This window comes from Panthera tigris, chromosome D1 (genome assembly GCF_018350195.1).
Source record: "Panthera tigris isolate Pti1 chromosome D1, P.tigris_Pti1_mat1.1, whole genome shotgun sequence".
NCBI classification, from domain to species: domain Eukaryota; kingdom Metazoa; phylum Chordata; class Mammalia; order Carnivora; family Felidae; genus Panthera; species Panthera tigris.
In genome coordinates, this window is record NC_056669.1 from 56,913,528 (window position 1) to 56,985,616 (window position 72,089).

A 72,089-nucleotide genomic window follows, 5' to 3' on the forward strand; every position below is an offset into this window, starting at 1 on the left:
CCATCTGCTGCTGTCAAGGTGAATGGCTTTGGCTGGGGTGACGCTGATAGGAACGGGAAGCAAACTGGAAGGAACAAGTCCTATCTCCCTCCTCCAGTGTTCCAGTCTTCCTCCAGCACCCTTTGTAGGGGGAGGTGGACAGGGGATGGGGCTGGCAAAAGAAAACGTGGCTTGCAGAGTCCCAGCCTCAGCACCCCAGTGTTCTGAAGGGTAGGTTTGCAGCTAAGAGATACTAGCACACTTTCTTCAAACCAACTTTCTTGAAGAAGGTAGTTGAGTGCTATAAAGGGGAAAGGCAGGAAGGACATCCAGAGGTGGTAGTGCTAATCTCCACCTTTATTTTCCAGGGCAATTCAGTTATGACCCAGATTTGCATATTCCATTCCACAAAACAAAAGCCCCCTTAGGAAGCTGTTGTGTAAGTGTTCACTGTTATTCATCGCCATCTTAGATTATTAATCAAAATGTTCCTTACAAAAACTAGAGTACTCTGCCCCAGAGGAGTTGTCATATACTCAGTTTTTCTCACCTTGTTCAATTTCCTGCAGTATTTTGGTTTTGGTGCCCCTTATGAACTGACCCTTCACTCCAAGTCAGATCCTCATTGTGTGACCCTGAGTAGGTCACTTTAATCTTTGGTCCTCAGTTTCCTCTGGTATCAAATGAGAATTTTAGGCTAAATTAGCCCTAAAATTGCTCACAATTCTAGCATTCTATAATTTTGCCTATGCTGTGAGCAAAAGATTAATAAACTAAAAATGGGTTTTCTAAAAAGTTAGATTTTTTATGACTCTGAGGCTATGTTTAGGGCATTTAGGTTAAATCTGCACCCTGACATTAAAGAGTTTGCTACTTTGACCCAACCTAGGTATTAAATGTCAATTAGCATTTATTAACAAGTTCTATACCATGGATCCAGAAAAAAAGATAAAATACCACCAAGCTTCAACTCTTAATGGCCCATAATCATAGGAATAATTAATAAGCTAACAAAGCAAGTGATCAATACATAAGTAATGTACCAACTTTTTGTTCTGAACAGAAATTGGCTGGGTACTTTATTTTATTTGTAATGTTTGTTTATTTTTGAGAGAGAGAGAGACAGAACATGAGTAGGGCAGGGACAGAGAAAGGGAGGGAGACACAGAATCTAAAGTGGGCTGTCAGCAACAAGCCTAATGCAGGGCTCGAACCCACAAACTGTGAGATCATGACCTGAGCTGAATGAAGTCAGACACTTAACCCACTGAGCCACGCAGGCACCCCTTAGCTGGGTACTTTATAAAGTTGGTTGGTGGTACAAGGGTAAGGAGATTTCCCAAAGGAAATGAGCAGACTTCTTTAGAATTTCATATATGACACATTTATATTTCTAAAATAATTAAAAAAATAAATACATACATAAAACTATGGTGGGGTACCTGGCTGGCTCAGCAGGAAGAGCATGCAACTCCTGATCTCAGGGTTGTGAGTTCAAGCCCCACATTGGGTGTGGAGATTACTTAGAAAAATAAAATTTTTAAAAACTTCTTATTTGGATCGTGGCTATTAAAAAGACATTAAAAGTGGCAGAGGCAGTAAAGAAAGATAAGAAAATTCACACTTATGGTTAACCTACCAAATTGAAATGTTGTGTGGAATTTTATTGACTACTTAATGTAATGTATTTATCGAATAGTGCTTGGAGCTGGGTGATCAGACTGAGAGGGTAGATTAATCTCCTACCCCCTGTCTGTACTTCTAGTGTATTATCCTAGGCACTAGGAATGTATTTTGGAAGTCACCAGGATACCCAGGAAAAAGTAGCTCTGATTTTCTTTACTTAGGCCACTGGCCTTGCTTGAGTACCCTTCTCATGGCTCTTCTGAATTCTTCCAATCTTCTGTCATCCTCCAGGATCTGTACAGTCTAGCTCAAACCCCAGCTCCCAAATATTTGAAATCTCCCCAGTGTGTGAAATAGTGGCATATAGTGATCTGTCCTTTCCACTGAGTAAAACAGAGCTGACTTTAACACTATCTATCTGTACTCCATTCTCCTATTGTCTACGATTACAGCCACCCACAGGAACAATTCACTGTCCCCTCCAAAGAGTAAATATATAGTCTGGGAGGGTGTGTGAATACAGATCAGTACTTGGAAACATGTTTACCATTGGCATTCTCTCTCTCCATCCTCTCTCTTCCTTCCCTCTGGTTTCCCTCCCTTTTTCTCCTCCTCGACCATTTTCTAAGTCTCTTTAATCTTCTACCTCTTTGTAGGGTCCCCTCATCATGGAAGAGGGAGCATCAGGTCCTTGAAAAGGTATACATTTTTGGAAAAATCTTCACGTCCTTCAGCTTCTATAGAATGAGAAACCCATAAGACAAACAAAACTTTCTCTTAAAATTTGATTATTACTCAGAACATAACTTCATTGTGTTACCATGCAAACAAAGTCTCTGTGTCTCTACTCCTTTCCAAAGACCATCCTTCCCTGTTAGAACAACAGAAAGAGAAAACTCAGATTTGCCCCTATCATAGGCTGAATAATGACCCTTAAAGATATCAGCTCCTAATCCTTGAAACCTATAAATGTTACCTTTATGGAAACAAGGCTTTTGCATGTGAATTTATTTTTTATTTTTTATTTTTTTTAACGTTTATTTATTTTTGAGACAGAGAGAGACAGAGCATGAACGGGAGAGGGTCAGAGAGAGAGGGAGACTCAGAATCTGAAACAGGCTCAAGGCTCTGAGCGGTCAGCACAGAGCCCAATGCGGGGCTCGAACTCACAGACCGCGAGATCATGACCCGAGCCGAAGTCGGACGCTTAACCGACTAAGCCACCCAGGCGCCCCTTGCATGTGAATTTAAATTAAAGATCTTGAGGTAGGGAGATTGTCATGGATTATTAGGATGGGCCCTAAACGTAATCATGAGTACCTTATAAGAGAATGGCAGAGGAAGATTTGATGACCCATAGAAGAGGAGGGGGCAGTGTGACCAAAGAGGCAGAGATTGAAGTGATGTGGCCACAGGCAAGTAATGTTGGCAGCCGCCAGAAGCCAGAAGAGGCAAAGAACAGATTCTTCCCTTGATCCTTCAGAGGGAAGTGTGACTCTGCCCTGAATCATTGCTTGTGGCCCAGTGAAACTGAACTGAAGTTCCAGCCTTCGGAACTGTGAGAAAATAAATTTTCTGTTATTTTAAGCTACCAAGTTTGTGGTGATTTTCTCTTTTCTCTTCTCTTCTCTTCTCTTCTCTTCTCTTCTCTTCTCTTCTCTTCTTTTCTTTTTAATTTGAGAGAGAGAGCGCCAGGGAGAGGGGCAGAGGGAGAGAGAAAGAGAATCTTAAACTGAGCCTGGAGCCTGATGCAGGGCTCAATCCCATGACCCTGGGGTCATAACCTAAGCTGAAATCAAGACTGAGCCACCCAGGTGCCCCTTGGTGATTTTTTTTTTTTTTTTTTTTTTTTTTTTTTGCAGCAATGGAAAACTAATACAACTCCACTAAGAATTAACCACACCAACTAGTGGGGTATTCACCCCTCTCTGCTGAGCTAGAGCTGGTACTGTTAAAATTGAGGAAATCAGGACCTCTGGCTAGAACAGAACTAATACTTCTGTGATTCTTGCTGCTGGTGGTTGGGCTCTTCAGAGGCAGATGCTGAGATAGAGTCTGATGTGCTGGATATTTATTAGGGTCAACACCTGTGGAGAGAAGAGAGGCATAACACTGTCAAGGGGCAAAACTGTAAATGTAGATTGTTGCCCTGTCAATGTGTATGTGAACTGTTTCTGACACTCTTCTCTAATCAGAATAGAAAAGAATACATTTGCCAAGTCAATGGGTTTATATCATGTACCTGAGGCCCTGTTAATCTGCTCTGCCCAGAGGTTGTAATAGATCTACTTGGCATGATGTCTCTAATTGAAGCTACTACACGGTTAATTTGTGAAGACTATTATCATTCTCTAGGATCATATTGTTTCAAGTAAGTGAAATGGAAATATGATGGGGACCATCTTCCCCACATCATTTAGATCCTTAAAGGTAGCACTAATTTTCACCATCTCTCTGGAGTGTGATATTGTTCCTTATTTACTATCTTGACTGGATAGGGAGTAGTTTCAGAGACTTCCATTTGGCCTTTCCTACTATGATAGCTCTTATCCTACAGGCTCAGGACTCAATGTAGGGTTACGTCAACTACAGGTATGCCAACCTCAATTATACGTTTGAGAACTAGGAATATTTTCACTGAGTATGGCTGCAGACTTGGTGGACCCTCTGTAAGTTGAATCACACATTATTTGGTGCCCATAAGCCCTGGCTCTAAAAGAGGAGCCATGATAATACTTTGAGTATCTGGGTATAAATGCCAACTTGGACCCTATGCCCAAAGCCCCCAAATATTTTGGTATTCTCTTTCCATATGGCGGTGGGGGGAAGGACTGAGAGGGAATTATTACCATGTATACTTGCCAGAACATTATAGGATTCTTTCTCCTGGGGACCTAGCCTCTTCTTCAATCAATGGGCTCTGGTATGAGATGTGGCTTGGGATTATCAAATTTTAATTTGGTCCATAACTCTTAATGGATCAAGCCTCCTTAGCTGACACTCCAACACTTGCTAATTATGATAATTGCATCCACCTGGTTTCTAGCTGTCTCTAGTGACTCAGAAATAATCTAGTGGCTAAGCACTGCTACCTGGTTTCCATCATTTTGTATTTCTAACATCCCCAGGGCTACTTAGTGTGCCTAGTGACAGATTCTCTCACCACTAGCCCTGGTGTACCAAGGAAGGCCACCACTGAAGTTTTAGTAAAGCAGGTGCCCCTCTCACCAGCATATTCCTTGTAACTTCAGTAAATGGTGTAAACCTCCCTTGGAGCATAGTTATCTGGTGAGTCTTCTGGCCCTACATGACATACTCACTTTCCTGAGTCTTTCTATCCTTTCCTCCACCAAATGCATTGCATTGACACTTCTGGCATTTTAGCTTCACTTAGTATGAGCCTTCACTTTTCCCATGCTTCTAGGTTCCATCCTAACAGCAAGTTTGCCCATTACTAAAATAAACTCTCCTCTATCCAGTCTTACATTTTGGTTCTCTTGATCAAGCCTCTTCAGAGTCCAGTGCCATGTGTATGTCCTGGCTCATGCCAGTAAATGATGGCTGGGCCTTGTAGCTCCTCTGCAGATCCTTTGGTGAACAGTCCTTTACTCCCTACTATAGGCTCAGCACACTCCCAGCTGTACTATGCTATGAATTAACCCTAATTATGGACTTAATGTCCAGGAGTGGAGGTGCAGGGCAGACCCTGTCTTGAGGGTCTGAGTTCTCTGCATTACCTTTAAGAAAGCAGGATATGCTAGCTCTTAAAAGGAGAGGAAGGCTACTTCTGCATGCTCAGATAATTTAGAGGAGTCTGGGAGTTCAAAATATACCCAGATATCCCCATCCTAAGTATCAGAGTCCCATTAGCCTTGTCATATTAGATTTGCCTTCGGTGGTCATTTAATCTTCTCTGGAGCTTTCCTACCCTATTAAATCCCACCCCAGTGCCTTCAGCTTTCTCTGCCCTCCTGCTGCAGGAGATGGAACCTTTTTTGGTAAGTTTTCACACTTGGCTTTCCTTGCCTGCAGCAAGGAATATCCATGGATTTAGCAATAGTTACTTAATCCCATTATCCTTGCAGTTACTATTTCTCCTATACTTCTCAAATGCTAAATACATTGCACCAGCTAGTACATTTCCCTCCATGGGCATACCACCCTAACTCCTCACCACTAAGAATTGGATTACCATCTTGTGCCACATAGTGTTATCTGCTCCATGTATCACCAATGATCAGATCCTCATTGCCAACCAGGTGGTAGGAATGATCTAGCTTTAAAATCCCAGCTTACCACCTGCTTCTTTGGACTGCTCGTGGTACCAATTTCTGCAGGTTGGGTTCTCCAGATGCAGGCACTGATATCTACAAGAATATGGTCTGCAGAATATTTATCAAGCATCCACATCTTTGAAAGGGAGGAAAAGGAAGAAAACTGGGCAGAGGGGAAAGCCCAAATGACATACAAATCTGACAAAGCTTCAGCCAACCCATGAGGACCTCTGGAGCATTTGTAACCCACCAGCCTTGTCCCATTGTGGGCCAAGATGGCCAAGCCTTTATACCCCTGCCCCATTCAGTCACCTAACATGGGATGCCCCAGGAAGGGCAAAGCCTTGGGTGAAGTAGCTCTCTATACACCTGAGGCAACTCCTGAAGGAACTGATAGCTAGAAGTTGTCTACTGGCACCACTCCTAGCAACTGGGGCAAAAATCCTCCTTGAAGTAAAATCTGGGGCTGCAGATCTGTGATGTTAAGTTAGACTGCAGAGCAATTTATGCCCCAGAGCATTGTTGAAAACAGAAAAGCAATCAGCCAACAATTAGAGAAGCCTAATATCTGTGTGTGTGATACCAAACAAGGCACACAGTTTAACAGAGAGATCAGGGAGAGAGACAAAGGGAGCCCTACTAAAACCATTGGTATCCCAGAGTGACTGTGTGCATGTTCAAGGTTGTGTCCTCTGAGGAATGACATCAGGGACTTCACATTGTGGGGGAAATAGACTTCACTAAAATAGTCCAGCCAAGGGGTGCTTGGGTGGCTCAGTCAGTTAAGCGTCCAAGTCTTGATTTCAGCTCAGGTCATGATCTCACAGTTCATGAATTTGAGCCCTGCATCAGGCTCTGCGCTGACAACACAGAGCCTACTTGAGATCCCCTCTCTCCCCCTCTCTCTGTCCCTCCCCTGTTCCTGAATGCTCTCTCTCTTTCTATCTCTCAAAATAAATAAATAAACTTTAAAAATTAAAAAATTAAAAAAATTAAATAGTCCAGCCAAGTCCTTAAGCAAATAAGCAAACAACAACCAAAACAAGCCTCAGAGAGGAGAGAAAGGAATCAAGATCCAAGAAACTACAATATATTACCTAAAGTGATCAGTTTCAACAGAAAAATATGAGACGTACAAAGAAACAGGAAAGTGTGACCCATACACAGGTTAAGAAAAAAAAAACAACAACAGGCATCAGAAACTGCCTATGAGAAGCCCTAGATGTCAGATTTAATACACAAAGACTTCAAAGTAGCCATTATGTTTCATGCATTCAACATTCAGGATTCAAAGTTCAAAGAACTCAAAGAAAAAAGCTGAAAGAGTTTTTTGCTAGCAGACCCACCTTGAAAGAAAAGCTGAAGGAAGTTCTTCAACCCAAAAGTAACTCACCCCAGATGGTAATTCAAATCCAAATGAAAAAACAAAGAACACTGGTAAAGGTAATTATGTTACCTTTTATAATTATAAAAGACGATATAAATGCGTAATTCTCCTTTATCTATTAACTGATTTTAAAAGCAATTGTATAAAGCAATATATGTATTTCTTATACATAACATAAAAAGCTAAAACACCAAAAGAAAAAATAAACTGGGCATCATCAAAATCTAAAACTTGGGTGCTTTATTTTTTTTAACGTTTATTTATATTTGAGAGAGAGAGCGCACGCACAGGCTGGGGAGGGGCAGAGGGTGAGGGAGGGAGACACGGAATCCAAAGCAGCTCCAAGGTCTGACCTGTCAGCACAGAGCCTGACACAGGGCTCAAACCCACAAGGTGTGAGATCATGACCTGAGCTGCAGTCAAAGGTTTAACTGACTGAGCCACCCAAGTGCCCCAAAAACAAAGATATCATCAAGAAAGTGAAAACAGGGGGCGCCTGGGTGGCGCAGTCGGTTAAGCGTCCGGCTTCAGCCAGGTCACGATCTCGCGGTCCGTGAGTTTGAGCCCCGCGTCGGGCTCTGGGCTGATGGCTCGGAGCCTGGAGCCTGTTTCAGATTCTGTGTCTCCCTCTCTCTCTGTGCCTCCCCCGTTCATGCTCTGTCTCTCTCTGTCCCAAAAATAAAATAAATGTTGAAAAAAAAAAAAAAAAAAAGAAAGTGAAAACAGGGGCTCCTGGCTGGCTCTGTCAGTAGAGCATGTGACTCTTTGATCTCGGGGTCATGAATTCAAGCCCCATGTTGGACATAGAGATTACTTTTTTAAAAAAAGGAAAAACAAGTATACAAAATGGAGGCATAAGATAGTTCCTTCCATGCTTATGATTCTCTAATTTAAGTACTTTTCTTATTTAGTTTTGCTTTTTATTTGTTTTTATATATTTATGAATAGGTCCTGACTCCCTTCAAGAGCAGGAAGTGTGTGTTAGTTATTTTAACATAGCTCAGTGGTTACTTTGACAATAATTATGGTAGTGAAGATAGCCTGAGCACAGCACTATGGGGAAAGGAGATCTGAACAGGGGAATGGTTACACATGGTTTGGGAGACTTTGCCAAGCCCTATTGTAATCTCCTGTGGGAGCCAGACGGGAGTACCCTGGAGCCGGCTATGGCTCCACCAATGTTAATGGATTATTTTCAAAAATAAAAAAACAATCCCACTGGCAAGGAATCTTTCTTTACTGATAGCAATCTGTCTACTTAAGTTCCTGATAAAATGCTCTGCGAAGTCCAGACAGGAACAAGGGCATTGGCCTTGGGCCCCTGGGAACATTTGACAGCAGGTGTTATGGCTTCTTAGTGGTGTCAAGACCCAGAACATGCAAGGCACCACTTAGGCAGGTTTGTGAGATGGATGAATGAAATTTCAAGAGAAAACAAAATAATTCAAGGCCAGAAACAGAATCTGTCAAAGGAGCTTTTATAACAGAGAAAACATCAGAAGAAGACATAATAGCCGTCTTCAGGCTTTTATACCCTGGGGCCAGTGGTGCTGGTAAATGTTCAACCAATCTCTGGGGCACCTGGGTGGCTCAGTCAGTTAAACGTCAGACCCTTTGTTTCAGCTGAGGTCATAATCTTGCAGTTTTCTGAGTTCGAGCCCAGCTCAGAATTCTGTCTCTCCCTCTCTTTCTGCCCCTCTCCCACTCATGCTGTCTCTGTCTCTCTCGATGTTTAACACCAATCTCGGGGGGGGGGGGGGAGTCATGTTTGCAGATCTCCGTGGTGTAAATACTCCCACCAATGGCCAATTTCAAACTGCAACATGCATGCACACAACAAGCTCTGCGAGCCATGCACTATTAAGTATTTCAACACTCGAACACACGTGTGAGGTCACATTATTTTTGTTGTCTTACTCTACGCTTCCCCAGACTCTCTCACTACTGTGCACCTTGATCTGTATAGTCTCCAGCCTCTTACCAGGCTTAACTCCCCATGTCTTTTAAGACAGTTCAGGAATCACCTCCTTTGGGGGAAAAAAAAAAAAAAGCTGTGTTTTGACTATCCCAACTGGATTGGGGGTCTTCCCTTGCATGCCCACTATTGCCTGCTACTCCCTTTGTCACAGAATGGATCACACCTGTACGGTTTTGTGTGCTTGCCTCCCTTTCTGGCCCCTCCCTCCATGCCCACCGTGTAGTCCTGGTGGGAGTTGCCAACTACAATATACCTTCCCCTCAGTCCAAGGGAGCTCCAACCTACGTTAGATGAAATTGAGTCCTGCCATAGAAGTTTATGAGCTGGAGTTGCAGAATTCAGGTTGAAGTATGAGATGGGAATTTTGCTTGTCAGAAGGAAAGAACTCTGAGAAAATAAATCCCATGTGCAAAGTAAAGCAGAAATAGATGGACAGCTACATGTACATTAAATATACATATACATTAAATGGGACAGTTGTAAGATCTACGTGGTGGTATGAGTATGTACAAATCTTTCAACTTTTCTGTATATTGAAATTGTTTTTAATTTTTTTAATGCTTATTTATTTTTGAGAGAGGGAGAGAGCAGGGCAGAGGCAGAGAGATGGGGAGAGAGAGAAAATCCCAAGTAGGCCCTGCACTGTCAGCGAGAAGCCTGACTTGGGGCTCTAACCCACAAACCACAGGATCATGACCTGAGCCCAAATCAAGAGTCTGAGCCACGCAGGTGCTCCTGAATTTTTTTTTTTTTTAATGTGAGCTTCGTGCCCACTGTGGGGCTTGAAGTCTTGACCCCCAGATCGAGAGTTGCATGCTCCACTGAATGAGCCAGCCAGGCAGGCTTGAAATTTTTATAATAAATTATTGAAGGAGGGAGGAAGGAAGAGACAAGAGTCAGAGAGTGACAGAATCCTGAGGAGATTCCAACCTCGGGGTCCACTTGTCCTAAAGGGCCCGGCTGCTTTATTGCCCTTCTCAGGATTACATTGAGAAAAATTTCCCTTTATCCTCTGCCGAGGTCAAAGTGGAATTTTGTCACTTACAGTGAAGGAAGTCCTGACAAAAAGAATAATATAATGCAACTGTTTTCACACCTGTCTCCTCCACTGAGCTGTAAACTCTGAGAGGACAAGGATCCTGTAGCACACCTGCTTTTGTCTCCACCTCCCAAACCAGGCAATTTAGTGGAACGGTAAATAGCACGGCTTTAGCAGTCAGAAGACTCGCGTATGGTCTAGGGCTGCTATCTCACTGCGGGATAGTGGGCAATTACTTAAATCTTTCTCAGCCTCAGTTTCCTCATTTGTAAAATGGAGATAATATTTGCTGAATTGAATGTGAGGATAAAATAGGTACTGTAGGCAGAGTATTCAGCCAAGCATCGGGCCTCCAACAAGTGCTTGATAAATGTTAGCCACACTTCCTGCTAGCAGCTGACGTATTGGGCTGGAGCCCAAATAGAATTCTCCTATTCTCTGCCCTTGGTTTTTAAAATTACTGAATCCTTTCTCTTCTATATACTTTTTTTATTTAAAAATGTTTAATGTTTATTTATCTTTGAGAGAGAGAGAGAGAGAGAGAGAGAGAGAGACAGAATACGAGTGGAGGAAAGGCAGAGAGAGAGGGAGACACAAAATCTGAAACAGGCTTCAGGCTGTCAGCACAGAGCCTGACATGGGACTCAAGCTCACAAACTGTGAGATCGTGACCTGAGCCAGTCAAACGCTTAATCGACTGAGCCACCCAGGTTCCCCTGAGTCCTCTCTATTCTAAACTGCCATTGATTATAAACAACACCATAGTTTTAATAGCAGTTTATCATAAAAATGAGAAAATAGTAACACATTATATATATGGAAAGAGTACAATTTGATGGCTTAAAATATGGGTGCTAGAGATAAGCCACCTCTGGGTTTTTTTTAATTATTTTTTAATTTTTTAAGTAATCTTTACACCCAATGTGGGGCTCGAACCCAAGACCCCGAGATCAAGAGTCACACACCCAACTGACTGAGCACCCCTACACCACTTTTGTTTTAATGACCTTGGATAAATAACTTCTCTAGACTCAGTTTCTTCATTCAGAAATTCTAAATGTTTGGGACACCTAGGTGGCTCAGTCGGTTAAGCATCAGACTTAACAATCAGGTCATGATCTTGTGGTCCATGAGTTCGAGCCCCATGTCAGGCTCTGTGCTGACAGCTCAGAACCTGCAGCTTGCTACAGATTTTGTGTCTCCCTTTCTCTCTGCCCCTCCCCTGCTCATGCTATTTCTCTCTCTCTCAAAAAATACATAATACACATTAAAAAAAAAAAGAAATTCCAAATGTTCCATATGTTCAAAAAGTTAAATAGAGCCATGAAAGACATGAAAAAAGACACAAATCAAATCTTTAGAGATGAAAACCTCAGATGTCTGTGATGACAAATACACTGGTGGGAGTAAGAGTAGATTAGAATAGAAGAAAAGATTTGCAAATTTAAAGACAGCAATATAAACTATACAGATGAAATACATAGATAAAAATGAATTAAGAATAACAGAAAGAGCGTGAGTGAAAAAACGTGACTATGGTAAATTTTGTTTTCAATGTCCAATCTTTCCCCTTCTCACTACAGTCATGAAGAGATACCACAATAAATGTAGTCTCGGGAAAGACCCTGCATCAAGAAACTTTATCTGCCATAGGTCCCATGTCTATGCTCTGGCTATAACTTTTGAAACACAGAATGTTAAAGATGGGTAGGACTTCACCAAGCATTCTACACACACCCACACCCCTACCCCATTTTACATGGTGTAAGCCCAGAGAGTTTAAATGGCTTGTCCAGACCAGACACTGTAGTCGCAGGGCAGAGGCTGGAGCCCAAATCTCCTGGCTCCACGCAATCCCATTCAATATAACAAACACCTAAGTGAGCCCCTGGGAACCAGGCCATGGGAAAGGAGTGGTGGGGGGTTGCTGGGAAGGGGCTCTGGATGTAAGTGACTTCACTGGGTGGGGGCTCAGAGCCAGAGAACATTTGATTGTTCCTAGACCCTAAGAATCTCTCCCCATCCCCCACCCCCAGTGGGTGGGTCCTGGGTAAACTAACTTTGTGTAATACAAAACTAGATTAAATTCCTGCAAACCATGAGGATAAGGAAAAGGTATGAGCACACAGGAGGAGGAGAGCTTAATTCTGTTAAGAATTCTTAAAAGGCAGGAAAGATTTCTGTAGATGGACCTGGCAGAGTGTATTTTGGGCAATGTCTCCCAGCAAAGGCCATTTGCATGTTTGAGAGTTAGGTTTGAATCCAATTCAGCCTTTTGAGCAAATTCCTTTCACCTCTCTGAGCCTGTTTCTTGAGCTATAAAATTCAGATTAAACTATCTCCATGCAGACTGAGGAAGATGAAGTGAGATAAAGTAAGAAAAGTGTTTAGTGTTAATGATGGCTATTAGAACCATTATTACTGTATCCCAGGAGCTTGCCCAAATAATCGTTACAACAGCACTGAGATATAACATTTTTATTGATTAGGGAAGTAGAGCTTGGGGAGATTAAAGACTTTCCCTAAATTGCTTACTGAATACTGCTAAGGGTACGTATGAGTATGTATGGGTATGTATGGGGGGGGGGGAAGGGAGGCAGGGTAAAATGGTAAAATAAATGTCAGATATGTCTAAATTTGAGTTATTTCCCTAGAGGCCCTGTGCACACCTTTTTTTTTTTTTTTTTTTTTTTTTTAACAACATGATAATAGATTGTGGTTCATCTTTTTGGAGGTCATTTTGACCTTAGGTGGCAGGGAGAAAGACTCTCAGTGGACTCTAAAAAGAAATTCTTAAAAACGAGAATTGTTCACCAAACAGCTAATAAAATGTTTCTCAAACTCAGGTAATGGATGGGTTGCTATTCAAAATTCTCACAGACTAGGGGTGCCTGGCTGGCTCCATCTGGTCAGTGGAGCATGTGAGTCTTGATTTCAGGGTTGTGGGTTCGAGCCCCATGTTGGATGTAGAGATTACATAAAAATAAAATTTATTATATATATGTATATATAATAAATATATATGTACATAATAAATAATATATATGTTATATATATATGTAATGTTTATTTATTTTTGAGAGACAGAGAGACAGAGCATGAGCGGGGAGGAGCAGAGAGAGAGGGAGATACACAATCTGAAGCAGGATCCAGACTCTGAGCTGTCAACACAGAGCCCAATACAGAGCTCGAACTCACAAGCCATGAGATCGTGACCTGAGGTGAAGTCAGACACTTAACCAACTCAGTCACCTAGGTGCCCCTATTTATTTATTTTCAATTTATTGTCAAATTTGCTAACATATAGCATATACAGTGTGCTCTTGATTTGGGGGGTATGTTCCTGTGATTCATCGCTTACATACAACACCCAGTGCTCATCCCAACAAGTGCCCTCCTCAATGCCCATCACCCATTTCCCTCTCTCCTGCCCCCCTCATCAACCCTCAGTTTGTTCTCAGAATTCAAGAGTCTTTTATGGTTTGCCTCCCTCTCTGTTTGAAACTGTTTTTTCCCCTTATGTGGAACTTGAGAAAAATAAAATTTTTTAAATATATTTTTTTAATTTTCACAGATTCACTCCAAAATGGACTGATTTTTTATTTTAATACCACTTACATATTTGTAAGCACAAAACTCAGTACACGTTCCTTGTGCTCACAGTTCCATAATTCTAAACCAACACAAAAGGAAAATAAAACTATAAAACCTCCAAAACTCAAAAGATTTCTATTGAATGTGATAGAAGACGTTGATGTGCTGAAATTAAATTGCTGCTTGAAACCTGACTGTGTCTCAAACACCTAGGGCTTAGTTCTTTTGAGTCTGGCATACTCACAGCACTGTGCGACTGCAGGCAGCCCCCATTATGCTTCTCTGGTCAAACTCATGGAAAACCTTCATTTTGATAATACACCAAGAACCCATTTGACTTTCACTTGGCACAGGAGCATCATTTACATTAAGTCCACCTCCTTGTATTCCTCAGGCTCTAACAATTGATTCCTGGGCACCAGAGTGATCACGAGCATAAAGGAAATGCCAAGGTGGCTTGGCAGGTGGTGGTCTTCCAGACAACTCAGAACAGGTTTATTTTAATTTGTTTGGATTATCACCAGAATGTAATATAACCTTTAAAAGATCTCATAGACACATTTTAGGCTCTGAAAATATGTATCTATGAGCCCTGAGGCTCAAACAGACTCAAATTTGAGAAACTCTGGTCTAATGACCTCCAAAACTCTGGAATGTCTTTACCTGAAGAACTATAAGGTAGAACATCAGTCCCCTGGAAATGGAATGACTGGGTCACTTATGCATATACTGTTCTGCTGTTTCCCTCCATCTGCCTTGTCACCTTCTACTTGTCCTTTGAGTGGATTCATCCTCTGGAAGCCTTTCCTGGTTTCTAGAAGCTGAGTGAGCCTTGCCCACTCTGCACCCTTACCATACCCTATATGCTCAGTCTATAGTCCCATAGGCCCTGGTGATAAAATTATTCATTTACCCTCTTGCCTTGCCCCCACGTCATCTCCCCCATCCTTTAGACTATAAGCTTGGTGAAGGTAGAAACTGAGTCTGAGCCTTTTGTGGCTCTCAGCTCGCTACACAAGGCCAGGCACAGGGTATTTGCTCAAATAGGAATACTGAATAGATGAATGAATGAATGCGTGAATGAATGAGTTAGACGACCTCTCTTCCAGCTCTGGGATATTCAGCTCAACTATCCAGCTCAACATTTTCTTTCCTCTCTTCAACTCCCACTATGATATGTCCTAGAATATGTCCTAGACTCAGAGTATCAGAGATGGAAGAACCCAAAGAAATGAACATAACCAAAATGCAGAGAGGGGAAATGATTTGCCCCCAGGGAACCCAGCTAGGATGTGAAAGCGCTAGATCAGAGCCATGTGCTCTGATTCTCATTTTGAAAACATTACTTATTTATCATGTATTCATTTATTTGTTTTTGGTTAGGTCTGTCTTGGGGGAAAGCCATGTTCCCTGTGACCTCACCTCCGCGTGGCAGTGTTTTGGGAACAAACTGGATTCTCACGGTTCTCCCAATGGTGGCAGGGTGCCCATGTCAGGCAAGGTATTTTTCATAATGAAAAAGAAACAAAAATAGCATCTGGCCTCATTTGTAATTTCCCCATAGCAGCCAGAGTCTAAAATCTCTTTGTTTCCCTTCTCAGTTTATTATGCTGCCCTTGTCCTTGGTAAAGTGGAGGAAAAAAAGTGGATTTGAGGGCTTAAAAAAAAAAAAAAAACCCTACTTATTTATTTACGTAGTAGTTACTCCCAGAAGCATTTATTTTTGCAGCAAGGGCCAATACGGACATCCTGCAATTCCCACCCGCCTTTCCTCCTTAATTTGGATATCTCACTTCTCTCCCATGGCCAAAACACTAGTGTCATCCCTGACCCCCGGATATCCTTCTTCCTTCCAGGGAGAAAGGCAGCCCGACTCCTCAAGCCAGGCCTTCCCAGCAGGCCGTCCTGGCTTTGACCCCACAACCACCAGATCCTCGTTCAACATTTAATCACTTCCTCTCTCAACACCCATCCTGCTCTCCCTCATCCTGCCTCTTGGCCATGGTCCTGGAACCCAGGTGAAGATAAATCCAGAAGGAAGGAAGAAGGAAACTCAGACATAGAGATTGGCCACTGTGTACCTGAGACCATGATTTTTTTGTGTGAGGGAAAGGGGGTCTGGCTTCTCTTGCTCTGGTCATCTGTCAAATGATCTATCTATCTATTTATTTATATTGTGGTAAAATATACATTACATAAAATTTACCATTTCAGCCATATTTTAAGTATAGAGTTCAGTGACATTAACTACGTTTACACTGTGGTACAACCATCACTACTATCCATCTCCAAAACTTTTTTATCATCCCACACTGAGCCTCTGTACCCATAACTCCCCATTCCCCCTTCCCCCAGTCCCTGGTAAACACTCAACACTTTTATGTACATTATTTTATTTAAGCCTCACATCTGCCTTACAGTGTAAGTACTGCCATCCTATCCTTAACACCTGAGAAATCTGAGGCTCTGAGAGGTTAAGTAACTTCCCCAAGGCTACTCAGCTCTTAAGAGTCCAGGCTGACACTCTGGAAAGCAGTGTGGAGGTTCCTCAGAAAATTAAAAATAGACCTACCCTATGACCCAGCAATAGCACTGCTAGGAATTTACCCAAGGGATACAGGAGTACTGATGCATAGGGGCACTTGTACCCCAATGTTTATAGCAGCACTCTCAACAACAACCAAATTATGGAAAGAGCCTAAATGTCCATCAACTGATGAATGGATAAAGAAATTGTGGTTTATATACACAATGGAATACTACGTGGCAATGAGAAAGAATGAAATATGGCCTTTTGTAGCAACATGGATGGAACTGGAGAGTGTGATGCTAAGTGAAATAAGCCATACAGAGAAAGACAGATACCATATGGTTTCACTCTTATGTGGATCCTGAGAAACTTAACAGAAACCCATGGGGGAGGGGAGGGAAAAAAAAAAAAGAGGTTAGGTGGGAGAGAGCCAAAGCATAAGAGACTGTTAAAAACTGAGAACAAACTGAGGGTTGATGGGGGGTGGGAGGGAGGGGAGGGTGGGTGATGGGTATTGAGGGGGGCACCTTTTGGGATGAGCACTGGGTGTTGTATGGAAACCAATTTGACAATAAATTTCATATATTGAAAAAAAAAAAAAAAAAAGAGTCCAGGCTGAGATTAAACTCCAACTGACGGAGCTCTTCCATTCTTTTCTTTTGTGTGCTCTTTCTCAGGCTGTGAGAGAGTGAGAATTGATGTATAAGGAATGGTCTTTGCCATTAAAGGGCCTATTCTTTTAAGAAGAGCAAGTCTAGCTTGTCTAAATATGTGACTCAACATATACAGAGGCTATGGAGTGAGGGTGGGGCTGTGGTAAATACCATCAGGACTGTGCATTACCATGTATTCCTTCAGTGGTTACTGGAAAATCGCTCCATATAACTAAGGGCCTCTGCTGGGCCCAGAGAGCCAAGAGATACCATCCTAACCTGGAAGAAGCTGATAGCCTAGTGCAAGAGGCAGGGATCTAAACAGAAGTGTACAAGGCAGTGTGCTCTCTCTACCAAGGGCCATGGTAGGCAGGACAGGAAATAGAAGGCCTCAGGAGGAGGAGACAAGTGAGGATGATTTAGGAGGGTGGCCAGTGGAGAAGACATGGTAGGCCATTCCAAGCCGAGGCATAGCATGTCCTAGAACACAGAGTGATCAGGAAACAGCAAGAAGACAGGGGACCCGGCAGGGAGGTGGCAGGACATGGAGATGGTAAGATAGGTCGGGGCAGGATGATCAACCTAAGGGAGTCTGGACTTGTGTTGACAGTGGGGAGCCAACATCTCCATGTCCAGCCCAGACCTCACCTCTCAAATTCTATCCATTTATATATAGTGTATTGACATTTCCACTTGGGGGTCTTATAGTCACCTCTAAGTTTACATTCCCAGAATGAATCCTGGCTTACAGTGTTTCCTTGCCCAAAACCCACCAGCAGAGATGTTAAAAAAATTTAGAGCAGAGGCACCAGCAGGTCCCCAGGGTTTGGGATCAGCATCATGAAGGCCAATAGCTGTGCCAGGTATTAGCACTTTTAGATGCTGGAGAGTGGAAAGATGTGAGGGTCTCAGGAGAAAGCCCAGGCATCTGGGGTAGCAAGGGGGCTCAGAGCAGCAGTGCTTTTCCTAAGAGGCACAACCATCCTGCAGTCCAGAAATGCACCAGCTGTACATCAGCCCTGCCCCCCATCAAACATAACCCTCCTGTGCTTTCCCCATCTCAGTAATGGTACCCTCATCTGCCCAGGAGCTCCTGCTGGAAACTGAGGCATTATCTCTGGGCGTACACCAAAAATACAGTGCCATAATCCGAAATGGTTAAATGTTATACATCAGATTGAATCAATTACTTATTTATTAAGAGATAAAGTCTCCTTAACTTTATTGAGGTATTTTTACATACAATAAAATGCACACCTTTTAAGGGCATAGTTTGAGGGGCTTTGACAAATACATTGTGTAACTACCACCCCAATCAATTACCATTACCCTAGAAAGTTTCCCTAGGCCTATTTGTAGCCAGTTTCCCCTCCTCTCTCCCACAGGCAACTACCCATCTAATTTCTATCACCGTAGGTTAGTTTTGCCTGTTATAGGACTTTCTATAAATGGAATTAGGCAACGTATTCTTTTGTGTCTGGCTTCCTTTGCTCAAAAGCTATGGATATTTTATGATGGAAAGCTGGCAAAATATCAAAGATGACTGAATTTAATGGTGTTCTTTTGATGAATAGCATATATGTGTAAAAAAGAACTATATTATTCATAAAGATTATATATTTCATAAAATTTGTTCTTGCTTCATTTCAGCAAAGTCACTAATTACATGGTTATACTCAAGATTTTTCAAATAATTTTGTTTGATTGACAATAAGGTCCAAAATTAAATAAACTTTGTTGAATCACTGTATATTTTAGACTTTCTTTTTTACTTACTAATTTCAATTTGGAAAAACTTTCCAGTAGTAACTGGAATTGCCAATAAAATTCTGAAGGCAATATTTTAGATTTTAAAATGTATCATGAATTTTATATATTATGGTCAAATATTGTTATGGGAACACATAATACATTATATATTTCATAATAATTATATTTATGTCTCAAGATAAATTTATAAAAATTAAAATATGTAATAAATTATAAAACTGAGAGCTTTTCCCCTAAGGTCAAGAACAAGAGAAGGATGTCCGCTCTTACCACTTCTATTCAACATAGTACTGGAAGTCCTAGCCACAGCAATTAGAAAACAAAAAGAAATAAAAGGCATCCAAATTGGTAAGGAAGAAATAAAACTTTGACTATTTGCAGATGACATAATACTATATTTAGAAAACCCTAAAGACTCCACCAAAAAACAGCTAGAACTAATAAATTAATTCAGTAAAGTTGCAGGATATAAAATCAACATCTAGAAATCTGTTGCATTTCTATATACTAATAATAAAGCAGCAGAAAGAGAAAATGAGAAAACAATCCCATTTACAATTTCACCAAAACTAATAAAATACCTAGGAATAAAGTTAACCAAAGAGGTGAAAGACCTGTACTCTTAAAACTATAAAACATTGATGAAAGAAATTCAAGAGACATGAAGAAATGGAAAGACATTCCATGCTCATGGGTTGGAAGAACAAATATTGTTAAAATGTCTATACTACCTAAAGCAATCTACAGATATAATGTAATCCCTATCAAAATACCAACAGCATTTTTCACAGAGCTAGAATAAGCAATCCTAAAATTTGTATGGAACTACAAATGACCCTGAATAGTCAAAGCAATCATGAAAAAGAAAAAAAGCCAGAGACAGTTCTGGACTTTAAGTTACATTGAAAGCTGTAGTAATCAAAACAATACGGTACTGGCACCAAAAAAGACACATAGAATCAATAGAACAGAATAGAAAACCAGAAATAAACCCACAATGATATGGTCAATTGATCTTTGACAAAGCAGGAAAGATTTTCCAATGGGACAGCAGTCTCTTCAACAAATGGTATTGGGAAAACTGGGCAGCAACATGGGGAAAAAAAGGAACTGGACCGCTTTCTTACACCATACACACAATAAATTCAAAATGGATTGAAGGCTTAAATGTGAGACCTGAAACCATAAAAATCCTTGAAGAGAGCACAGGAAATAATCTCTCTGACATCGGCAGTAGCAAAATTTTTCTAGATCTGTCTCCTGAGGCAAAGGAAATAAAAGCAAAAATAAACCATTGGGACTACATCAAAATAAATAGCTTTTGCACATCAAAGGAAACAGTCAACAAAACTAAAAGGAAACCGACTGAATGGGAGAAGATATTTCCAAATGACACATTTGATAAAGGGTTAGTATCCAAAATATACAAAGAACTTATACAATTCAGCAGCCAAAACACAAATAATCTGATTTTAAAATGGGCAGAAGACATGAACAGACAATTCTCCAAAGAAGACATACAGGTGGCCAACAAACACATGAATAGATGCTCAACATCACTCATCATCAAGAAAATGCAAATCAAAACCACAATGAGGTATCACCTCACACCTGTCAGAGTGGCTAATATCAAAAACACAAAAAACAACAAGTGTTGGTAAGGATGTGCAGAAAAAGGAATCCTCATGCACTGTTGGTAGAAATACAAACTGGTGCAGCTACTGTGAAAAGTAGTATGGAGATTCCTCAAAAATTTAAAAATAGAACTACCCTTTAATCTTGTAATCACACTACTGGGCATTTACCCCTCCCCTCCCAAAAAAACCAATAATTCAAAGGGATACATTGGAACCCTATGTTTACAGCAGCATTACATACAATAGCCAAATAATGGAAGCAGCCCAAATGTCCACTGATAGATAATGGACAAAGAAGAGGTGGTGTATAAATATAAATAAATATATATATATATATATATGTATATGTATATATGTATATGTATAGGTATATGTATATATATGTATATATGTATATATATGTATATATATTAAGGAATATATATATATGAATATTATATTCCTATAGGAATAATATAATATTCCTATTGGAATATTATATTATATTCCTTTATATATATAAAGGAATATATATATATATATATATATATATATATATATATATATAGGAATATTATTCAGTCATAAAAAGGAATGAAATCTTGTCATTTGCAACAACATGGATTGAGTTAGAGAGAATAATGCTAAGTGAAATAAGGCAGTTAGAGAAAGATAAATACCATACGATTTCATTTACATGTGGAATTTAAGAAATAAAAAAATGAGCAAAGGAAAAAGAGAGAGAGAGAGACAAACCAAGAAACAGACTCTCAACTATAGAGAACAAGAAGATGGTTCCCAGAGGGGAGGAGACTGGGGGGGGGGGGGGGAATAGGTAAATTTATAAAAATTAACATATGTAATAAATTATAACAAGAAATAACCCAAAATATTTTAATTTTATTATATAAATCATCAACAGTTATATTGTGACTTTCATTGTTCCTTAAAGAAATATTTAAGTCCATAAAGAATCAGTATCTTCCCTGATGAACATGGATGCAAAAATCTTCAACAAGATATTAGCCAACCGGATCCAACCATACATTAAAAAAATTATTCACCACAACCAAGTGGGATCTATACCTGGGATGCAGGGCTGGTTCAATATCTGCAAAACAATCAATGTGATTATTCACATCAATAAAAGAAAGGACAAGAACCACATGATCCTCTCAATAGACACAGAGAAAACATTTGACAAAATACAGCATCCTTTCTTGATAAAAACCCTTAAGAAAGTAGGTATAGAAGGGTCATATCTGGAGATCATAAAAGCCATATATGAACGAACCAACACTAATATCATCCTCAATGGGGAAAAACTGAGAGCTTTCCCCCTAAAGTCAGGAATAAGACAGGAATGTCCACTCTCACCACTGTTATTCAACATAGTATTGGAAGTCAGCCTCAGCAGAAAACACATAGGAATAAAAGGCATCCAAATCAGCCAGGAGGAAGTCAAACTTTCACTTTTCACAGACAACGTGATACTCTATACGGAAAACCCAAAAGATTCCACCAAAAATTTGCTAGAAGTGACCCATGAATTCAGCAAAGTTGCAGGATACAAAAATCAATGCACAGAAATTGGTTGCATTCCTATATACCAATAACAAAGCAACAGAAAGAGAAATCAAGGAATCGATCTCATTTATAATTACACCAAAACCCATAAAATACCTAGGAATAAATCTAAAAACTATAGAAAGCTTATGAAAGAAATTGAATACAATGTGTCTCCACTCGGAGTATATCAAAATAAAGAAAAAAAAAAAAAGAAACTGAAGAAGACACAAAAAAATGAAAAATATTCCAAGCTCCTGGATAGGAAGAACAAATATTGTTAAAATGTCAATACTACCCAAAGCAATCTACATATTCAATGCAATTCTTTTCAAAATACCACCAGCATTCTTCACAGTGCTAGAACAAACAATCCTAAAATTTGCATGGAACCACAAAAGACCCTGAATAGCCAAAGCAATCTTGAAAAAGAAAACCAAAGCAGGAGGCATCACAATCCCAGACTTCAAGCTGTATTACAAAGCTGTAATCATCAAAACAGTATGGTACTGGCACAAAAACAGACACTCAGATCAATGGAACAGAATAGAGAACCCAGAAAGGGACCCACAGACGTATGGCCAACTAATCTTTGACAAAGCAGGAAAGAATAGCCAATGGAATAAAGACAGTCTCTTTAGCAAATCGTGCTGGGAAAACTGGACAGCAACATGCAGAAAAATTAACCTGGACCACTTTCTTACACCATACACAAAAATAAATTCAACGCGGATGAAAGACATAAATGTAAGACAGGAAGCCATCAAAATCCTCGAGGAGAAAGCAGGCAAAAACCTCTTTGACCTTGGCCGCGGCAACTTCTTATCAACACGTCTCCAAAGGCAAGGGAACAAAAGCAAAAATGAACTATTGAGACCTCATCAAAATAAAAAGCTTCTGCACAGCGAAGGAAACAATGAGCGAAACTAAAGGAAACCAACGGAATGGGAAAAGATATTTGCAAATGACCTATCAGATAAAGGGTTAGTATCCCTCTTATCAAACTCAACACCCAAACAAACAAACAAACAGACAAATAATCCAGTGAAGAAATGGGCAAAAGACATAAATAGACACTTCTCCAAAGAAGATATCCATATGGCCAACCGACACATGAAAATTCTCAACATCACTCATAATCAGGGAAATACAGATCAAAACCATAAGGAGATACCACCTCATACCTGTCAGAATGGCTAACATTAACAAGTCAGGCAACAACAGATGTTGGCAAGGATGCAGAGAAAGAGGATCTCTTTTGCACTGCTGGTGGGAATGCAAGCTGGTGCAGCCACTCTGGAAAACAGTATGGAGGTTCCTCAAAAAATTGAAAATAGAACTACCCTATGACCCAGCAATTGTACTACTAGGTATTTATCCAGGAGATAGAGGTGTGCTGTTTCAAAGAGGCACATGCACCCAAATGTTTACAGCAGCACTATCAACAATAGCCAAAGTATGGAAAGAGCCTAAATGTCCATCGACAGATGAATGGATAAAGAAGATATGGTACATATATAATAATGGAGTATTACTCGGCAATCAAAAAGAATGAAATCTTGCCATTTGCAATTACATGGATGGAACTAGAGGGTATTATGCTAAATGAAATTAGTCAGAGAAAGACAAATATCCTATGACTTCACTTGTATGAGGACTTTAAGATACAAAACAGATGAATATAAGGGAAGGGGAGCAAAACTAATATAAAAACAGGGAGGGGGACAAAACATAAGAGACTCTTAAATATGGAGAACAAACAGAAGGTTACTGGAGGTGTTGTGGGAGGGCGGATGGGCTAAATGGGTGAGGGGCATTAAGGAATCTACTCCTGAAATTGTTGTTGCACTATATGCTAACTAACTTGGATGTAAATTTTAAAAATTAGTTAATTAATTAATTAATTAATTTAAAAAATCAGTATCATGTTGGGGTGCCTGGGTGGCTCAGTCAGTTGAGGGTCCAACTCTTGATTTAGGCTCTGGTCATGACCTCAGGGTCGTGAGATTCAGTCCCATGTGGAGCTCTGCACTGGGTATAGAGCTTGCTTAAGATTCTCTCCCATGGGGTGCCTGGGTGGCTCAGTGGGTTGGACCTCCAACTTCAGCTCAGGTCATGATCTCGAGGTTCATGAGTTAGAGCCCCACATCAGGCTCTCTGCTGTCAGCACAGAGCCTGTTTCTGTCCCTCTCTCTCTCTCTCTGCCCCTCCCCTGCTCACTCTCTCTCTTTCTCTCAAAAATAATTAAAATATTTTTTAAAAAAAGATTCTCTCTCCCTCTGCTGCTCCCCACTCCTCTCTTTATCTCTCTTTCTCAAAAAAAAAAAAAAAAAGAATCAGTATCATGCTCAAACATGTTATAACCAGACCCTATGTCCATATGTTTACATATAAACACATGTAAAAGTTGTATGAATTTTTAAATATTCAAAATATTTATTAACTGTCATGTGCAACTGTTACAAATACCAAGCTATTCTTGGGTTCCTCCTGGGCCACAAATTGGAACACAAAGAGAAACAAGCAAATGAACTCTGTTCCTCTGGGAAATGATGTCTCATTATGCACTCATGCTATTTGAGAGAAACAATTCCACAGGACCTGTTCATGTGTTTATCTCTTCTTCTACCCAAGAGCTCTGCCACTCACAGGCTCCCCATACTCCAAAGCAGTGTCCAGCTCGGATCTGGGCAGCAGCACAAGCTGCAGAACTTCCGCCGTGTAATGAGAATGGTCTACATTCATGATTGAGTGGGATGGTGGTTATACAGATGGGTACATTCACCTCTCCAAACTGTGCATTTAAATGGGTGCACTTTATTGTATGTATAACATGCAATTTTTTTTTGTATTTAGGATGTAAAGCAAGACATGTGAAGTGTTTTCCCGAGGCCTGACTGAGGTTAAGCACGAAAAGGAATGTTTGGTGTACAGGACATGCAGTGCCAGCGCTAAGCACGAGCTCTTGAGTGTCAAGTCAATCATGCATTCTTTACTAAACTCTGGGGGGTGGGCTGTGAGTATGCCAGGGAGGGAGGTGGTACTTAAGGCCTCTAAAGTATGAGGCTCAAGGAAGAGACTCCTCTTGTACTGGTCCAGGGGAGGTATTGAATCCTTGATTCCTCCTTTTTCCTCACTCCCCACATACCCAATCATCAGCTGGTCCTGTGGATTCTGCCTCCAGAATATATCTTAAATCTCTCCTCTCTCCCATCTCTGCTGCCCCCATCCGGCCCATGCCACCATCATCTCTCTCTTGGGTTACAACAATCTTTTCTTTTTTAAGAAAAAAAGTTTATTTATTTACTTAGAGAGAGAGAGCAGGGGAGAGGCAGAGAGAGAGGGAGAGAGAGAATCCTAAGCAGGGTCTGTACTCATGCTGTCAGCACAGCACTCATGGTGATGTCCAACATCACCAACTGTGAGATCATGACCTGAACAGAAATCAAGGGTTGGACGCTTAACCAACTGAGCCACCCAGGTGCCCCACACAACAATCTCTTCTTAACAGGCCTCTCTGCTTCCACTCTTGCCTTCCTTCTATCTGCTCCAGCAACCAGCAGAATATTAAACATAAATAGCATCAGAATTGCTATCTTGCTGAAAGCATTCAACTGCATTCCCTTTGCTCTTAAGATAAAAACCAGTAATTTTAGTGACATTTAAGGCTCTCCAGAACTGGTCCCTATGCAACACTCTGGCTTCAAGCCGTCCTCCTGATTTATTCTCAATCAGCACTCTGTTTAGTGATTTGTGGGATTGCCCACAGATTTTTTTTTTTGTCTCCCCCACCCACCCAAAGCAGGCTGGGACTGTTTTGTTCATCACACTGCTACTTGGCACAACAAAAGCATTTAACAAATACTGTTGACCAAATAGATGAATGGACTTTTTAAAACTGGGGAGTGGCACAGACAAGTCTGGGTTTTTGAAACGTCTCTCAATGTAGTGTGAAAGGTTAGATAGACAGAAACAGGCTGGAGGGTGATAGATGCCATCTGTGTATGGGCTTAAGATCTCACTGGACCAACTTCAACTTCCACTGTTAAGAGCTAATGACAAAAAAAAAAGAAAAAGGAAAGGAAAGTAAGATAAAAACAGAGAGGGAGGCAAACCATAAGAGACTCTTAAATACAGAGAACAAACAGAGGGTTGATGGAGGTGGGTTACATAGGTGATGGGCATTAAGGAGGGCACTTTTCAGGATGAGCACTGGGTGTCATATGTAAGAGATATTGAATCACTGGGTTCTCCTCCTGAAGCCAAGACTACACTGTATGTTAACTAACTTGAAAATAAAAGACAAAAAGAAAGAAAATGGGCAAAGATCTAATCAGTCTTTTCATAGATGAAGATGTATGGATGGCAAATAAACATATGAAAAGATGCTCAACATCCTTTGGCATTAAAGAAATTAAAATTAAAACCACAATGAGACACAAGAAGAAGGAGAAGGAGAAGAAAAGAAGAAGAAGAAGAAGAAGAAGAAGAAGAAGAAGAAGAAGAAGAAGAAGAAGAAGAAGGAGGAGGAGGAGGGGAGGAGGAGGAGGAGGAAGAGGAAGAAGAAGCTGGAGGAGGAGGAGGGACTTAAAAGGCTGAGACAGGGAGGGAGAGGCCAAGAAGCAGAGGCATTCTGCTTTATACAATGGGGATCTATGTAAAAATTTAATAGGAAGTCTCCATTACTAAAAATGGATTTCAGAACCCATAGTATAACAGAAAGAACACACCAGGCTGGTAGTCAGGATCCCTGAGTTCCAGTCCTGTTTCCTTCCCCGTATGCTCTTTGGTAAGTCCCTTGCCTTTCCCAAACCTTATGAAGGGCAAGGATCTGAATGATTTCTGAGGTCAGTGCAGCACTAACAAGTAGAGTCTACACAAGCATGACAGAGCCCTTACAGGCCTGCTCTGGCTCGAGCCCTTGCTTCGTTTTACCTGTGACTCCTTAGAAGCTGAGAAGAGGATCTACAAACTAGAGATCAGGAAACTGAGAGGTCCCAGATCTGTATCATCGCATGCTTAGGGTCATGCTGGGCCCCTGGCCATTGCCAATCAGGAAAGGGAGGGAGCTGATGGGAACTGGCAAGGGGGCCATGGTTGGCTGTGACCCTGGAGCTAAAGGGGCCCAACAGTCAGAATAAGGGTCCAAAGGGATATGGCTCAATCTAGGGGCACAGTAGCCAACCAAAACATCAGGATTCAGACCACAGACAGTGCTATGGATCCTCAGGGAAAGATTGCATCCAGCAGCCAGGAAGCGGCTCTTCTGTCTCCAGTTACATGGACTGGAATCAGGCAGGACCCTGGTCCAACAGGGACCTGGAGCAGATTTTAAAAACCCCAAATTGAGTTTTCTCCCAAAGACCAAGAAGTGTTCCCTGATCCCACCCAGGTAGAATTAGTGTGGCTCTCTCTTTTGTGTTGCTCATTAAATGTTGTACTGCCATTGTCTGTGGACACTTCTGTCTCTACTTCTGTGCCAATCCATTTTGTATCACTGGTACTCACTGTGGAGTGGGGTAGGCAGTAATTATTCATTGAATGGATGGATAAAGGGAGGGATGGATGAATGGACAGATGGAATAACACACTAACCCCATATGTGGAGGAAAGGCTGGGACTCAGTAGGCAGATGGGTACTCAGGGAACTGCAGGAAACACCCAGCTTTCAGTTTATTGCTTTTGTTTATTCATTCAACAAACATTTTTGTTGAGCACCTATTATGTGCCAAACTATGAGTGCATGCTATAGGGTATATGAATCCTGGGTAAGGGCAAGGATTCTATAGCCTGACTACCCAGATTTGAATCCTATCACTAGCACTTACTAGCAGCTTAATAGTAAGCAAGGTACTCACCCTGTGCCTCAGTCTCTTCATCTGTAAAATGAGGAAAATGATAGTACCTACTTTATACGTTGTTAAAATATTAAATGCATTGATGATTTTAAAGCTTTTAGAGTTCCCTGCACATGTTTTTAGCTTTACTTTTGTATTCTCAGGTCATAGGTCAAATGGGGGAGGGAGGGTGATCAACTGAACCCACAAGAATCTAGGCAGACTAGGTATTAGCAGAGGTACAGGCACAGTTATTGAGGAAGAGGCTGGGGAGGCATTATGGAGCAGGCAGTCTTTGAGCTGAGGCTTGTGGGTTGAGTCTACGTTTGATTCAGCATGCTATGAGATGCACACTTTTTAGGGAGATAGTAGTCAAACATCCATTCTCATGTCCTGAAAATTTAGGGTCAATAGGGACCTGAAGGCCACCTGGACTGTTTCCTTTAATGGTCAAGACCCCTGATAAAAGGTCCCAGTTCAAAGACATACAGCTAGTTATTTATTAATAAATCACTCATTCATTCTACAAATATTCACTAAGAACTGTGTGCCAGGCATTAGGGTAGGTGGGGATCTAGGGATCAAAGTATGCATGACCTACCCCAAAGGAGTTCATATTCTCAAATAGTGATAGACACAGAACACGAATCCAGATCCCAGCCTTCCAGCCCAGGGTTCCTTCCAATTCCCATCAGAGCCTTTCTCAGACTAGAACACTGAGTTCATCTTTTCCAAGAACAAACTCATGAGTTATTTTCCCCACACCATACATACTTATTTATAGACTGTAGGTTCCCTGGGACTGGGCTTATAAAATCCAGCCTCTATTTTCCCCTCAGAGCCTGGAGCTATCTGAATGCTATGTTTATTTTTAAACAACAGCCATTGATGACTCACAAAGACTTTTATAATCTGCTCTGAAACCTACCATTGTATATATCTGTCCATGTTATACTGTCTCCCTTCCCGATTTATTAGCCTGAGCCTCATTCTGGCTACCTTCCACTTCCTCCTCCCCTACCCCTATGGATTATTCTCCAACTACACAAGGATTCGTTGATTTTTTGGTCTGAGTGTCTATACTTCCTTAGTCCCACAACTTGCATGCTGAATCTGGCCCCAAACACTTTAAAAGGCTACTTTCTTATCTAGGACAGGGCCTGGGGCAGAGACAGATCACACCTTCCCTCTCTCATCATTCTCAGATATCTTGTATCCATTAGGTACCACAAGCCCAGCACTTGAAGCTGACAAGCTTCTCAAGGGTCCAGAAAAATGTTTAGGACCATTCTTCTCCCCCCGCCCTTTTTTTTTTTTTTTTTTTTTTTTTTTTTTTTTTTTTTTACAGAATCCAAAATATAAAAACTATGAAATGGAAAGCAATAAATATTTAACAAATGTCTACAAATGTAAATTTATATCATCTTTGTTAGCTTTTCAATTTAATTGTGACAGTGACTGCCACATATCCCATTCTTTCTTTAATAGATTGCCCAAACTTTAGCTAGGCAAAAGGTGACCCAGCAAAAGACTATATTTCCAAACCCTCTTAAAGCTAGATGTGGTCAGGTGAGTAAGTTCTGGACATGTAAGTACAAGTGATACTTACTACTTTTAGTTGTGCCAAAAGTAGTGATACTTACTACTAGTAAGTACTTACTAGTAAGTACAAGTGATACTACTTTTGGTAGATGTGGGCTTATCTTCATCTTCATAGTCATAGTACTTGAGACTCTTGTGAACCATACATTATGCCACTCATGGAAGATAGTTTGTCCATTTTAATTGCTGAGCAGCATTCCATTATATAAAAATACCACCATATATCCATTCTCTTATTGATAGACACATGAACAACTTCTAGTTTGGGAGTATGATGAATAAAGTTGCAGTGAATGTAGTAGTTATACAAATCTTTTTGTGGTATAAATGTTTTCATTTATAATGGGTAAATTCCTAGGGAAAAATTGGGTCATAGCATAGGTGTATATTTAGTTTCATAAGAAATGCCAGACTTTTACTAAAAGTGTTTATATCATTTTATACTGCCAACAACATTGTATGAAATTTCTGGTTGCTCTGCAACTATGTCAACACTTGATGTTTTCAGTGGTTTTCATTTTATCCATCCTAGTGAATGTGTAATATCATTTTGTTGTGGTTTTAACTTACATTTCCTGATGATTAGTGATGTCAAGCACAGGAAACAGTAAAAAAACAAAACAAAACAGAGAAATAATAAAGAGAACAAGCAGAAAGATAAAATGTCAGGCTTAACCTTTAATATATCAATAATTACATTAAATCTAAATGGGTTAAATAAACCAATTAAAAGATAGAGATTGGTACAGTACAGGGGTTAAAGCATGACCCAACTATATGCTGTTGATAAGAAATTCACTTTAAATATAATGATAAAGGCAGATTGAAAGTAAAAGGATGGAAAAAGATATATCATGCAAGATTAATCAAAGGAAAGCAGGAGTGACTACAAAAATATCGGACAAAGTAAACTTCAGAGCAAAGAAAATTATCAGAGACAGAGCAGAACATTATAAAATGAAAAAAGGATCACTTTGGCAAGAAGACATAGCAATATTAAATGGATATACACCAAACAACAAAGCTACAAAATATGTGAGGCAAAAACTAATAGAACTTAAGTGAGAAATAGGTAAACACAATTATATTTGGAAATTTCAACACCCTTCTCTGAACAATTGGTAGAATAACTAGATAGAAAATCAGCAAGGATGTAGAACTCACCAACACCATCTACCAAAAGATGTTAATTAAAATTTAAAGAATATTGCACCCAACAACAGCAGAATATACATTTTTTTAAATCTTTATATTTATCTTTGAGAGACAGAGAGACAGAGAGACAGAGTGTTAGCGGGGGAGGGACAGAAAGAGGGAGACACAGAATCTGAAGCAGGCTCCAGGCTCTGAGCTGTCAGTACAGAGCCTGATGCAGGGGCTTGAACTCAGGAGCTGTGAGATCATGACCTGAGCTGAAGTCAGACACTCAACCAACTGGGCCACTCAGGTGCCCCACAGAATATACATTTTTTAAGCTGCCCACAGAATGTATACCAAGATAGACCGCATGCTAGGCCATTAAGAAACTTTTTTTTTAGGGGCACCTGGGTGGCTCAGCCGGTTGAGCATCTGGCTTCAGCTCAGGTCATGATCTCGCAGTTCATGGGTTCAAGCCCCACATCAGGCTCTGTGCTGACAACTCAGAGCCTAGAGCCTGCTTCGGAATCTGTGTTTCCCTCTCTCTCTGCTCCTCCCCGACTTGTGCTCTGTCTCTCTCTCTCTCTTTCAAAAATAAATAAAAACATTTTTTAAAAATTTTTTTTAAAAGAAACTTTTTTTTTTTTTTAAGAATTGGAATCAAATAGTGTGTTCTCTGTCCCAGTGGACTCAAACTAGAAATCAGTAACAGAAAGATAACAGGAATACAGTATACTTAGAAATAATACATAAGTCACAAAGGAAGTCTCAAAGGAAATAAAAAAAGATACATTAAACTGAATGAAGAAGACCATACAATATATCAAATTTTGTGGGATATAGCTAAAGTCACACTGAGAAGGAAAAATTTGCAGCACTACATCCATACACTGGAAAAGAGGAAAAATCTAATATCAATTCTCTGAGCTCCCACATAGAAATTATTTGGAAAAGAAGAACAAAATAAATCCAGAGCAAGCAGAAAGAGGCAAATAATAAAGAGCAGAAATCAATGAAATTAGAAACACAAAAACAATGGAAACAATGAAACAAAGAGCCAATTCTTTGGAAAAATAATAAAATTGACAAATTTCTAAAAAGACAAACAAAGAAGAGAGAGAGAACACAAATGACCAGTATCAGGAATGACAAAACGGACATCATTACAGACAACATAAGCATTAATAGGATAATAAGTGAGTACCACAAACAATTCTACATACATAATTTGAAAACTTAGATGAAATAGACCAATTCCTTGAAAAACACAAACTACTATAATTCACCCATATGAAATAGATAATTAAAAAAAATTTTTTTAACCTTTATTTATTTTTTTGAGACAGAGAGAGACAGAGCATGAACGGGGGAGGGTCAGAGAGAGGGAGACACAGAATCCAAAACAGTCTCCAGGCTCTGAGCTGTCAGCACAGAGCCCAACGCGGGGCTTGGACTCACAGACCGTGAGATCATGACCTGAGCTGAAGTCGGACGCTCAACCAACTGAGCCACCCAGGCGCCCCTGAAATAGATAATTTTAACAGACCTATAATTATTAATAAAATTGAATTTGTAATTTTAAAACTTCCCAAATCTCCAGACCCAGATGGTTTCACAGAGATTCTACCAAATGTTTAAAAAAAGAATGAAGACAATCTACACAATCCCTTCCAGAAAACAAAAAAGGAAAAATACTTCACAATTCATTTTATGAATCTAGCATTACCCTATACCAAAACCAAAGAAGCACAAAAAGGGAAAACCTGAAACCAATATCTGTCATAAACTTAGATGCAAAAATCCTCAGCAAAATATTGGCAAACCAAATAGAATGATGTATAAAAAAAATTATTCACCATAACCAAGTGGGATTTATTCCAGCTATGCAAAGCTAGTCAACATCTAAAATTTAATCAATGATATCTACCACATTAACAGGTTAAAGAAGAAAAAAGCCACATGATAATGTATCATTGCAAAAAAAAAAAAAAAAAAAAACTTTTAACAGGATTCAACACCTTTCATGATAAAAAATAAAATAAAAATAAAAAAATAAACCTCTTAGGAAAACATGAATAGAGGGAAACTTCCTCAACTTAATAAAGACCATCTACAACAAGCCTACAACTAACCATTTATTTAACAGTGAAAGATAAATGCTTTTCCCCAAAGACTGGAAAAAGGCAAGGAGGTCTGTTCTTACTACTCTTATTCAAAGGCAAAACAAAGGCAAAACAAATCAATTAAATGCATACCCATCAGAAAGGAAGAAAATAGAACTATTTGCAGATGACAAAATTATCTACTTATCTACATGGAAAATCCTAAAGAATCTACCTACAATTCCTAGGGTTAATAAGTGAGTTCAGCAAGGTATCTTGCAGGATGCAAAATAAACATACAAAACTCAATTGCATTTCTATATATTTGCAATGAACACATGGACACAGAAATTAAAAATACAATACCATTTAGAATTATTCAAAAGAGAAATATTTAGGTATAAATCTAACAAAACATATATAGATTTGTATGCTGAAAAGTACAAAATGCTGATGAAAGAAGTCAAAGAAGATCTAAATAAATGGTGAGACATACCACATTCATAGACTGGAAGACCCAATATAGCAAATATGGCAATTCTTCCTGAATTGATACACACGTTCAATGCAATTCCATCAAGATTTTTTAGATATATACAAGGTTATTCTAAAGTTTATATGGAAATGCAAAAAACTAAAACAATTTAGAATAACTACAACAATTTTGGAAAAAAGAAGAATAAAGTGGGAGGAATGAGAATATTTGATTTTAAAACTTATTATATAGTTACAGCAATCAATAATATATGGTATTGGTGTGGGGAAAGACACATAGTTCAATTAGTGTGGGGATCAATCATAGAATCCTGAAATCAGCCCATACAAATGTGCCCAACTCTTTTTTGTGGGTTTTGTTTTGTTTTGGTTTGGGTTTTTTTGCAATCTCTACACCCAACGTGGGGCTCAAACTCATGACCCCAAGATCAAGAGTTGCATGCTCTTCCAACTGAGCCAGCCAGGTGCCCCTGTGGGGTTTTTTTTTTTTTTTAACATAAAACAGTCTTTAGTATAATGACTGAAATAAACAAAACATGATTAAAATAATTTTTTAATTATTTATTTCTTAAATTCCAGTATAGTTAACATAGAGTGTTATAGTAGTTTCAGATGTACAATATAGTGATTCAACAATTCTATGCAATACTTGGTGCTCTTAGTCCCCTTGACCTTATTTCACACATCCTCCACCCCCAGCCCCACCTCCCTTCTGGTAACTATCAGTTTGTTCTCTATAGTTACAAGCCTGCTTTTTGGTTTGTCTCTTTTTTTCCTCATTCATTTCTTCATTCATTCACTCCACATATGAGTGAAACCATATGGTATCTGTCTTTCTCTGACTTATTTCACTTAGCATTATACCCTCTAGATCCATCCATGTTGTTGCAAATGACAAGAGTTCATTCTTATTTTTATGACTGAGTAATATTCCATTGTATATATAGACCACATATTCTTTGTCCATTCATCAATCAATGGACATTTGGGTTGCTTACATATCTTGGTTATTATAAATTATGCTGTGATGAACGTAGGGGAGCATATTATCTTTTCAAATTAGTATTTTCATTTTCTTTGGGTAAATACCAAGTAGTGGAATTACTGGACCATATGGCAATTTTATTCTTAATTTTTTGATGAAACTCCATACTATTTTCCACAGTGGCTGCACCTGTTTGCATTCCCACCAACAGTGCATGAGGGTTCCTTTTTCTTCACATCCTCACCAACACTTGTTGTTTCTTGTTTTTGATTTTAGCCATTCTGACAGGTGTGAGGTGATACCTCATTGTTGTTTTGATTTGCACTTCGCTGCTGATGAGTGATATTGAGCATGTTTTCATGTGTCTGATGGCCATCTGGATGTCTCCTTTGGAAAAACTTCTGTTCATGTCTTCTGCCCACATTTAATTGGATTATTTGTGTTTTTTTGGTGTTGAGTTGTATTAGTTCTTTATATATTTTGGATATTTACCCCTTATTAGATATATAATTTGCAATTATCTTCTCCCATTCAGTGGGTTGTCTTTTTGTTTTGTTGGTGGTTTCCTTCACTTTGCAGAAGCTTTTTATTTTGGTGTGGTCCCAATAGTTTATTTTCACTTTGGTTTCCCTTTCCAAAGGAGACATGTCTAGAAAAATGTTTCTACAGCTGATAGCAAAGAGATTACTGTGTATTTTTTCTTCTAGGAATTTTATGGTTTCAGGTCTCACATTTGTGTCTTAAATATATTTTATTTTTGTGTATAGTGTAAGAAAGTGGTCCAGTTTCATTCTTTTGCATGCAAATGTCCGGTTTTCCCAACACCATCTGTTGAAGAGATTATCTTTTTCCCATTGCATATTCTTGCGTCCTTTGTCATAGATTAATTGACTATATAACCAAGGGTTTATTTCTGGGTTTCCAATTCTGTTCTGTTGATCCATGTGCCTAATTTTTTGTTTTTTGCCATTACCATACTGTTTTGACTACTACAGCTTTGTAGTATATCTTGAAATCTGGGATTGTGGTACCTCCAGTTTTGTTTTTCAAGATTGTTTTGGCTATTTTGGCTTTTGTGGTTTCAAACAAATTTTAGTATTATTTGTTCTAGTTCTGTGAAAAATGTTATTGGTATTTGATAGGGATTTATGCCAACTGGTTTTTGACAAAGATGTAAGAGCAATAAATGTTGGAAACAGCCCTTTGAACAAATGGTGCTGGAGCCTGGAATACCCATAGGCAAAACAAAATTTAAAAATAATGACCAAAGTTTCAAAACTTAGGAAAAACACAGGAGAAGGTGATCAGGATCTAGAGGTAGGCAAAGATTAGACCAAAAGCACAATCCATGAAATGAAAAGTAGATAAATTGGACCTCATCACAATTACAACCATTTGCTCTTCAAAAGACCTTATTAAGAGGATGAAAATATAAGCCATAGAGTGGGAGAAGCTATTTACAAACCATTTACAAATCAAAAAGGACTAGTATTTAGAATATATAAAGAATTCTAAAAACTGAACAGTAAAAAAACACAATTAGGAAATAGGCAAAATACATGAACAGACATTTCATTGAAGAGGATATTCAAGTTGAAAATAAACACACGTAAAGATGTTCATCATTAGCCATTAAGGAAATACAAATTAAAGTCACAAAAAAATACCACTACACACCCATCAGAATGTCTAAAATAAAAATAGTGACAATGTCAAATGCTAGCAAGGATACAGAGAAATTAGATCACTCACAGATATATTGCTGGTGGGAATGTAAAATGGAACAACGAGTCTGGAAAGCAGTTTGGCAGTTTTTTGAAAAACTAAACATGCAAGTACATATGCCAGCAATTTTACTCCTAGCCATTTATTCCAGATAAGTGAAAACTTATGTACACACACACACACACACACACACACACACCTGTACACAAATGTTTGTAGCAGTTTTATTCAGAATATCTGAAAACTGGAAATAACCTAGCCATTCTTCAACAGGGTAATGAATAAACAAATTGTGGTACATCCCTACCATGACATAATACTCATCAATAAAAAGAAACGAACTATTGTTACATCCAACAACAATCAGAAAATTATGCTGAGAAAAAAAAGGAAATTCCAAAAATTTATACATTGTATCATTCCATTTATATAACACAGATTTGTGTTTCACAGGAGTTAAATAGTACAGATAAAAAAGCAGATCATGAGGGATCCTTGTGGTGATGGAAATATTCTATATCCTGACTGTTCAATGTCAATAACCTAATTATGACATTGGCAAGGCATTACCATTGGGTAAAGGGTACACAAGATCTCTCTGTATTACTCCTCACAACTGCATGTGAGTCTACAATTTTCTTAAAATAAAAAATTAAATATATATAAAAATATTACCTTTGTGGTTTCTCTCTTGTCTGAATCCCAATTGATGCAATTCATCACACTGGGGAATTTCTCTTCTCTTCCTAGTTCACTCCAGTTTGCTGGGAGTTTTAGTCAGGGTATATGTTGATTTTTGCCAACTGCTTTTTTTGCATCTACTGAAAACATATAGTTTTTCTCTTTTATGGTGAATTATACTGATTTTATAACGTTAAACCAACCTTGCATTCCTGGGACACGTTACTTTATCATGATGTAATAATCCCTTTATACATTGCTGGATTCAATTTGCTAATATTTGCTTGGGATTTTAATGTCCATATTAGGAAATGTCTTTCAGATACCTAAGGGAGCAATGTTATTCGTTTCTAAAATTAAAAAGATACCTGGGAAAAAATAGTAAAATACTAAAATTTGACAAGGCTGGAGGGTGGTAAACAATAATTTGTTACATTATTATCTACACTTTCCTGCTTTCTTATTTTTTTTTCTTTTCTATTGAACAGTCCTTGGCTGCAGCTTGTAAGATAGATTCAGATGATAGATTGAGGACATAAAAACTGGGTTCTTTATGCTATTAGGAATACAGGGATGGGATAGCCTTATGAATCCTGTTTATCTAGCAATGGGCCTAACAGCACATAGTTGCTACTCAGTAAAAGTTTATTGAAGGAGTCCAAGTTTATTTAAATGACAATCCAATACAGGGGCACCTGGGTGGCTTAATTGGTTCAGCATCCGACTTCACTCAGGTCATGATCTCACAGTTCTTTTTTTTTTTTTTTTTTAATGTTTATTTATTTTTGAGAGAGAGAGAGAAAGACAGAGTATGAGCAGGGGAGGGGCAGAGAGAGAGAGATACACAGAACCCGAAACAGGCTCCAGGCTCTGAGCTCAGAGCCTGACGCGGGGCTTGAACTCACGAACCATAAGATCATGGACTGAGCTGCAATCGGACACTTAACCGACTGAGCCACCAGGCTCTCCATGATCTCACAGTTCTTTAGTTCGAGTCCCGCGTCGGGCTCTGAGCTGACAGCTCAGAGCCTGGAGCCTGCTTCGGATTCTGTGTCTCCCTCTGTCTCTGCCCCTCCCCCGCTCATGCTCTCTCTCTCTCAAAAATAAACATTAAAAAAAAATAATAAATAAAATAAATAACAATCCAATACAACATAATGGATGCTGTGGTCCAGACCCACTCTCAGGATCTAGCCAGTCATTTCCCCAGCTTCTGGAAGTAGGCTGCTTATGGCTCATAATTCTTCTCTGGGAATTGCCTTCCACAGAAGGAATGAAACTTGCCAAAAGTTACAGATAGCCTCTATCACTGGTCAATGATAGGATATAAACTACTGGCCCCTGTTCTTTAATTTGGAACAACTCTTAAAGGTCATCCTAGGCTCAGAGTATTCTTTGAGGTTGGCTGAGGCCTCTAAAGCGATTGTTTCAGTTTTTCTCCCTCTGCGATCCTGCTTCCATCACTCTCTCGCAGGCGGGGTCTTGACAGTAATCCCCACCCCCTCCCCGCCATAAAATTTCTGCACGTTCACCTGCTTTTCAGAGTCTCTTCATCGGGGAACTCCACCCAGGACACACACTAGCCTATTTTATATTTTTTTCCTAGCACTTGTCAATGTGTGAAATAACCTTGTTTATTCGATGCTTTAATACTTGCTTATTTAAGACTGTAAATCAGGCAACTCCACCCAGGACAGACTTTTTTCCCCATACACTGTGCACCACCAGGCGCCTAGAGCAGGGCCTACAGAACACAAGCAGACCCTAAATACTGGTTGTTGAAATAAATGAATGGAAGAAACACACCTGATGCTGGGTCTTGGGCTCACAATCTCTCTAGAGCTAGAGGAGCGGCAGCCGGGGAGGGGCCCCGAGTCCCCGCCCCTCCTGGCACGCCCCTCCCTTCCCCGCCCGCCGGCCTAGGCAGGGGGCGGGACCTCGCAGAAGGAGCTGCTGACGCGATGTTGCAGCCCGTGGTACGGCTGGTGCGGCTAAATCGGCTGCCCTACGCGGAGCTGCTGGCCCTGCAGGAGCGCTGGTTGCGACGGCTGCAGGCCGAACCAGGCAGTGAGGCCCTGTCGGCGGCTGAGGCGGGCGCGCTCCTGCTCTGCGAGCCCGCGGGGCCCGTATACACATCTGGGCTGCGCGGCGGCCTGACGCCGGAGGAAACGGCGCGGCTGCGGGCCTTGGGCGCCGAGGTACGCGCCACAGGCCGCGGTGGCCTGGCCACTTTCCATGGGCCGGGCCAGCTGCTCTGCCACTCGGTGCTAGATCTGCGACGCCTGGGCCTGCGCCTGCGCACCCACGTGGCTGCGCTGGAGTCGTGCGCGGTGCGCGTGTGCGAGCTCCAGGGCTTGCACGGAGCCCGCGCGCGGCCCCCACCCTACACCGGCGTCTGGCTGGGGGAGCGCAAAGTCTGCGCGATCGGTTAGTGCTATGGGCTAGGGCGGGGCTGGGGGCGGGGCTTGGCAGAACTGGACCAATGGAGGTGAGGGCAAGCGCGGGCTGGGAGGAAGTGGATCTGGCGCGGGCTTTAACAAATCAGAATTGCCCGCTGCGTTTGAGTTTTTAAGCCTTCTCACGGATCTCATTTTCGCAGCTCTCAGGAGGGCCTTCAATGGTCATTTCCAATATTCATCTTTTTGAGAAGTGAATTGCCATGTTACTTCCAATGAATCACAATGTCTGGACAATAATGAAGCTTAGTAGTTTTCAAACTTTTTTTTTAAACAACTTAACCTGTTAAAAGACATTTTCTGGAATTTCCATAATTGCAGCAGCTGTGGAGCCACACACTCCTCTCCAGCTTTGTCCCCCTCCCCCGATCTGTGCACAACCCCTTGAATGCTCAAAAACAAAGCTGGAAAACCAGTGATCCAGTCCAGTTCCTTCATTGTACCGAGGGGATCTTGAAGCCCAGGGAGGAAAGGTATCTACTCTGAGACCCTTTGGCTTGTCTTGCAGGAGTCCGCTGTGGAAGGCACATCACGTCCCACGGCCTGGCTCTGAACTGTTCTACAGACCTCGTGTGGTTTGAGCACATCGTCCCCTGCGGGCTGGTTGGGACAGGCGTCACCTCTCTGAGTGAGGAACTCCAAAGGCACGTCAGTGTGGATGAAGTAATACCACCTTTCCTTGAGGCCTTTAGGGAGACCTACAAATGCACATTTATCTCAGAGGACAGCCCCAACTAAAGGATGTTCATGTTATCACAGCTGGGAGGTTGTGCTTGAAAAGCACCAAGCCTGACTTGGAGTCACGGAAACCCAGATTCTAGACCTGGCCCTGTCATTCACTCACCATGAGACTATGAACAAATTATGAGCCCTTAGCATTGTTTCCATATGTGTACTGGTTTATTTATATCTTCTCATCTACCTCAGATATAGTAGATTTGAAAACATTCTGAAAAGCAACACATGCTATATAAATGTAAGACATTAGCACTGCTATTGACATCATTTTCTCAGCTTAGAGAAACTTAGACGTAATCAGTTCTCAAATATTTATTGCTTCCTAAATACTGTATTTAATTGGACAATTCTGAGATCCAGTTCCTTTGATTTTATAGGAATCATACCTCTGGATAGCCCAGGTGAAGGTAATGTGGTGGGGTGCTTTTTCATTCTCAAGAGATCTAGGTGCTTTCTGCAATGGAAGGAAAAAAGGGAAGGGATCTTTAAAGAACAAAATGAGATTTTGCCTTCCTGGGTTGGATTCTCCAAGCCCAATAGCTATTTTTAGTTAGGTAACCTGAGCTAGACCAGAGCCAGGGAAAAGACCAGAGTAATATCTTACATTATACAAATGTCAAAGGTAGAAGTAAGTTTTCCTTAAGTGAGATCCCTCAATTTATAAAGCTGTGTAATTATTCATTGCTATGCAACAAATCACCCCAAAATGTAATGGCTTAAAACAATAAACATTGTCTCATATATATTATGTGGGTCAGGAATTTGGGAGAAGCTTAGCTGGGTGGTTCTGGGTGGAGATCTCTTATGAGGTATAGTCAAGATGTCAGCTGGGGCAGCCATCATCTGAAGGCTTGACTGGGATTGGAGGATCACTTTCAAAGATGGTTCACTCTGATTCGTTGGTACTGGTTGTTGACAGGGGGCCTGGGTTCTTCACCATGTGAGCCGCTCCATAGAGCTGCTTTTTCTCCTGGAGCAAGTGATGCCTGAAAGAGACAAGGTGGAAGCCAAAATGTCTTATGACCCAGCCTTGGAAGTTACAGAGTCATTTCTACAGTCTCCTAACACGGGAACCCTGCTCAGTGTGGAAGGGACTGCACAGGGTGATGGGAAGTAAAGATCTTTAGGACTACCTTAGAGACTGGCTACCACAGGCAGTTAGGGTGGAAAGATCCTTGAATGAGAAGACAGGTGACCCAGGTTGCAGTCCCAGCTTTTTGAGCAAGTCATTTACCCTCTCTGCACTTCAGTTTGCCTTACACAAGCACTGTTCAATAGAAATACAATGTGAGCCACATTGTAATTTTATGTTTTCTAGTAGCCACATTAAAAAGGAAAAATAAACAGGTGACATTAATGATACTTTAATTAACCTAATAGACCCCAGATATTGTCAGTATAAAAATGTTTTACATTCCTTTTCTCCATACTATATCCAGATATTCAGTGTGTATTTTCCGCTTTATAGCACATCTCATTTTGGAGTCATCACACTTCACCTCTTCAGTAGTCACATGTGGCTAGAGGCTACCACACAGTAAAGTGCAGCTTTAGGTAATATGGTATCTAAAGTCCTTTTTTGAGCTTCCAGTATCCTGTGACCCCACTGCCTTGGAGAAGAAAGAGGAGTTCTCCCACTTCTGGGGTGCACAGTTTGTATCAGTTATTCAAGCTGGAAGAGAATTTGGAGGTATGTTCCTGTCTCCTCATTGTACAGAGATGAAACAAGACTTTGGAAAAAACTTGCTCAAGACCACACAGTAAGTTAATCACAAAGCTAGGACTGGGTCCCAGATATAAGCCCATTTCTCATGCTCTTTTCCTGCTCTGCATACTGACTTAGAGCTCAGGGTAATATGCTTTCCATCATGGACACTTGGTCAGTATTCGTGGATTGCTAGTTTGTCCACCCATCATTAACCTATATTCTTTCTAGGCCTTTTATTTCCCTCCATGGAGCCAACAGTACTGTTGTAGGAATGTGGGAGGTGAGTAGTAGTTGATAATTACTTTGTAGTATTACTGCCAAGAAGGAAAACAATTATTCCCGGGAAAAGTGGAGTTAGGTTCTCATGGTTGGAAGGCTGTGCATAGTGTTGCTCCCCATCTAGTACTCGACTCCCCTCTCTAGCAACCCTAGCAACTGACCATAAAGCCTGATCTTGAATACCTCCAGAGACTGGTAAAGAAACATTCACTCCATTTATTTTTGGTACCAGGTACTGTGTTAGCCCTCTTAAGTACATTCTCTCATTTAGCAACTGGATCACTGGGAATCGTTCTGCATGGTGTAGTGACTGAGTTACCTGGCCTTCCTGAGCCTGTCTCATTAGGCTCAAGGCTTGACACAGAATAGGCAGCGGGAAATGTATGGTAGTTATTAATGTTCACCAAATATTTCAGGCAGGGGGCACCTGGGTGACTCAGTCGGTTGAGCGTCCGACTTCAGCTCAGGTCATGATCTCACAGCTTGTGAGTTCGAGCCCTGCATTGGGCTCTGTGCTGACAGCTCAGAGCCTGGAGCCTGCTTCAGGTTCTGTGTCTCCCTCTCTGTCTCCCCCTAACCCACTCGCATTCTGTCTCTGTCTCTCTCAAAAATAAAATAAACATTAAAAAATTTTTTAAAAAAACGTTTCAGGCAGGATGGTACTTTGTGGCTCCCTTGTGGTTGGGTGGGGCCAAGTAACTTGTTCTGATCAATGAGTTATGAATGGAGGGGACATGCCACTTCTGAGCTGGAGCATTGAATTGCTGGTGTCAGACCCTTGGGGTTTCTCTTTCCCTCTGGAACGGTGACCAACAACATTCAGGATAGCGGCTGCTTCCGGAGGGACTGCAATGAGCAGAGGCCCCTGCTGCTGCTGGACAGGTGGTATGGTTAAGCCACTGAAATGCAGGCATTGTTCATTACCACAGCATAATCTAGCCTATTCTGACTGATATAATACGTATATAGTAATTAGGAGTCTTGTATGTGCAAATGTAGAAACCCCACTCAAGTTCACTTATGCAAAAATAAATAGATAGATGAATGAATGAATGAATGAATAAATAAATAAATAAAAGAGTGACAATGGAGGCATTATTGGAAAAGGTACTGGGGAGGGCCTCATAAAATGCAAGGGTAGGTCTGCCACTGGGCTCAAGAATAGAATTGGAGCATGTAGCCCTTTAGGAACCCAGATAGTCCTTTCTCTCCTATTCCCTGCCAGGCTTTTTGGTGTCTGCTTCATTCTATCTGGCTTCAGTCCAGCTTTCTCTGTTTCCCAGGCTGCATGGTGGAAGATGGCTGCTGCTGCTGCTGCTATCATCCATTAATATTGGAGTAGTCAAGGAAAACCCCCAGGTTTCTGGCTTGAGCAACAAGGTGGATGCTAGAGGTATTGCTGGGATGGGAAACACTGGATGGGGACCAAGTTTGGAGAGGAAGATAACTCGTTCAGTTTTAGATAAATCAAGTTTGAAACACTTTTGGGAGATGCAAGTGGAGAGGACCAAGAGGCAGTGGATTTGTGGATCTGGAGCATGGGTGTGATGAGTTATGTTTTAGGTCTGGAGACAGAAGAGAAGGGCAGAAGACTGACAAATGTGAGGCATGGGCAAAGAAGGGCAGGCAAGGAGGCACAAAGGCAGTAGGCAGAGAAATAGTTGGGGGCCCAGAATGAAACAACAGGCAATCTCATTCACTCCTCTGGCAGCAGAGCAGCCTAGGTAGGATTATTTTTTATTTTTTTTGTTAACGTTTTATTTATTTTTGAGACAGGGAGAGACAGAGCATGAACAGGGGAGGGTCAGAGAGAGGGAGACAGAATCTGAAACAGGCTCCAGGCTCTGAGCTGTCCGCACAGAGCCCGATGCGGGGCTCGAACTCACGGACAGTGAGATCATGACCTGAGCCGAAGTCGGCCGCTTAACTGACTGAGCCACCCAGGCGCCCCTAGGTAGGATTATTTTAAGGATGAGAAAACCAAGGCTCATCAAGGCTAAGTGATTTGTTTGAGGCTATGCAGTTAGTAAGAAGCAGAGTCAGCCCCCGGCTCTTAGGCTGGGTCTCTCCACTCTTCCACAGTAGCCTCTGAAGGGTGAGCATGCCGGGCATCCTGGAAGAGCCAAGCCTTCAAGAACAGGTGGGCTGTGGGTCAGCAGAGCCAAGAGGATGCAGAGCAAAAGGTCAGAGTAGGATTGAGGCCAGGCCTGTGGGATCAGGTCAAGCCACTGCTGTGGGTTCCTGGCTCTTCTTCCTGCTTGGACAGAGCCCACCTCCGGTTTCCCACAGGGGCCCTTCCTCCAGGAAGGAAGCTGAGCGTATGAAGAAGGATATTTAGCACCTCCAGAAGGCCTCTTCTTGTTTGTGCAGAATCTTTTCCCCATAAAGAGATTGTTCAGGGTCTGGTAAATGAGTGTTAAACATAAGGTTGTGACCAGCTGCTGTGTCTGGTTCAACATCTTGTTCCTCCAGTGAGGCTGGCAAGAAACCAAATCAAACCAGCTCTTGGCACTGTGACCCAGTACACCTTACTTCTTGGGGAAAGCCTCTCTCTGAAAGCCCTATGGAAATCAGATCTTTGCAATCTCAGTCTGATTTTCCTTTTTGCCAAATTACAATTTGCCATACACATAACCCTACCATATTGTAACACCTATAAATTTTAAAAAGAAAACAATACTTGCACTCCCACCTGACAACACATCCCATCCATTTGCGTGTCGCTAGTACTTTATCATGAATAGACATTTTATGTACTTGTATTTTATGTACCTGTAATTTATGTACTTGTAATTATGTGGGTACAATTATGTACCAAATGTAACCAAACATTACGTACATTTTCCCACATTGCTACATAATCTTTATAGTTATATTTTTGGATGTCTTAATTTTGTTTTCATTTTGCTTAAAACTTAGAATTTAATGTTTTTTAAAATATAGGTAATGCATGCACATGGGATAAAATTAAAAAGGTACAAAATGGTAGCACTGAAATGTAAGTCTTGCTCTTATTCTTTTCCCCTGTAAACTCAGTTTCTTTCCTGGAGGCCCAAATGGTGGTAAATTCTTTTTTATATAATTCAGAGATATTTTATGCATCTGTAAGTGTGCATGATTATATATATACATTCTTTTTCATATAGTAACATACTATAGACACAGTATTGCACTTTGCAGACTGTTTCAGATCAATATATAAAGAGCAACCTCATTTTTAAAACTGACTACAGAGTATTCCATTCAGTGGATTTCCTATGACTTATTTAGCTAGGATCCTATTGAGGACATTTAGGTTATTGCTAATCTTTTGCTTTTACAAACAAGGCTGCAGTGAAAATCCTTATAAAAGTGTGTGTGTGTGTGTGTGTGTGTGTGTGCACGCGTGCATGCCTGTCTGTCCTTCTGTCTGTGTGTATGTGTTACATCACACATGGTGAGTACATGGGTTGCATTTTTAGAAGTGATTTTCTGAATCAAAGGATATGTGTGTTTTTATTTTAATAGATATTGTCATATTGCCTTCCATAAAAGTTATACCAATTTATACTCCAATAATGTACAAGGGAGATGGCTGAATTTTAAATGTTCCAGCATTTTAGGGGCACCTGAGTGGCTCAGTCAGTTAAGCCTCCGACTCTTGACAGCGGCTCAGGTTGTGTTATCGCCGTGGTGAGATAAAGTCCTATGTCAGGCTCTATGCTATCAAATTCTCTCTCTCTCTCTCTCTCTTTGCCCCTCCCCCACTTGCACTGTCTCTCTCTCAAAATAAATAAATAAATTGAAGGTTAAATGATCTAGCACCTTAGGTTTTTTCTCATTTTTGAAATTTTTTTGGTATAAAATCTTTTTAGCATACGACAGTGAACCCCTACATACCCATCAGGCCCCTAAAGTAGTCATCAACTCATGGCCAGTCTTAGTTTGTCTAAACTAGTACCTATTTCCTGCTTTCTCCCTGAATTATTGTGAAGCAAATCATAGATACCATATTATTTCACCCATAAATATTTCAGTATGTATTCCCCAAAGATAAGGACTCAAAAAAACAAAAAACAAACAAACAAAAAAAAACAACCCACAATAGCATTATTACACAGGAAAAATACTTCGGTATCAACAAATACTCGATTAATACTCAGATTTCCCCAATTGTTTGCTTTTTTTGGTTACACTTGGTTTGTTCAAATCAGGATTCAAACAAGGTCTGCACACTGCATTTGTCATGTCTCATAAGTGTCTCTTTAGTCTCTTTTCACCTACAGATTACTCCCACAACTTAAAAAAAAATCTTTTTCTCCTGTGTTTCCTGAAGATTGAAAGGTGAAACCAGATACTTGATCTGATTCAGCTATGGTTTCTTTTGGGCAAGTTGGCTTCCTGGGTGGTGGAGTGTTCTTAAGGCACACAGTATGTTTTTCCTTTTTTTGTGATGATCATTCCCTAGATCCATTAATTTGTTAGGAGTTTATAAAATGTAATACTCTGATTCTGTCATGCCTTCACTTACTAGCTGGAGTATGGTTATAGAACTCAACAAGACCAGTGGCATTAGTGTTGTTATTGACATTTTATTAGTTTTTTAGTTCTTTTCATATTCACTAACAGTCTGTATTGAATACAAAATTATATATAAAAGATTTACTTTTTTTTTAACGTTTTATTTATTTTTGAGACAGGGAGAGATAGAGCATGAACAGGGGAGGGTCAGAGAGAGGGAGACACAGAATCTGAAACAGGCTCCAGGCTCTGAGCTGTCAGCACAGAGCCCGACGCGGGGCTCGAGCTCACGGACCGCGAGATCATGACCTGAGCTGAAGTCGGCCGCTTAACCGACTGAGCCACCCAGGTGCCCCTAAAAGATTTACTTTTATGGTTGCATTAGTTTTTACCGAGTTTAAATCTGAACATATTTAGATTGCCAACACTGACTGCCTCAATAATTTTGGGGGGATCCATACGTTATTCAAATTCAAGAGACACAGGTATAAGACTAAAGTCTTAATGTTTTTTGCAGTTTACCTAAATTGTGAGGTTTTCTAATCCAGAGACTGTTTGTTCATGTTTGTACTCGAGTACCTGGCATGTAAAAGGAAGCAGGTTTAATGTCTATGTTACTGTGAAGAATTTCCTACAGCCTCCACATTTGGTTCTTTTGTTGATGGATATGGATATCAGGTCTGTGAAGCAGTCACAGTGGCCATGCTCACAGCTTCCAGCTCTTTCAGATATGGAGCAGGCAGCTTCCATTCCTGAGTGATTCTGATTGTGAGAAAGTTAGTCGTCACTCTAAACTGAAACTTACCTCTGACACTGTCATAATTCTACCCCCTGCAAGGCCTCCTCTGAGAGTCCGTTCCTGGCCTCATTCTACATCCCCCTCAAAAGGCAGTAACCACAGCGTGTTATAGTTACTTGTTTCCATGTCTGACTGTGAGCTCTCCAGGCAGGGACTGTAGCTGCATCCTCTGTGGCCTCCTGGGGACCTGCCCAGGGCCTCATGCAGAAGGGGTGCCCAGAAATGGCCTGTTGAGTCAGCAAATGAATTCTATCCCGGGAATGGTCTCTTCTTCATGTTTTCTTTCCTGATTCTTCTGTTCTTCACAGAACATGGCTTCCAGACTCCGCACCCCTGCCCTTATCTCATTAGGCTTTAATTGGCTAATGTGCGTTTAATCTGTGTTGCTTGGAATTGAAGATAACATGGCTGGTATGGTCTGGCCAGTGTGAGGTCTGTCAGCCTGTGCTGGGCCTTGAGGAGGATGGATCCGACTTGGTTCCTGTCTTCAAGGAGCTCATAGCTTTGTGGAGGAGACACACCTGTAAAAACAATTCACAATAAACTGTCACAAGTACCATGAGAGAAGTTTGCACAGGGTACTGTGGAAACATAAAAGAAGTGACAGATTTTAAAAGGGAGGAGGGGGGCAGAAAAGGCTCAAGGTGACATTGAATTAGAATTCTAGGTTCTAAGTAAGAAAAAACCCAGCTCAAACTAGCTCAAATGAAAAGAGTATCTTAGAACTCAAAACTAAACAAGTCTGGGGCTAGCTTCAGGCACAGATTGATCCAGGAGGAGGTAGCATGTAAGGGGGGAGTTAGCCAGCCCCCGGAGGAAGGTGCTCCAGGCAGAGAGACTAGCACAGCAAAGGCCTGGAGAGGATAGAGAGCAGGTGGGTATTTGAGGAAATCCAGGTTGTCTTCCTGCCTCTTTCTAGGGTGAACAGCCTGCGTTCACAGCCTCCCCCATATTCCTTCATTCTCCTACTCCCTCCCTCCGCCCCCTTCGTGTAGAGCAGGATAAAGAGGAATGGGGCAGGCTCCCACCCATCAGACTGCTGCCACTGCCTGTACTCTCTCCCACTAGGTGCTCACCACCCTTCTCCACTACCACAGGCCTCCTTGCTCTGGAGCTCCCATCTGCGCTAGAGCAAAGGGAGACAGTGGTAGACGACTATAAGGAAGGGAGGGAGTAGGGGCAGAGAAGGATATTTATTTCCTCAGCTCTCTCCCTGCTGGGTCAGCATGGGTTGGGTACAGCCTCTACCAAAAGCCACAGCTCCAGCCTGCTGCCCTCTGCGGTTTCCTGTAACCCCTTCCTCCCCTGCTCTCTGGGCCTAGTCACTGTGTCTCTCTCTCCACCCTGGCTAGCCAGGGGGGTGGCACCATTGCTTGCTGGTTTCCTGAACCTTCCTCGTACTCTCTTCAAATTACCCAGTTTCAGGGAGCCTTCTGTTTCCTACCAGAATGCTGACACCCAGCTCTCACCTGCAGCCAGAGGTGGGCTGGGGGCACGCTGGGCCTTGTGAAGTACTGGGTTCCTGTGAGGGGATAGCATTACTCAGGTCAACTCCATTCCACCACAGACGCCTCTCTCCAGCCTGACCCACAGGGATCCAAGGCTGTGCTAAGCATTTTACACGCTTTATGTCAACTTCACAGCAAATAACAAACCCACAAGGTTGAATTACTGACTGTTTTACAAAGAGGAGAGCGGCTCAGCTGAAGGTTTGCCCAAGTTCACAGTTAGTTAGAGGCAGTCCATGGTTTGAAGTCAAGTCTGGACTCCAAAGGCCGTGTGTTAAACAGCACTCCTATGACCCCCACTCTGCTTTCCTCATAGGTCAGGGGAAAGAACCAAATGAGACAGTTGGTGCTTTTGAGATGCTGAAAAGCCAACACACCTGGTTGGCCTGAGAACTGTGCTATGTCCCATCCCTCCCAAGAAGGCCAGGCTGAGTTTTTGACAGAGCACTGGAAGGTCAGAGCCGGCAGGGGACCCAGAGATCAGACAACCTCATCCCCTCCTATGCCCAGGAGGAAACAACCCCAAAAAGGACAAGTGGTTCCTTTTAGGTCCCACATTCCTGCAGGAACCAGAATTCGAATCCAGACTGTCTGCAGACATCCCGTAAACATATCAGCAAGAAGGATGTAGCATTCCCCTCAGAGAAGAGTTCAGAAGAGAGAAAAACAGATTAAGATGGGAGGTGGGGAGGAGCTGATTTCTGGACTATAGGATTTCAGATTTGGGGAATGCAAGGCATGTCAGAGCCCATCTAGAAAATTTCCCTGATAGCAACTCTGAAAAGGAAACCCTGCTTGCACACCTCTCCAGTGATGGGAAGCGTATTCTGGCCAGCCTGTTTCTTGTTCCCAGTGAGCGGAGATCTGGGTCCTGTGACTCCCCCGTCCCTAAGCACAGTTCTGGGTCTTCTCTCTGGGATCCATAGAACATGTCTGCTCCCTCTGCCCCAGATGTGTGAGCTGTGCTCACAGCACACTTAATCCCCTCTTCTCACTTTTGCATGGCTGTGAATCTCTGGGTGTCCTCCTCCCTCCTCCCTGTCTGCTCACTTAAATGTCCATTTACCCTACTTCCCCTAATAACACCCATATCTTCCTTAGGAATTGTACTCCCACCGACTTTATGTTTATGTGTTATTTTTTATTAAGGTGTAATTGGCATAGAACATAATGGTTTCAGGTGTACAAATAATGATTTGATATTTATATGCATTGCAATTTGATCACCACTCTAAGTCTAGTTAACACCTTACAGTGTTCCAAACTTTTTTTTCCCAGTGATGAGAAATTTTAAGAACTACTCTCAGCAACTTTCAAATATGCAACACGGTATTAGTGACTATAGTCACCGTGCTGTATATTATGTCCCTGTGACTTGTTTACTTTATAACTGGAATTTGCACCTTCTGAACACCTTCACCCATTTCTCCCACCCAAGCTTATGTGGTTTGAGTAAAGGTGACACCCCTGCCAGCCTCTTTCCCTGGCTTTCTGTGACTGGTGCAGAGATGGGCACTGGGCCTCTTTTAGGACAATACGAGTCAGACCCAGACTTCTGCCAGGAGGGTTGTGGGGGGAAAGGAGCTCTTCCTACTGGCTTTGCAGACAGAACAGAGTGTATACATGGAACTGCAGACAGCCATCCTGTCACCACAAAGTGGGATCCTGCCTGAGAAGGGAGCAACAGTGAGAGAAGCAGAGCCAAAAGATTCAAATAGCTTCATGAAGACATCATCTGAGCTCCTGGATCTAGCCATGCCTGAAGTCAGTCCTCTGTTGTAATTACATGAGCCAATAAATACCATTTTCTGCTTAAGTCCGTTTGAGCTGCATTTTCTGTCTGTTGCAATTATGACTCCTGACTGAGACACTCACTTCCTCTGTACATCTCAGTCCTAACTTATCCTACTTTCTTCTGCCTTCCTTTATTGTTTAAATCATAAGATTTAAATGTCCATATTCATACCACTATGAACAACATGCCCTCATTAATAGTTATTCTTTATGTAACACTTGCTGTGTGCCAGGTACCAGCTAAAGCACTTTAGAAATAATATCTTACTGCAATTCACAGATGTAACTACTTTTATCCCCATTCTACAGATAAGGAAACTAAGACTCAGAGAGGTTAAACTCTCACAGCCAATAAGTGTCAGGGCTAGGATTCAAACCCAGCTCTGTTGGACCCCAGAGGCAGTGTTCTGGACCAGCTGCTTCCCAGGACATAGCATGTGTGAGGGTGAGGTGGGGAGAAGATGCTACAGAGATCTTTAGTTTCCTGACACCACACCATCCCGCCCTTGCTGTACCTCTTCCAGTGCTCTTTTCACTGCTCTGTGCTGCTTGCAGAGGCAGGAGAAAAGTGATGCTCGGAACAAGGAGACAAAGTGTTCTGAGGGTCAAACTGACAGGCCAAGAGGAGACAACTCACAGAAGTACGGGCTGCTGATGAGTAATGGCATAAAATAACTTGATGTGACCATTAAGCTTCCTCTGTGTTTCATGCTGTATTTTCCCTAGTAACCCAGGCTTTTAGCACTGTTGACAGATACAATCTGTGCTCACCCTACCTCTGAACCCTTCTCCCCCAACCCACTAGACAGACATTGAGTTATAGCCTGTGTATTCTATGGTGAAAAAGACACACCTGGTTCTGAAGGGGCACATGCACTCGAATGTTTATGACAGAGCTATCAACAATAGCCAAAGTATGGAAAGAGCCCAGATGTCCATCGATGGATGAATGGATAAAGAAGAGTGATATATACTACAATGGAGTATTACTCAGCAATCAAAAGGAATGAAATCTTGCCATTTGCAACTACGTGGATAGAACTAGAGGGTATTATGCTAAGTGAAATTAGTCAGAGAAAGACAAATATCATATGGCTTCACTCATATGTGGAATTTAAGATACAAAACAGATGAACATAAGGGAAGGGAAGCAAAACTAATATAAAAACAAGGAGGGGGATAAAACATAAGAGACTCATAAATATGGAGAACAAACTGAGGGTTACTGGAGGGGTTGTGGGAGGGGTGATGGGCTAAATGGGTAAGGGGCATTAAGGAGGACACTTGTTGGGATGAGTTCTGGGTATTATACATAGGGGATGAATCACTGGATTCTACTCCTGAAATCATTATTGCACTCCATGCTAACTAACCTGGATATAAATTTAAAAATTTTTTAAAAAGAAAGAAAGAAAGAAAAAGATACACCTGGACTGTATTCTTGTAGTGCCTACAGTCTGATGGGGAAGGCAGACCCCATGTCAGTACACAGCTAAATAGGAGACTAGGTTGAGTTCTCTGGAGAAAACAAACAGGAAACTGGATTGATAATCGTTCCATTTACTGAGAGAATGAAGACTGAGGGGAGCCAGGGAAGGAAGTCAAGGGTTCCAACCCCAATATGTCATCCAGAGATGTCAAGTAGGTAGTCAGATATAGGAGTCTAGTGCTCAGAGGAGAAGTCTAGTCTAGAGGTTTAAAAAGCATGCTATTATCCTTCCAGGCTTTCTCAGGTTCTATCTCTTCTTGGAAGTTTTCCCTGATAACGTAATTCCCAGTGATCTCCCCTTCATGACACTGATTCATCGATTCATTGATTCAACAAACTCTCAGTAAGATCTACTCTGTGTAGACTCAGTGTTGACTACTGCCCTCAAGGAGCGTACGTTCTAAGTGTGGAGTCAACATATAAAGTGGACAATTATAAGACAGACTGGTAAGTCCTGTGTTCAAGGGAAGTGCAAGGGGCTGCAGGAGAATGGGCCTGTGTATCAGCCAGGTCCTGTAGGAAGCAAATGGCCATCTCAGGTCAGTAATTTGAGGAGGCTCTATTCAAAGAGGTGGGCAGGGAGTAGGGAAACCACAAGGATCATGAAGTACCCTGGGGCTTGAAACATTTGGGCACCATTACCTCCCCAGGCCTGCAGGGGAGAGGGAAGAGGGTGGTTACAGGAACGCGGAAACAAGTAGAGCTCTGAGATAGGGCTGACAGAAGCTGGGAGCTTCAGCTGAGGAATGCAGCAAGAGAAACAACAGCAAAAGATTTTTTTTTAAGTTAAATATATCAGATGATGTTAAATGTTACTGAAAAACCAGGCGGAGAAAGGGGTTAGGGAGGGCAGCGGTAAGGAGGGACTAGGATTTGTATATGGGATGGTCAGGCAAGACCTCAGCCAGAAGGTGGCACTTGAGCAAAGACTTAAAGGAGGTGTTATCTCCAGGTGAGTCTTTCCCTGACCCCTTCAATCATCCCACCCCACTCCCCTGCCCAACCTGTCCTCAGGTCAGGGCCTTGTCTCCAATTTCTTTGGATTTGAGAGTCCCCTGAAGGCTGTTCTCAGACTATGGTCTTCCTGAGACAGAAACTCTGTTCCATCCTTTCTTTTCTCATCTGATAACAATAGGAGCTGCCACCTATTAAGCACATGCATCACGCTGGACCCAGCTCTGGGCCCGTTACACACATTGGGTCATCTAAGCTTCATTGCAAACCTGCAAGGCACAGAAAAAGAAAATGAGGCATCTCAGTCCACTTTCCAAGAACCCCTTAGGCACCTGGCTTCTCTAACACGGTTCCTGCTCCATTCTCACTCCAGAGCAGGGGAAGTGGAGGACAGACCTTAAATTTCTGAAGGACCAAAAAAGGGAACGAAAACTAGGCATACACTTTATGTCTCCAGTGGGCACAAGGACCAAAGGGTAGAAGTAACTGGGAGGCAGTTTTTGTCAAAACGTGAAAACATCCTAACAATCAGAACTTTGGCTGCCTCAGAAGCAATGAGCTCCTTGTCACTAATGGTGTGCCAGAGAAGCTGGACAATCTCATGTCGAAAATGAAATGTAGGTGGGGCACCTGGGTGCCTCAGTCCATTAAGCAGCTGCCTTTAGCTCAGGTCATGATCTCGCAGTCCGTGGGTTCCAGCCCCACGTTGGGCTCTGTGCTGACAGCTCAGAGCCTGGAGCCTGCTTCAGATTCTGTGTCTCCCTCTCTCTCTGCCCTTCACCCATTCGCGCTCAGTCTCTCTCTGTCTCTCAAAATAATAAATAAACATTAAAAAAAATTTTAATAAAATATAGGGGATTCTTAGGTGAGGGATTTGACCAGGTAACTCCAAGGGTCCTTCCAAGTTAGGTTCTATCACTAAATGATTCTAGAACTCTAAGATGGTGTGATTTTAAGTCTATGATTCTAGAATTTTATTAAAATGAGATAATCCTTATCTTCAAAGAACTTGCAATCTAGTGGATGAGGTGGGCAAATAGTTACTTTTGATAAGCATAATAAAAAGTCCTATAGAGTAAATGCAAGGCCCTGGAAGAATGGGGAAGGAACCAGGACTGTTTTCTCAAGGCTGATCTTAAGAACCACTCACGTTGGGGCGCCTGGGTGGCTCAGTCGGTTAAGCGGCCGACTTCGGCTCAGGTCATGATCTCGCGCTCCGTGAGTTTGAGCCCCGCATCAGGCTCCGTGCTGACAGCTCAGAGCCTGGAGCCTGTTTCAGATTCTGTGTCTCCCTCTCTCTGCCCCTCCCCCGTTCATGCTCTGTCTCTGTCTCAAAAAATGAATAAACGTTTAAAAAAAAGATTTAAAAAAAGAACCACTCACGTCAAAATCATTGGGAATCTTTTTTTTTTTTTTTTTTTTTTTTTTTTTTTTTTTTTTAATGTTTATTTCTGAGCTCCATTCCAGATCTCCTGGATTGGAACTTCTGGTGTGGCATCCAAGTCTACTTTATAAGAACGAGCTCCTAGGTGATTCTTAGGCAGACTGAAATTTGGTACTGCATGCCCAGAGTCAGGATGACTTTTCTGAGAGGTGATAATCGGACTGAGGAAAAGAAGTAGCTGGGTCAAAATACGTAACAGAAATAAAATGGCAGTACTGTGTTTTGATAAAGAATAGCAGTTTTGTACAGCATTCCCTCCATGTGGTAGATCTTTTCAAAATGATAGCACTTCTTAAATACAACCTGAGATTCTGTGATAAGGGCCCCAGATATCCTGGAACAGATCTTTGTTTACAAGGGAGCAAGATCTGGCCTCAGTTTATTATTAATTAGCCCAAGGTGGGAGGCTGTTAAAGAGGGCTCTGATAAGGACTCCCACAGAACCCCTGAGAGGCTATTCTCTGCCACTGTCCGCTCTGCTGCCCATAGCCTCCTGGTCCTCATTTTCCAGCTGCCTCTGGCTGCTTATCTTTTCTGGAGCCTGCAGTGTCATCAGCAAGAAAGTAATAGTGTGAGGGAGGGCCTGGTGGCCACAAGTGCAGGGTGTTCTGGGACATGAGGTACAGCTGGACAACAGTTGTGTGGGCATGTGGGGAGCTGTCGACACGTGGAAGGAGGAGCATAAGCTGGGGTGAAGGAGAGAAAGTGGCATAGTAGATTCTAAGTCTGAGCTCCGCTGCTGGCTTCTCGGTGAGCCTGGGCAAGTCCCTTCCCCAAGCTGGCCTCTGCATTCCTGCCTGGAAGAGACGGTTTGTGTGAGATGATTTCTCCAGTGACCACTGGCTTTAATATTTTGGATGCTACAATCTCATCTGACCCCAGCCACCACCGTGTGGTGAAGAATGCATGCCAGGAACCGTACCCATTTTACAGCGAGGAAGCTATGGCCCAGCACGGGGCAGTGACTTGCCCACCACCACACAGCCACTTAGGAGCAAAGCCTTATTCCCCCAGCACCCAATGTTCAGCCTCGCCTTTTGATCAGTCTCAGGCTGGATAAACTGAAGCAAAGTGAGAGGCATTTGGTCTCCCGTCCAGGAAGCAGGCGCTGCAAGAGACGGAAGGATCGGAGCCCTCGGCTGTGTAAGGCCAAGCAGCTGCGCGGAGGCGCCCTAAGTCAGCCAGAGTAGAAGTGGGTGTGCTGGGACCGGGCGGGGCTGGGGGAGGAGGCGCCCTGGGGAAGGTTAAAGGGAGCAGAGCGCGGGTCGGGGCGCAGAGCCGAGGGGGCGAGCTGTGTGCTAACTGGCCACCCGAGCGCCAAGGGGTGCTGTGCGGAGGCACTGGGGAGCACAGAGTGCGGTGTCCTACCGACGGACGGGCACCCCTCGGAGGCTTGCCGAGAGGCAGGTAAGGCGCACTAGCAGGGTCGGGAAAGCTGGGTTGCAGCTGAGGGTAGAAGTGAGGAGTCTTCCCGCTTCCCGGGAGAACGCCGACCCGAGGTGCGGAACGGCTCACGTACGGAGCTGATCCTCCCCCGACCCGAGCTGCAGGGATCCCGGGGCCCACGTGGCGCGGAGCTGGGCTCCTGGCACACCCAGCCTGAAAACCGTGGGGGCTTGCACCGGCACTCACAGGCCCCCGGACCGCGGCTCGAAAGCTCTTTCCACGTCCACAAATGTGCGTGCGAACACCGGCTGGTCCGCCGCGAGAGCACACGCAGAAACACCCTTCGGGGACCCTGCGTGGTCTTTTTGCTCTGCCGGAGCTGACTTGCCCATTTGCTACTGCATTGTGTCCTGCGCCTGGGGACTTTCAAAGGCACACCTTCTGTTGCTAATAACAGAGGTCTAGGTTGGGAGTCGGGAGACTGGAGTTCCAGTTTACAGGTTGTGTAAACCTGTGCAAGTCCCTTACCGGCTGTATGCCTTGTGCTTTCTTTCTTTCTTTTTTTTTTTTTAAACTTGTTTTATTTTTTATTTTTTTAAACTTACATCCAAATTAGTTAGCATATAGTGCAACAATGATTTCAGGAGTAGATTCCTTAGTGCCCCTTACCCATTTAGCCCATCCCCCTTCCCACAACCCCTGCAGTAACCCTGTTTGTTCTCCGTATTTATGAGTCTCTTCTGTTTTGTCCCCCTCCCTGTTTTTATATTAGTTTTGTTTCCCTTCCCTTATGTTCCTCTGTTTTGTCTTAAAGTCCTCATATGAATGAAGTCATATGATTTTTGTCTTTCTCTGACTGATTTCACTGAGCATAATACCCTCCAGTTCTATCCACGTACTTGCAAATGGCACGATTTCACTCTTTTTGATTGCGGAGTAATACTCCATTGTATATGTATACCACATCTTCTTTATCCATTCATCCATTGATGGACATTTGGGCTCTTTCCATACTTTGGCTATTGTTGATAGTGCTGCTATAAACATGGGGGTGCATGTGCCCCTTCGAAACAGCACACCTGTATCCCTTGGATAAATGCCTAGTAGTGCAATTGCTGGGTGTAGGGTAGTTCTATTTTTAGTTTTTTGAGGAACCTCCATACTGTTTTCCAGAGTGGCTGCACCAGCTTGCATTCCCATGCCTTGTGCTTTCTTTTCCTGGGTCACTACCTGTAGAATGGGCCTCTCCGTCTTGTTGCCCCACACTCCGTGTGACATGAGGGGAAAGAGGTCTGGACCTGGGTGGGATTCTCTTATCTAGAAAGTAGATGAGTTCAGACAGACCCTTGTATGAAGGCCCATGAAGAGTATCTCCTCCTTTCCCTCCTCCCCATCTTCACCAATTTGCATATGGGGAAACTGAGGCAGCAGGGAGATAGCTTGCCTAGGAACATACCAGGACCAGAGAGAAGCAAAACCCAAGCCTTCTCACTTCTAATCCAGGGCTCTCTCTACTTCACCTACAAAGGTGCATTGTAAAAGTGTAAGGTCCTCATTTTGTAATGCCATCTATCAACTTTGGTGGTTCCAAATGGAGGAGACCCCTGCCTGAGGCATGGAAACTGCTTTCATATTTTCTTGATTCCTCAAGATGATAACCAACAACGTTCTTCATCCCTCACTCACTTCATACATTTCAAAACACATTTCTATCCATACACTGAATGAGCAGGTGCTCAAAATACCTACTAAGAGGGAATTAAGGCAAAACCCCCATCTTACTGATGGGGAACATGAGGCCCAGAGTGGAGCCTTGACTTCACTGAGACACACAGCTAGACACAGCCAAATAGGGGCAGGTCTCTTGATTCCAATTCCTGTGTGTTCTCCATTAACTATAGGACTACCAAATGGTACCCCTCAATGGAAAGGGACTACAAGGGCTGATCAGAGTATGAGAAACAAGGAAGGCTTCTGAAGGAGGAAAGTGTGTCAAGAATCAAGAAGAGTAATAAGAACCTGTTGGCTTCTTCAGAGGATAGAGAACTAAGGCAGTGGGCGTGGGGCAACACTTGGTAATCTGGAGGTGGGGTAGAAAAACAGAAAAGAAAACCAGGTGACCCGACTGCCCAATAATTGTCTCTTATGTTTCTATAATACTTGGCAATTTCTAAAACACCTTCCTCTGTTGTCTCCTCCAGTTCCCATGTGAGGTAAACAGGGCAGGGATAATTATCCCATCTCATACATGAGTTTCAGAGGAAATAAATGCAGTGCTCAAGGTCACATACCCAAGCATACAGCCAAGATTGGAACCATGAAACGCACACATGAAAGGCAAAATCACAGGCTGGGTGACTGGAAATTGGACTGTGTGTGTGCAGTGGTTGGGTGTGTGTGGCCACACCCCGAGTAGGTACACAGGGAAGAGGGTGGCAAAGCCACTGCTAGTGTTTTGGGGCCAAGAATGTTTGCCCTTTGGATTGAATGGGATTCAGGTGCAGGGAACATCTGGGCTTTCAAAGAAGTCTTAGAATTCCTTCTCCTCTGAGTCACTTCCCCACCTGACTGAGACACCTTCTTTTCTTTGAGCCACCCCTTCCCCAGACCAAATCAAATATGTTTTGGCCTGCTCTTGCTTTTTAAGTACTGTAAGCTGTTTTCATGAATGTCTATGTGTGTACTGGATAGGGGATGGTCTAATAAGAAATGGCATTGATTCATTTTTTTTAATCAATTTTTAAAATGTTTAGTTATTTGTTTTGAGAGATAAAGGGAGAGAGAACACAAGCAGGGGAGGGACAGAGAGAAAGGGAAAGAGAAAATCCCAAGCAGGCTCCACACTGTCAGTGCAGAGCCTGATGCAGGGCTCGAACCCACAAACCATGAGATCATGACCTGAGCCAAAATCAAGAGTCAGATGCTTAACCAACTGAGCCACCCAGGTGCCCCTGATTCATTTATTCTTGAGTGCCTACTATGTGCTTGGGCCCAGGGCATAAAGAAGTATATGAGGCACAGGTCCCTGCCCTCACACCTCACAGCACATAGTTTAGCATACATATCTACATATATCTATACCTATACACACATACACTTTCAGTACAGCATAGTGCTCTAATAGGGTTTTATGCAAAGCACTTTAGGAACAGACAAGAGGGAAAGACTAATTGGCTAGGGAGTGGGGAAGGGGGTCTCTCAGGAGGGGGTCTATAGAGGTGACATTAGAGCTGGGCCTTTAAGGATGAGTAGGAGTTCACCAGGAAGATAAAAAGAGGAAGGAAACTCCTCTGCCTAAGAAAACAGCATAAGGAAAGGCAAGAGGTGTGCAAATGTGAGGAATGTTTGGAGAATGGTCTGTAACTCAGTACCAGTTGGCACAGGGAACTGGAGAGAGGCAGGGTCATATCCAAAGAAGCTTCAATGACAATCTGAGAAGGTTAGACTTTCCTACAGGCAACGGGGAACTGATACTAGAAAGGTCCGTGGATGCAATACCAATTTGTGATCCCAGTTCACGGGGCTGTGAGACCTTGTGCAAGTGGTTTCCTCAGGGAGGGGGTGCTCTATTTTCCTGTTTGGATGGGGATTGTACTAACAACATAATTATTAAGATCCCTTTCAGCTCAGATTCTATCTCTGTCTCCTTCCAACTCTTTGTTAAGGTCCATACCTTGAACTCCTCCTCCCACTCCACTGGCTCCCCAGTCCATGTGGTGATAAGATTACCAGAGGGACCAATGGCAAAATTGTGTGGTCCCAGGGATTGTCTTTGGATCTCCATCTGCTTTGTGTGACTTTTTCCCCCTCACGTCTCTTTACCACATTTCTAAACACTTAAGATGTTCACTCTGAAAGAGTAGCTAAAACAGAGCAGTGGGAAAACCAAAAGAACCGATGGCGGAGTTTCATTTTTCCCCAGAGAAACCTGAAAGAAAACCTAAGATGCCCAGTTCATCCTTCAGATGACAGCTTTACAGCTCCACCCCCAGGTTAGACACCTTTGAGTTCTAACTCACAGGGATGGGGAGTTGGGGGATGAGGTACCTGGCTGGCTCAGTTGGAGCATGTGACTCGAGTTCAAGCCCCATGTTGGGCATAGAGCTTACTTAAAAAACAAACAAACAAACGAAAAAAACATTTAGGAAGAATCTGTTAAGGTGCAGGAAATAGAAATAGCAATAGAGTGTGGAAGAGGAGAGTGAGCCTGGCGTTTTGGGGGATCAGGAGTGGGTCTAGAGCAGAAAGGACCATAGGAGATGAGATTATAAAAGAAGGTTAACTCCTCGTCCAAAACATGCCAACATCCACCCCCCTCCCCCATCCCTACTAGATCCTCGATTGGTGAGAATCTGCAGTACAGGAAAAAGTATGGAGTTAGAGGATATGATGCTACAGGACACGAGAAGACTGTGTTCCATATGATGCACAACTCAGATGCCAGGGAATGTTGCCATTGGTAGTGGAAAGAGCACCTTAACAGCACATGCCCCCAAAGACCTCGGTCCTCATCAGAGCTCTGCCCGTCACTAGTCGTGTCATTTTGGGCAAGTCACCCTCCCTCTCAGAGCTTCCATTTCCCCATCTACAAAATGGAGGCGTTGGCCTAGAATCTAGATTCTAAATAATCTTTACAATCTCTTTCAGCATGGTCAGTTCCTATTAACTGGTCTATCTTCTGTTTCAAGTTAAGAACTCTCCGGAGCAGAGCTCTATCTGCCCCATTATGAACTTTATAATCAGTGACTATCTTGACAAGGGAAGCCAAGGAGCTCAGAAAGAGGAACAAAATTCTCATTGTTGCCAACTGCCAATCCTTGGACCTAGAGGCAGTTCACAGAGAACCAACCCATTCTTCATCAGCTTTCTGTCTCTCCTGACCCAGCAATGCCCTTGCACCCAGGCCCTCATTCCTACCCCAACCCAGTACCTAAAGATAATGTAAGAGTGACTTCTTTGCTTCCCCTGTCAGAACCACAAACTTCCAGGTCTATCCAGAGGCCCCAGAAGGAGGATCTGAGGGATCAATGATTTCATGAACTTTTACTGCCCTCACTGAACCCTGCATTGGAGCCCACCCCATCCCCCACACTGTCCGTCCACCCTCATTTTCTGCACAGAGTCTCCCTCCTTCCCTGGCTAGATCGCCTGGACAGATGAACTGTTAAGAAAAAAAGCCAAAGTCAACTGACTTGGCTCTCAGTTTATCTAGGCAGGAATATTCAGTGTAACTTAATCCTTGTCTCAGGTACATCTTTAATCTGTGAGAAAAAAGTCTGCAGCCTTCCTTATCTTGTGATTCAGGGGCTTAAAAAGACCCCAAAACACCTCTCCCACCAACCTGTCCAATCTCCCATAATCTCACAGTGTGGTTTTGTGATCTGTACCTTTGTGGGATGTTAGAGTTTACTGCAACCTTGCCAGATTACATAGTTAAAATGCCTTCATTTTATAGATGCAGACAGAAGCTGAGGCCCAGAAAAGGGAAGTCACGTGCCCAAAGTCACACAAGTAGCAACTGAACCAAGACAGCTCCTTGGGTTTCCATTTCCTTAACTGTAAGATGAGGGAGGTTAACTAAAGGTTAGACGAAATGGCCTCTGAAGGTCCCGCCAGCCTCTGCTCTGCAAAAATAAAACCGTCACCACCCCTGTGCGGCACCTGGTACCAGACGCTGCAATTTTCTTCTTTAATTTTCACAATGAGTTTTGCTACAGATAGTGCTGATGCTGTGATCATGTATTACCCAGTCTCTCCAAATAGGTTCATTGGAAACATCATTTGTGCCTATGTAAAATATCAACCCACTGCCAGCTGCCACCCTGCCACACACATCATTCCCTTGGGGCTCAGGCTCTTTGAACCTTTTAGAGACTTCTGTTAAGATACCTGTACCCTTAGGAAAGGGAATATTTTAGTCTGCACTATTGGCAGCTCCCCGAGCAGGAGTCCACATGTTAAACTGAGGTTTATCACAAAGTCACCCAGTAGAGACATCGCGGGCCTGGGGTTGGGGGACAGCAATCAGATGTCCCTTAGCCACTGCACAGTTCCTGTAACTGCAACCCTAGGCTGGTCTGACCCAGCTGCTGCATAAAGGGGAGGGGAAGTGGGGGGTGCACAGCAAAGCTATTGCACAACCCTTGGGGCCCCAGCCTTAGGAGATCCACCCTGGTTCTGAAGATTTTTCTGTGTGTCTGATTTCTTCCTTCCCTGCCTCCTCCCCTGTTTTCCAGCACTGGGCCTTTCCTTCTCAGCTCTCAATGTCAACACTGAGACCCCAGATGTGTCCAGAGACACCCTGAAGAAGCTGAGGGGCAGGGGAGCCTTAGGGCACCCACAGAGAGATTTCTGAAGCTGATTCAGAGCCAGAGAATTTGCCTACTATTTGGTGAGTCTTCCAGATATAGGTTCTCCTTCCTCTGCCCTGTCAGTTAAAACTACTTTGCAAAGGATTTCTAAGAAAACTGGTAACAGTGACTGCTCCGGGAAAGAGTCCTGGACCACTGGGAATAGGGAGACTTCGTCTTCACTGCATGTACTGTGTATACATACTTACTAGATTTAAACATTTTTTTCACCATAATAAAAGTGTATGCTCAAGCAAGCCTGGAGGGAGGCAGGACAGGGATAACAGTCTTTTGTTGTTGTTTTTAATCATGGTTTAAAAAATACATGAAATTTACCATTTTAACTATTTTTAAGTATACAGCTCAGTATCATTAACTGTATTCACATCGTTGTGCAACAAATCTCTAGAACTTTTTCATCTTGCAAAATTGAAACTCAACCCATTGAATAACTCCCGATGATAATCATTTCGACAGATGAGAAAACTAAAGCCAGAACATGGCAAGAAGCCCATTTCTTTCAAAGTGGGATCCTCGCGCCTGGGTGGCTCAGTCGGTTAAGTGTCCGACTTCAGCTCAGGTCACGATCTCGTGGTCCGTGAGTTCCAGCCCGCGTCGGGCTCTGGGCTGACGGCTCAGAGCCTGGAGGCTGCTTCCGATTCTGTGTCTCCCTCTCTCTCTGCCTCTCCCCCATTCATGCTTTGTCTCTCTCTGTCTCAAAAATAAATAAACGTTAAAAAAAAATTCAAAGTGGGATCCTCCAGGCACTCCATCTATCTGTTACCTGCCTGTAAAACTGTCCAAGGCTCCTTCTTCCCTAAGCCATTCCCCACATACCTCTCACAAATCACATCTGTGAGATCTTAACTCCTGCCCCCACCTTGTCATCCCCATGGTCCCAACTCAGGACTCAGTGTCTTCTGCCTGAACTATTTCAGGACCCTTGTCATTAGGCTCCCTGCCTCAATTCTTGCCTCCTCCAGTCCATATGGCAGCCTGACTGTCCTTTCAAAGCACAGATCTCATCACTGTATTCCCTTTTAAAATACTGTTCCATGGCTCTTCCCCAACTACAGGATAAAGTTCCAACTCTGCAGCCTGGCACTCAAGGCTCTCCATGATCTACTTCAGAGAAGTCTCTCTATCCCATGTTCTATGTTGTTGTTTTTTTTTTTAATTTAAATTTTAATGTTTGTTTTTGAGAGAAAGAGACAGAAAATGAGCAGGGGCGGGGCAGAGAGAGAGGGAGACACAGAATCCAAAGCAGGCCCCAGGCTCTAAGCTGTCAGCACAGAGCTCAAAGTGGGGCTTGAGCTCATGAACCATGAGACCGCGACCTGAGCTGAAGTCAGCTGCTTAACCGACTGAACCACCCAGGTGCCCCTCTTCTAAACATTCTTGTTGTCATGCTTGTTTACCTCTTTGCTTTTCTTGCCTTCTCTACTTCCTAAAAGCCCTTCGAGGTCCAATTCAAATGCCTCTGTCACTGAGTACTCTCTGAGCCTTGATCAGAATTTGTCCCTTCTTTCTCTAAGCCCCAGTAGCCCTTGGCTTGTTGCCTTCATAATACATCAGCTGGCAATGTCCCTAAGTTCAGGGACCGGGTTTGAGCCTCCGCAAGCTCCCAGCATGAGGCCTGCCTAACAGTGGGCCTCCATACATGATGACTGGCTGAATGATGAGTTGAGCCATTAATTTCATTGTGCTGCTCCTGTTTTCCATTGGTCCATACAAGGGAAGAAGAAGGCACAAATTTCTTACCTGACAATTGAGGTAGTAGATGAGAATCTCTGCCTTCTGGATCTTAACTCCACGAGCCCTTGTTCTCTTTCCCTCCTCCGTCCAGACAAGGTAGTTCAAGTACTACTTACCAGGGAGCCCCAAAGGCCTTGCACGAAATGTAGGCCAGTCCTGGGTGATTGCTGTATTATTTAAATTCTTTCCCCTAACTTCTTCATTCATAGAGTTGTTCATGAATATTGATCATGGTCATAACAGTCATCTTTTGTTTGGAAGAGACCATATGTAATATTCAAGTTTGTTAGTTTCAGTTAGGTTGACATATCTACCTGGATAAAGGAGGGCTTTGGAACCAGTTAGTGAACTCTGAGTGATTGGCCTGTAGAAAAGTCCCTAAAATAGCCATTTTTACTGGAGACTATTGAAGGAAGAACAGCCAGTTACTAGGTAGACCCCTGGGGAAACACAACACCCAGCCAGTCTCAGGGTAATCCCCTAGACTTGAGGGAGAGATACAGTCCTACTGACCAGGAGCATGTGGTCTGCTAATACCCTTATCAATAACAAGAGAATAGCCACACAGTGCCTTACATGTAAGTGCTGGTCAAAAGGGAGGGCTGCAACAATAAAGCTTGTGGAATATGGTTAAAGGATAGAGAGCACTCAATGAAGTCTTCCTGAAAGAAGTGAGTGTGGATGGAGCCTTGCTTAAAGAGAATGACATGATTTTTCAGAGATTAGGATACAAGGTTGTCTTTGGATGTTTTTCTATATTATGGACTAAGGATCTCTAAGAAGAAGAGGAAGGAACATTTATTATACACCAGGTACACAGTGACTTTGTGCCAGAAGGCAGGAGAGTTGAGGTGCCTGTCTCTTCCCTCTCTGGGGTAGGAAAGCTCCAAACCAGACTGAGTGTTCCTTTCACTCCCCTGCCCTCAGGTTCAACCCTGTCCTTCTTTTCCCTGGTGTCTTCAGTGGTTATCAGCCTCTCCCTGTTTCCCCCACCGCCTCTTTTCCAACAGAATTTCCCCTAAATAGCTAGCAATACCTAGAGCATTTGGGACATAATGTGCTTAAGAGATCAAATGACCCAGCCTCTGGCCTCCAGGTAGGGTGAAATTTAAGCCATCCCCAAACTTCTTATAAATGCTGTCCATGGAATATAAAAAAAACTGTGCTGAAGGAGGACTCTGGGTAATGTCTTCTGACGGTGCCACACAGTCCTGCCGAGAGCTGGCCCGGGAGCCAAAGGAGCTGTAAGCCGGCCATCACAGAGAGGGACTCTGTCTTGGCTCTACTTCCAATATTCTCTGTGATCATGGACAGGCCACTTAATTCTCTCTGGGCCTCAGCTTCCCTTTGTATAAAAATGGAAGGAATTAGAGTAAATAATCCCTAAAGCCCTTGTAGCCTAAAGCTCGGTGATTTATAGAATCAAAAAAAAAAAAAAAAAAGAAAGATTAATATGGGTTACAATGGTTGAGGAAGGCTTTATTCCACAAGTATTTATTGAGCACCTACTGGGTGCTGTCTTAAGTGCTTGCCTATAGCAGTTAGTAAAACAGACATAGTCCCTGCCTTCATTGACCTGGCAGTCTAGTGGAGAAGACAGACAAGTAAACTAATAGGTAGAATAAACTGTGATGTTGGGATTTTCGCTGGGGTTTGTGGGAGTCGGGATGGAATTCAAGCTGCAGATGACAGAAGCTATCCCCTTTCTCTTTTCTGTCACCAACAGAGCGTCCTCCAGTTCTTTGCCCACTTCAATCCCTTTTGCCATGGAGACCACCAACGGGACTGAGACTTGGTACAAAAGCCTGCACGCTGTGCTGAAGGCTCTAAATGCCACTATTCACAGCAACCTGCTCTGCCGGCCAGGGCCAGACAACCTGACAGAGAAGCGGCGGGCCAGCCTACCTGGCCGTGATGACAACTCCTACATGTACATTCTCTTTGTCATGTTTCTATTTGCTGTCACTGTGGGCAGCCTCATCCTGGGATATACCCGCTCCCGCAAAGTGGACAAGCGCAGTGATCCCTATCACGTGTACATCAAGAACCGTGTGTCTATGATCTGATGCTAGGGGACCAGGAATGGCAGAATATCAAGACACCAGAACTCAGTGCTGGACCACATCAGGCCTCAGTGTCCCCATCTATAAGATCAACAAGAAAAAGGGCTAGAAGAAATCATTAGGGTGGGAGGAGAGGGGCTGGGAGACCTGGGCCTTGCGGATAAAGATTTTTTTTTCCAGCAAAAGTAGACTTTTGGGAGCCCCATGAACAAATATATAGAAGTGGCAAAAGATAGTAACCACTACTGGTCCAGCGGCTGGAGTACTGGGAGCTAGGAGCTGGAGGCTGGAGGAAGGAGAAAAGGAAGTTGTAGCAGAAGCAAATGAAACGGGAAGATGCACAGAGGACATGTTTTTTGATGCGTTATCTTCAAGGACCATGAAAAGCAGCAGTGATTACCATATCACAGATAAGAAATGAGTAACGTTACTTATTTATATTTGTTCACATTTTATATTTTTCCAGACATTTAACATTTGTGATTTTACCCCCTGTGAGGGAAGCAAATTAAGTACCATTCTGCCCACCTGGGCCAGAGTAGTGCCATAGCTGGAACGTAGGAGCTCTGGTTTCCTTGCCTAGTGCTTTTTAAACATGGGACAGGATCCAGGCCTGAAACTTACACAATCCTGGGGGTCCCCTTAAGAAAAAGAATTCAAAATAATTTTGCTTTTGCAAATATTACAAAAACATATTGCCATGTCAATACATTACTAAGACCCCTCCCAAGACCCTAAGGAGCCATGCAAGTGCAGGGCCCTGAATGTTAAGGCTCTTTAGTTCCATGATTCGTGCACTTCTCCAGCCAGGTCACAGTGCCCTTCCGAGCCACATCTCCAATCACTAACTCTAACACAGCCTCTTCTGATTTGATTAAACTCTGGGAAGAATTTTCTGACACCAAATTGAAATCTGCTTCTAGAAGGTTATTATCACACCTAGAAGATTACCATATTAAAAGAAGGAGAGCATGCAAGGCAGGTACCTGGTTCAGTGGAAGGATTCTGGTACATGAACTGAGTGGTCATGCCTTTCTCTGATCCTTTTCCCACCTCCTCACAATGAAACAGTTCAACTTGAAAGTCTCTAAGAGCTCTACTAGTTCTGACATTCTGGTCTTCACATACATTAGATTAAAACCATAAAATTGTGTTTGTAGGTCAAAAGCAGCTGAATATCAGTAGTTTTCATATGGTTCAGCCTAATATGTGCAATGTGACGAGTGAATATCTTACAAGCTACAAATCCCCAGCTGGAACCTCGCACTGTTCTGTTTGATTTCTGTTTAAGGGATGTACAAAGGGTCTCCAGAAAGCCCTATTGAAACATACATATTTGTATATAGCAAAAACCCTGAAAGAATATTTTGATAGTAATTATCTCTGAAAAAGGATTGTGATTTTCCCTTTTTTACTTAAAAAATTATGTAATATTTGATTTATCTGACCATAAGTATGCTACTTGTATAATCGGGGGCGGGGGGGGGGAAGCTACTTCCACCTTGAAAAAATAAAAATAAATGCTTGTGTGTTTCTTGAATGGAAGATACAGAACACATTCATTCCCATGAGCAGTCAGTTGTGTTAACTCCCTGCAAATCTGTGCTGAGCCCCATATGTGCTCAAGCCTTTCCTTAATTTTTTTTTTTTTAATGCTTATTTATTTATTTTGAGAGAGTGAGCATGAGCAGGGGAGGGGCAGAGAGAGGGAGAGAAAATCCCAAGCAGGCTCCATGCTGTCAGCGCAGAGCCCGACGTGGGACTCAGTCCCACACCCTGAGATCATACCTGAGCTGAAATCAAGAGTCAGATGCTTAACTGACTAAGCCACCCAGGCATAGCTTTCCTTAGCTCTTCGTGAAGGAGAAGGTAGAGACCTATTTAAGAAGATTTGACATATGGGAAGACAATGATTCAGAAGTCTACAGTTGAATGAGACTTTAGAGACCACCCAGTCCAAAGTCCCAAATAGGAAATGGAATCAAGAATAGGAATGAATGGTCAGGCTAGAAGGGTTTTAAGAAATGAGATTGGGTAGATTTTGAGGAGTCAGACAAAGGTAGAATTTGAACTGAGTTTTGAAAAGATAGGACTGATCTAAGTGGGCACAGCAAAAGAAGAAAACAAACCAAGGGAAGCTTGAGGGTAGAAATGTGGTGAAACCACACGCCTAAAGAGAGTGGTTGGCTGGGAAATTGGGCAGGAAGCAGATCCAGTGTGGCAACTCTGGGACTTCAGTGTCCCTAACCATGGTAGTGGCTCTCCTTCACAGAGTCCTTATGCTTACAGGATTAAATAATAAAATAATATAAATTCTTTTGCTTGCAAGTTGCAGAAACCCGGTGTATATTAGCATTAACAGGAAAGAGGATTTGTTGAAGGGAGCATGGAGCAGTCAGTCACAAGTTCAAAAGAAGAGCTACTCCTGAGTAGCACCGGGGCAACTCCTGAGCACCAGGGCAGCTCCTGAGCCTAGAACTACTTATTTGCCTGAATTCACAAAGTAAGGGCTCTATATACCTCGTTACTACCCTCTCCACCCTCCAGCTCTACCCCACCCCAAATGTTTGCGAGTTAAGTGGCAATACCCTCTCAGCGCATAGGATTTTTTATCGGCACCGGTTCTGCCCTCTGCTGGCCAGATCCCAGAACATCACCTTGAGCCCTCAAAGCAAAACTTCAACAATCCCTCATTCGCCAGACATTTATTGAGGGCCCACTACGTGCCAAGCACTCATCTAGGCACTCTTGGAATACATAAGTAAAAAAGATCAAGGAAACCCCTGCTCTAACACTTAAGAGCATTTATTATATGTCAGGTAGTGGTCTAAACATTGTATATACATTAACTCATTCAGCTTGTAATACCCATATAACAACGCTTATTAGTAGGTATTCCTTATAATTACTTCAGTAGAGCCCACTAGTTCTTCATCTAACTGCTGTACCACATTCAATCCAACTTTGGCACCATGGTACATCCAACCCAGGGTGTGGATCTGAATTGTCCCTTGAAATGAATGGGAAAGTGATCTGGGAAAATGGTAGCAGGGCACTGACACTGATAGGTTGAGGTTGGGTTCCCTAGAAACAGAATTTGAGACAGGCATTTATTGATGGGGCACTTTTCAGGAAAAACCTTCAAGGGAGAGAGGGAAGTAGATAGGAAAGGGAAAGAACCAAAATGTGTTCTCATGTCATGTCCCTGGCCTAATCCTCAGGGAACTGTTCTACATGGCAGGGGCACAAACCACACAGCAGGATTACACCCCCTTGAGGCAAGGGGGATGGCTTGTCATATAGTCAGTCATTGGTTGTGGACCACCCTGGTTGGGAGGGGGGGACAAGAGGAAGGTTGTAAGGAGGATCTCATCAACGGAGGGCAATTCTCTGGAGACAGGTGATGGCTGCTAGAGGGGGTACTTAATCTCGGAGGGGCACTTGACAAGAGCTTAGTAACATGACCACAACTGGCTCCAAGGCAAGTAGGCAAATGAGGTTCCTGCCTGGGCAGCGATGTCCTAATCAAATCTCTATTACTGTGGAAGGGAAGAATGGATTTCGGTGGACAGCTAGTGGTCTTCACCCTACCCTCCTCACTCTTTCCCCCAGGACTGGCCATGAAAGAAAAATGTACAGCCTTGTCAAGAAGAAAGAAGTGCTGTTACTCTGATTTGGTCATGTTTTTTTTGGGGGGTGTGGGGGTTGGAGCCTTGTGGGTATAACTAAGCCTGTCCTGGCAGTGTGACTTTTACTCATTTTTTCCCCTGGTATTGGTGAATCTTGTCTCATCTCTCTTTGTAATGGTAATATCCAAGATATTGGTTTAAGCATAAGGGAAATAGACAAAGCAAGGCTTTCAGCCAGCCTTGTGTAGGGAAAAGAATCCTGTTTCAGGTGCCACTAAGAAGCCAAGAATATGATCTGCCTAGATGAAATCAGAGGACCCATCCGTGGCAGTGGTTAAACACTGACAGAGAATGAGCTCCTGGGGAGCAGGAGAGTCAGAAATTAGTGACCAGGAAAAAGTGAAGAAAAACTAGTTTTTGATGTGCAGCCAGTCTCTGCTAAGCACTGTGCTGAGAATTTGCATGTTACCTAGTTCACCTTCCCAAAATCTCTTAACTTTTTTAAATCCTCATTTAATAGATGAGGAAACAGAAGCTCAGAGGTGAAATAGCTTCTTTAACATTCACTTAATGCGTGAGGCTGTCTAGATTTTAACACTGACTTGCCTGCATTCAAAGCCCATGTTGTTTCTGATGTGGGAAACAATGGCAGAAGAAAAAAAAAATTAAATTTCCTGACAACTTAACAGCCCATTGACAAGTCCTTGGGACAGGCAGAGTGACTTTCCTCTAGGAGCTCAGCTTCCTCGATGATGACACTTTGCTAAGGGCAAAGGCAATCTTAACATTATCCCAAGCTCCAGGATCCTGTAAGTCTACTTAAACATATAAAAATTGCTTTGGAGGGGCGCCTGGGTGGCTCAGTCGGTTAAGCGTCCGGCTTCAGCTCAGGTCATGAACTTATGGTTTTTGAGTTCGAGCCCCTCGTCGGACTCTGTGCTGACAGCTCAGAGCCTGTAGCCTGCTTTGGATTCTGTGTCTGCCTCTCTCTCTGCCCCTCCTCCGCTCATGCTCTGTCTCTCTCTCTCTCTCTCTCTCTCTCTCTCTGTCTCAAAAATAAATAAACATTAAAAAAAATTTTTAATTAAAAATAAATAAGTAAATAAAAATTGCTTTGGAAACTTCCTTTATCTCTACCCCACAAGATATATGTTGGCAATCATACTCCAAGCTTACAGCCCCCTGATATACATGTGAAGGGTCTCATGACTGAGTTTTTACTAAACAATAACAAATGATCTCTTCTTAACAGCAGCTAGCCCTTCAAGGTCCTGGAAACCTTGTTTCCAAAATTCCTTAGAGGCTTACCCTATCCCTAAAACCCTCTCCCAACTTGAAAGTATATAATCAGTCACCCATCACAACCCCAGTGCAGCTCTTTCTGCCCAGGGGTCCTGTCCCCATGCTTTAATAAAACCACCTTTTTGTACCAAAGATGTCTCAAGAATTCTTTCTTGGCCATTGGCTCTAACTCCAACACCTCAAACCGCATCATCCCCACCATAGCTGGTTCCTTTGAGAGTCACATTAGATCCTTTCTTGAATGTAAACCCTTCTAATCTCCCAGCAGACTGTGGCTGGCCTCTCTGTTCCCCTTCAGGGATCAAGTAGAGCAATCACAATCTCATCCCTGCCCAGCTTCTTCCATCCTCAGTCAAGATGCCTCAAAGAGAAGAGAGGACATTGTCATGATTCTATGGGAATAATAAGCCAACTGGGACGGCTCTCAGGTGAGGGTCCCTGAGTCCCTACAACATTGACTCCAAACACTGGGGACAAGGGGAACAGAGACACCAGCCACAGAATCTGCTGGGAGATTAGAAGGAGTTAATCTCAAGAAAGCATCTAATGTGAATCATTGCTGCATCTCCCTTAGTCAGAAACAGGATGGGATTATTTAAGTACATCTGAAAAGAGCTCTGTGGGACAACTGCAGGCTGACAGTTCTGCTTTTGGTTTATTATGTATTCATTCATTCAACAAATATTTATTAGGTACTTAGTTGTAGGTAAAGTGTTTGGTACTAAGAGAACAGCAACAAATAAGGTAGGCATGGTCCCTGCCTTCATGGGGGCAAAGATTAGCTCACCACTTCAGGTTTTCTACCTATAAAAACATTCTATTTCTATGAAGTTTTACTTTGAACCCACCTCTGCCCCTCCCTAACATAGACTGAGGCTACTTTCACCCATCTTACTGCCCGGTTTATGATTCTGTGATCATTTTTACCACGTTGTACTCTTTCGGCACGTCTTTTTCCCTCCAAGAAACAATGCAAAGGTGCAGACAGGGACCATGTCTAATGTATCTCTATGCCCCATCAACTAGGATAAAGCCTGGCACAAAGTAGATGCTTAATAAATATTAGAATGGATTAACATTATTATGAGTATTGTGCTACATAACCTCTCACGTGTATATGTACTACCAATCTTTCAAACTATTTCTCTCTCCATTATCTCATTTGGTTTAGAGAATTTTGTTCAGTGGTTTCAATTGAAAGTGAATATGAGAGCACTTTGTAAAATTTATTTATTTTTTTTTTTTTTTTAAATTTTTTTTTCAACGTTTTTTATTTATTTTTTTGGGACAGAGAGAGACAGAGCATGAACGGGGGAGGGGCAGAGAGAGAGGGAGACACAGAATCGGAAACAGGCTCCA

General features: G+C 42.4%; 2 protein-coding genes and 1 long non-coding RNA gene across 4 annotated transcripts; 2 read left to right on the forward strand and 1 right to left on the reverse strand.

Moving 5' to 3' along the window:
• Positions 1-3,491: 3,491 nt before the first annotated feature.
• Positions 3,492-38,458, reverse strand: LOC122231362. The gene is made up of 3 exons (XR_006208566.1): positions 38,383-38,458; positions 36,571-36,716; positions 3,492-3,692 (listed from the first exon to the last, which is right to left on the reverse strand). It is a non-coding gene; the product is annotated as an uncharacterized LOC122231362 (long non-coding RNA).
• Positions 38,459-38,537: 79 nt separating this feature from the next.
• LIPT2 (lipoyl(octanoyl) transferase 2) lies at positions 38,538-41,626 on the forward strand. The gene is made up of 2 exons (XM_042958201.1): positions 38,538-39,003; positions 39,541-41,626. The coding sequence occupies exons 1-2, from the start codon at positions 38,538-38,540 to the stop codon at positions 39,768-39,770; spliced, it is 696 nt and encodes a 231-aa protein (XP_042814135.1). The 3' UTR covers positions 39,771-41,626.
• A 13,881-nt stretch (positions 41,627-55,507) lies between these two features.
• On the forward strand, positions 55,508-67,285 carry KCNE3 (potassium voltage-gated channel subfamily E regulatory subunit 3). Of its 2 annotated transcripts, XM_007080851.3 has the most exons (3): positions 55,508-55,652; positions 61,868-62,022; positions 65,463-67,285. In XM_007080851.3, the coding sequence occupies exon 3, from the start codon at positions 65,503-65,505 to the stop codon at positions 65,800-65,802; it is 300 nt and encodes a 99-aa protein (XP_007080913.1). In that variant the 5' UTR covers positions 55,508-55,652; positions 61,868-62,022; positions 65,463-65,502; the 3' UTR covers positions 65,803-67,285. The 2 variants fall into 2 exon arrangements, with proteins under 2 accessions (XP_007080913.1, XP_007080915.1); XM_007080853.3 differs by lacking the exon at positions 61,868-62,022.
• The last annotated feature ends 4,804 nt before the right edge of the window (positions 67,286-72,089 follow it).

What these genes read in the sequence shown, in the direction of transcription:
- LIPT2 (XM_042958201.1), top strand. Translation starts at nt 38,538, where the DNA reads ATGTTGCAGCCCGTGGTACGGCTGGTGCGGCTAAATCGGCTGCCCTAC. An exon ending in GCGCAAAGTCTGCGCGATCG is followed by an intron (nt 39,004 to 39,540) that starts GTTAGTGCTATG and finishes CTTGTCTTGCAG; the next exon opens with GAGTCCGCTGTGGAAGGCAC.
- KCNE3 (XM_007080851.3), top strand. Translation starts at nt 65,503, where the DNA reads ATGGAGACCACCAACGGGACTGAGACTTGGTACAAAAGCCTGCACGCT.